Source organism: Nuphar pumila, chromosome 16 (genome assembly GCF_984573655.1).
Source record: "Nuphar pumila chromosome 16, dmNupPumi1.hap1.1, whole genome shotgun sequence".
Taxonomy (NCBI): Eukaryota; Viridiplantae; Streptophyta; class Magnoliopsida; order Nymphaeales; family Nymphaeaceae; genus Nuphar; species Nuphar pumila.
In genome coordinates, this window is record NC_143264.1 from 12,425,278 (window position 1) to 12,497,366 (window position 72,089).

Below are 72,089 nucleotides of genomic sequence, written 5' to 3' on the forward strand. Positions count from 1 at the left end.
AATATTCACATTTTTACATCAAATCAATTTGAAACAAAGCTTATTTCTCAGTAAATAAGCAATGATAAACACATCTAACGATTTCGATCTAGCATAAAACACCTAAAACTATGATTTTTAGAGGGTTCTAATGGTGACCTAATGAAAAAAAGGGAGCAGCACAATCCCCAATCATATATATATATATAGGAAAACCCGTATCTTCGAACAGGTTTTCCTTCAAACACCTTCGAACACGCGGCACTACGCCGTGCATTCTTTTTTTTCAAAAAAATGACTTTTAGCGGTGGTTTTGTACCCCCACTAAAAGTCATTTTTTCTTCCTAGACATTTAGCGGCAGTCAAGACTGCCGCTAAATGTCTGGAGCATGCTCCGTTTGATCGCGCACGATCAATGGCAATGGTTTGTCCAACCCATCTTCAAACAGACGTGATTGACGGCGATGGTTCGTCCAACCCATCTCAACATTTCTCAAGATGAACACTACACTCATCTTGATAAATGTCAAGATGGATTGCGGTCAGGCAGGTCCCTGGGTGACCACCATGCAGCGACGCTGCATATAATGCGAAGTCTATTACAAAAATGCTCTGCAAGATGAAGTTATAGACTGACAATCATGAACTGAAAATCTAAAACATGTCAAATATACTCCTTCGACAAAAAATTAATGATCAATACATATGTAGCGAACATTGGATACTTCTGATACTGTACATTGACCACACATTGGGCGGATCATAAGATGGATAAAATCATGACAGTTCCAAAACCCAATTGACCCTTATACCGGGCTGTACCGCGTCAAGATGGGTAGGGGACGCGGTGGTAGTACCCATGTTATATAGTTCACCAGGTGCATCTCTACAGCTGTAGCTAAGCACACAGGTCCAAGCACTCAATCCAAAGTTACGTTTACTAGCAGCAACTCATTCAATTCGCAGCAGGAAAACATCTAATTTCTATATCAGAAAAAAAGAACAAAGCAACACAACAAAAGCTTCTGAATCAGAAACAAAGACAATCACTCAATTCCGCAACCAGGAAGCCACAAAACAACATATAACAACCTTGAAAACCAATCCACAAGAAAGAAAACCCCAGATTTTCCGAGTCATGCACCAAAATTCAGAGAAGGAGCATCGATTTAGATCTATCAAACTCATTCAAACAAGAGAATCATAGCAGAACCGTAAAATAGACACATTGTTCTCTACAGATTGAACATCCTTTGCATGCTCCTCTACGTTTCTTACAGTCAAAAGTGAAGAAAAGAAGAAATTCACATGAAAAAACACTGGCGAGGCGACAACCCACGCACTTAAATTCCAAAAAAAAAGCGGGAAAAGAAAAAAGAAAACCAGAAAGAAAGCGATAAAGGAATCAAATCTCAATATTGGATCTAACATTAGAAAAGGAAAAAGAGAAAAAAAAAACATAGATTACGAGGAGGAGGAGTTTGAAAATGAGGAAGTTTTTTACCTCTGCCTGCCTTATGGGAAGAGCCAAGAGCGAAGGGAGAGAGAGAAGGAGAAGCTCCGACAGTTGGAGGTATGTATAGGAAGCGGCTAACCGAGAAAAGGCCCTCGGTCATTTCTAAAATCTCGACACTGTGATCCCACTTTTCCGGTCTTGGCCAATTTTTTATTTTTATATGTATAGGGATGTCAACGAGTTGGGTGCAACACGATACCCTGCCCAAATTCGAGTGTGTTAGGAAGGGTTTGGTACCCAATTATGGATCCGATTAATAATTGGATCCGTGTTTGGTATTAAGTTTTGCATTCAAACCCAAATCCGAATTCAACTAAAACCTGAGTTTGACTAAAAATTTGACCTAATTATGTGTAAATTTCGGGTTTTAAGTTAGTTGGATCCAGGTTTAGTACTTTTTATCTGCATTCAAATCTGATTAGGTCAAACCTGATTAAGTTAGGCTTGATAATGCCTAGATCCGACCCGTTTATATCCCTAATTCTTACAAAACAAACCATGTAGATGACATCCATAAGGTCAGATTTCAAAAAAGATAACAAAAAATGAAAATTTGAGACTGCCCACACCCTCCTACAGTGAGGAGGAACCAATCACTCCACTATTCCTAATGAGAATTGAGAAACTGCAATGGAGTGTCCGACACCTTTATGGGCGTGTCCATGTGGTATAAACTCGAAAGTGGGTGGTTGAAAGTAATAATGCAAATGTTGGACCATTTTCCGTAAAGGACTGATGGGTTAGGCAGCTTTTTGTTTGCAACTTTGAAAATTTCGTTAATTATGCTACGTTGTTCACATGGCTTACTAATTACCAAACCATTCTATTTCAGATTATTCTTTTCAAAACCAGTTAGAAAATTCAGAGGACCAAAACATGTTAGTTCAACAACATTATTCGTATTGGGTTGTTCAAATAGTTGATTTATCAATTAATTGCGGGTCAGCTGAGAGTTGAAGACCCAAAATTGAATTCTACTGAGGCATGAGGGTTGATGTTGCTTTACTACAGTTGGAGCACGTTAGGCTGGGGTGTGTTGTAGGACATGCTACCTGTTCACGTGAATAAATCCAAATATGAATTTGCCAATCACATAAAACACCAAATGATGTAGAGAAACAACGTGAATTTGTGCAAGTAATTATGAAAATCCCATGTAGACACTTGTGAGCTCATTGATGTATGTTGAGCAGAGGTTGTGGATTCTTTGAGTTTGGTTCAAATGAGAACCAAACTTACTACATGCAATGAGTTATCTATGTAACTATGCCACGTTTACCAATGGCTTTAATAAAGACAGCCCTATGTTGTGGATTCTTTGAATATAAGGGTATATTTTACTGGAAATTAATCTCAGTTGGCTCACCTGGTCTTCGGTCCATTGGTGGTAGGAGGCTCGAACTACCGAATATTGTCTTAGGTGGTAAGTCAATGTCTTCTGCAAAAGTGTTGGTATCGATCCTGCTTGCTGTCATTGGTCGGTTTTCTATCGACATAGGACCGCTTTCAGTAGATCCGCTCCAGTAAGTCACTTGTAGAAATTGAAAATATATGATAAACACCCGAGTAGTCTTCTCTGTTGTGATGGTTTGGCCTGTGTGTACCAGTAAAAGTGATAAAAAAAGAAATAAATATCTTATACATCAACACAATTATTTTGTACAAACTTGTATGAAAACATTCCCTAATAATTCAGATGTATATTAATGTATTTATTCTTGTTTTCTAATATGTTGCATGACACATTGACTGTGCATGTTCAATTTAAAATCTTGTTATGATTATGTGAAAGATATGAGTTCTTATTGTTGTTGATGTTATGTATTTTTAGTTTGCATATGCATGCATGGTTACTATCTTTTCTACTAAGACTTGTTGAAGTCTGACCCCCTTGCTTTTTGATCATGCATAATATTTGTATTTTAGTAATCATTATTTATGCATGATTCATGTTAAAATTACTATAAAAACCCATTTTTATCGTTAGTTTTGAGAAACCGCATTTAATTGAATTTTATTAGAAAATCGGGTTTTTCAAAGCTTTCCCTGCAGTTTTAGTGTTTTTATTAGATTTAGATTTTCTTAATTGTAGTTCAATTAGTTTAGGCTTGTATTAGCTAAATTTTAATTAGTTTAATAAGTTTTGAGTTTTAGAAAAACATGTTTTTCATAAGAGACCTTGTTTTGAAAATTAGCAAAAATCTTCGGACTCTTTTTGAAAAACCTGTTTTAACCTAATTAGATCATTATAAACTCATCTTTTCCAGCCATGGAGGCTATTTTTTTCAGCAGCCCTCACACCCCCTCTCTCTTGCCTCTCTCTCTCCCTCTATTGTCGATTTCTCCTCGTCTCTTCTTCTTCCCTTATTCTTTTTCTCCCTCCATTTCATCAAGCCTCGAACCCCTTCTTCATCGGCAACTTTCTTCTTCGTCAGGGCAGTGTGTATGCAGCTGGGATCAACCACTTTCTCCTCTCAACCAGTCCGTCGAAAGTGATCCGCAAGGTGAGCGTCTTTTCTCCCATCTCCGTAGTTTAGGAATACAACATTGCATGCATACTCATATTTTTATTGTTATTCATCATATTAAAGTAGTTTAGGTTCATCCCAGTGTCGTGTTCCTCATATTCTTTTGTTTTAAAATTCTGCTGGATAGTGTTAGGCATTGGAAAGAAAAGAAAAAAAAATGTTAATTTTTATTGTTGTTCCATAGAAAATGATCCAACTGTGAGTCGGTTCCAAGGCAGCACGTTGGTTCGATCGAGCCGAATCAAGCTTGGATCATTCTGCAGTATCCCACAGGGTTGTGAATATGTTTTTTTTTAACGTCAATCACAAGTTTTCATCATTGACCCTAACGCCAGTTCACCCCTTGCGTGATTCAACATCCTGTTGCTAAGACGCTGATTCCCCTTTTTGTTTGATACTTAAGTAGATGTTTTCCCATTTAATTGACTTAGATGGCTATTAGGTAGTTATAGTTTTAATATTTGTAATATTTTATTCAGCAATATATAGTTTTAACTCTTTTATTTCAGTAGGTATATTCTATGCTTTGCGTAGTTCATTAAGGTTTGTAGTTATAGCTTGGGTAGTTTAAATATTAGCATTAGTTAATAGTGTTTTTGATTCATCCCTTTTCGTTTTTTGTGAATTAGGTTGCTGTGTTTTAAGTATTTAATAGTATTCACTTGTTGTGAATTAGGGTGCTTTACCTTGTGCAGTCCGGTTATCAGATCGTGACATGGTCATTTAGTGAGTTTTTCCCATTGCTGTAGGTTATCAAATAACTCCAGAATTCATGCTTTTGTAGTCGGTTAAGCTATTTCAAATAGGTTAGATATGTGCATTTTTTCCTTCTCATTAGCATTAGATGTTTAGTTATTCCAATAGTTGCTGATCGTCTGATTTATTTATTTCATTAGACTATATGGTTTAGTATTTCACTGCATTAGCTGTGTTTGAGTTTATTAGCTATAGTGTTAAATGTTTTAGTTTTAGTTTTAGTTTTATTAACATATTCAGCAAGTCAGTATTAACGTTTGTTTTCTTTTTAGTTTTGTTAGTATTAATGTTCTCAGCAGGTTAGTGTTAGTCGGTTGCAGTAGACGTCCATTACATTAGTTTAATCGCTTAAGTTCTTTGTTGCATGAGTTATAAATTGCATTAGTTGTTTATTTTCTAAGTCATTGATTTGTTTTGTTTCTTGTTAGTAGTTTGTTATTCAGTCATAATTAACTTTCTGCCATAAATTGTTAGTTAGTTATGTCAATTCAACTTTTAGTGGTTTGTTTTTTAGTTAGCTTAAATCTTAGTTTCACTGAATTTTAAGTTTAGATTTTGTTTAGTTCGATTCGTTTCTGCTGTGTTTTTTTTTTTGCAGGAAAGTATTTGGACGTGCGGTAGAGCCCTCTTCGTGTTTCCTCATGCCCTCAAAAGTGCCCTCAGAGGGGCCACAAAGTGATATGCAAATAAGACAAGCAAAAGAAGGGGACTACTAAAGACTCAAGCACTGAAGATTTTTTTCTTGATTCTTAGATTAGGTTTTCAATTTTTTTTAATTTAATTCAATTATTTGGGTTGTAATAAGGCCATTAATTATTGTTTAGAGTTCTCCGCAGAGGGCTGCACTATTTCCTTATTAACTCGATTAATTGAAGTTTTCTTTTTGGCAATAAAAAGTAGTTTAGCTTGTGTGTTTGAATACAAGTATTTTCCGTTCTCTGAGTTCGACCCGGACTCCACCACTCGTGCGAGCCGGTTTTTATATTTTTGGTGTATGGCTTTCATTGGATTTTCAGTAAAAATATTGTTTTAAAAAACATTTTTATAAAACTCACACCACTTTTATATAAATATAAGTAATGAGTGAACAATTACAGAGGGATTGCGGGTTGCTGCAGGGGTGTTGTATGAACCAATCATTTGGATCCCAAGGATATTTTTTTGATTATTTGAATTATTAATTTTAAAATTGGATGCATGCATTTTTATTTATGTGATGAATATTTAAATTTAATTTATGAATGTTAAGTACTTGTAATCCGCATAAAATGTTTAACTGATTTCAAATTAATGTTTTTTGTTGTGATTTCAAAAATTTATTTGAATAAAAAGTTTTATCAATTTGATATCATTTCTCGAACCCAATTCTAAAGAGCTATTAAATGCTGGTGCTTACACATGATGAGACATTGCATTTAATTACGTATTTAAAAAAATCTTTATTTTTCGGGTTAAAATTTTGTGGCGTTACAGTTGGGGCAACGTATTACCACCGTCTGTTAGCAAAGATGGGTGGCAAAGCTCATGGGTCATGACTCCAAAGCCTAATGCAAGAAAGGGATAGAAAATAAAGTGCTCAATGCACTTTCCTGACGATTTGAAGATGCATCAATTTTGCACCACTATTAAATGTAATGGATGAAGAAAGGCATGTAATGCCCAAACGAATTATAGTGGAATCCAAGAAGTGGTGTGTGAGTTGGGTAAGAACCTGAAAAGTGACCCTAACCGCAAAGTTAGAGATGAGGTCCTGGTCTACAAAGGATGAATGTACTTACTACCAGAGAGTGATGTGATCCAAGATCTTTTGTACGAGGTGCATGACACCTCCAATGGCAGACACGATAGTGTGTCCAAAACATATCAGAGGCTGAAACACTCTTTTATTGGCTAGGTATGAAGGGTTGTGTGTCTGAAAATATATGTGTCAATGCATGGTTTGTCAAGCCAACAAGTATGAGGTGATGAAACTGCCTTGGTTGCCACAACCTTTGTCGATAATTGAGTGAGTGTGGTAAGATATATCCATAGACTTCTTAAAAGCCATGACCTCATGTGAGTGAAAAAGAGGTCATTATGACTGTGGTGGATTGGTTTTTCAAGTATGCTCACTTGTCAGATTACATAAAGAATATTTCGCTGAGTTGATAGTGAAGCAATTTGTGAGTCATGTGGTGAAACTCCATGAGATGCCTAGGATTATAGTGAGTCATCATGACTCAATCTTCTTGAGCTAGTTTTGAATCACTTTAAGTTAAGTGGAATGAAGTTGAACTATAGCACCACCCACCACCCTCAAACAGATGAATAGAAAGAGATCATAAAGAAGGTAGTAGAGACTTACCTTTGTTGCTTCATAAGAGACAACCCAAACAAGTAACACCATTTTTTTTCATGAGTATGCATATAACACAAGTCATTACTCTTCCATAGAGATGACCGCGTTTATGGCATTATATGGGTTTCCTGTCTTATTAGTGGTCGTCTATGAAGATAAGAATGTTGCATCTTTCAAAGTAGACTACGATTGAAAAAATGAAATGAGATTCGCGCCACATTAAGGCAAAACATCACAATGACTTAGCAACAAATGAAGCAGATCTATGACAATGGTCATTAGATATAGGAGATTGGGTATGATTGAAACAGAGGCCTAGAGGTCAAAAGACTCTCTTGGGCCAAGACTATCACAAGCTCTTGCCGAAGTATTACAGATGGTACCCGATTGAAGAGTGGGTAGAAAAACTAGCCCATAGTTTGGCACACTCCAAAGAGATGAAAATCCAACTTGTTTATCATATATCATACCTCAAACTATTTCATGGTGAGCCTCCAACCGTTGTGGATGTACCCCATGACAAAGACTGTGTGTGCCAGCTACCATATTGAAGACTAAGAGGTTGCGAAAATACCATTGGATGATGTGAAAGTATCTAATTGTGGGAATGAGAATTCAAGCTGAAAATGAGGTTCTCAAATTTTGGACCTTGGGGGCAGAGTATACTGAAACACGGTGAAGTTATTACGGTCTTAGATTAAGAAAAGGTGTCAGAACCATTGTTCTAGGATCTAAATGTTACCTCTTCAACTCCAAATGAAACTCAAAGAGGTGATGCAGTTGCTGACATGACTCTTCTTTCAAAAGAAAAGTCAAAGGACACATGTTCACATGAAAATCAAAGAGAGCTAGCCAGTGGAGCCCACATGAGGTGCCAACTTGAAAGTAGTGACATCTCCCTTTCTCTAAAAACGTCTCCTACTCCCCCACAATTGTGTAGAGTCCAACCAAAGCATGTTTTTTTAATTGTTTTTAATTTTATATAATTAGGCTTAGTGAAGATGAATGGGCTACAAGGGACATTTGCTGTAAAAGTCACAATAGTAATTTTGCTATACTAAATGCATATATTTATGAACTAAGAATAAATCTAGTCTAATCTAGATGATGAGATTGAGAAGAAGAAAGATCGTATTCCAATGGCATTGATCGATCCCCACCGTCCAGGTGAATGAATACTGGCCATTCACATCCATCAGCATTCCTCACATATCGTAGCTAGGTCCTATTACGAATTTAGATCTCGAGAAACCATGACCCAGTATGTTGAGAAACGTGTAAGACATGCCTTATGTTGTTGGGTGCCAAATCTATTGTTACAAATTTTTTGGGGTGTCAACCGGTCGGGTTTGGTTCGGATCCAGGTGATTTATTAGTGATTTATGAAAAATTAGGCGTTAGTCTTGTCCCTTCAAGAAGTTACCCATAATGGGTGATATGGATTTCACCAAATTCTCTGATTTGGCATAACCTTTTAATTATTTGATGCATCATACGATCATTATCCGAATTGCTTATTTGGATAATATACTTCACATGAGAAATCCATAATTGGTGCTTGACAGGAATCACTAGACCTTATCTCACCTGGCTCTTTCTATTAAAAAGTCAATTAAGTTTTAATGGTGGGGGCCTACCCCCCCCCCCCCCCCCCCCCAACTGGGGGGTGGCAAAACCTGACACGACCCCTCAACCCGCCTCTTAGGCGGGTTCGGGTTGGGCTTAAGCCAACCCGTTTAATAAACGGGTCGACCCGCCTAACCTGTTTATTAAACGGGTCAGGTTCGGGTTGGGGGTATGCCAACCCGGCTGACCCGTTTAATAAACGGGTTAGGCGGGCGGGTCAACCCACCAACCCGACCCGCTACCCGCCAACCCGTTTTCCCGACCCAACCCATTTATTAAACGGGTTGGCGGGTCATGTCGGGTTACCCGTTTATTAAATGGGTCGGGTTAGTGTTTGCCACAGCCAACCCGTTTAATAAACGGGTTGGGTTCGGGTTGAGGTATGCTGATACGCCAACCCGCCAACCTGACCCGATTGCCACCCCTACCCCCAACTCTTTCTATACAAAAAAAGTTGAATAAATTTTACATGAGATCTGATAGCAACGTTTTGGGAGTGTAAGCTTGAAATATGGAACTGTTTGGGTCGGGTCTGAATGGGTTCAGGTCTCCACTCATCGTACTTAAGTGATGTGGTTTCCCCAGTTATAAAAAAAAAAGATAAAGAAAAGAAAAGAATTATGAATACTATGTTCTATATGTATTATTGATTGGAAGAGTAAAAAACAAATAGATTAATGTTGCATGTGAAGTTCTGTAAAACCAATGTCTCCTTGTGGCAAAGAAACTGAGATCGGTTGCGAGTTTATCAACAGAATTGAGAGGCTTGCTTATCTTAAGGCACTGATTCAGCATCTCTCATGAAGTGCTGTTCATCTTAGATGATATCAGCAAATTATTTGATTTAATGGATTACCAAAATTCATTGGAAGGAAAAAGAAGCACAAAGTAGTAGTTTTTTTGTTTTTTAAATTTCCTGTCATGTATGATGGCTATTAATTATCATGACCAGTTACATGATGTGAGATTATGATTTTCTTTTTTCTTTTTAATGTGCTGACATCTAGAAAGAAATTTACCAGCTACATTCATTATGCGTTTAGATCAACAGACATTCAACTCCACTAGTTGTACCAAAGCTTTAAATATTAATGATGGCCTTTACAGCAGAAATGAATCATGTCACTTATTCTAACTTTAAATTTTCATTCTTTATGAAAAGTTACTAGTGATCATTTACAGGTCCTTTATCATAATGACCTCTAGATGCCCTCTATGATGGGCATGGTACTTCCAGCAGAATGAATTAATGGTACCAACAATTTGATCATAGGTCAAAACCACACCCACATATTACTTGGGTTGGATATGGGCCGAATCCAATTCAATTCAGATCGGGATGTATGTGATCGGATCTGGTCGTTAACCCGGTACACATATTGGATCCTTAGGGCAGCTGTACTTTTAGGGCAGTATCTGGCTAGGAGCAGTTTAAATAATTCCAGCAAACAAGCATATATTATGCTTTAATATGTTAAGAGGATGGTACTTAAATCATGTGCATGGTAAGGAAAACACCATAAAAAAGACAATGATCCAAGATCAACATCTTATCTTCCCTATTTAGTATTCTTGAGGGGGTTCATGCCTAAAATGATAGCTAAACTTCTCTTTTTTGCATCAAAACCAGCTTGTCGGAAATTGAATGAAAACTTGTTGAAACTTCTGCTTAACTTAGTGGGTCAAGCAACTAAGTTTGAATCAAGTACGCTAAGGGGCACATGTATACATGCACTATCTTTCTAGTGATAGTTGTTCCGCTTAAGATCAAGTCCTTGGTGCAATAAGTACTTGTGCAACTATGCTTCCAGGATATAACAGAGCTTTCGCCTACTCATAAAAAATCAGTTTACGCCCTATAGTGGGTGAGACCAATAACCTCGACAGGAAACACCTTGAATAACCTCTTAACGAGGATAAAAAGATCTAGGTTTGAATTGGGTATGGATCCTAGGTTTGGATATAAGTACAAATCCAAACTGTAAGTGGATATGGATCTGAGCAACAACTAGATTGTGATCTTAGTAATGGATATGATTACCAATTGAATCTGGATAGCAGATGGATCTGGTTCTGAATAGTAACCGAATCTACATCCAAATAGCAATTAGATTGAATCGAGATTTGAACAATTGGATATGAGTCTGATTAGTAACCAGATCTAGATAGGGATTCAAACAATAATTAAATCTGGATCCTAGATAAGAATTCAAACAAGAATCAGATCTAGATCCAGTATAGTGATCATAACAACAACTAGATCTGAATTCTGAGTATGGATACGAGTATGGAATTGGATTTCAACTTGAATATAGATCATATCTAGATATGAATCTTAACTAGATCTGGGCTAATCAGATTGGAACAAAACAAATTTGGGCTAACTAAATCTGTGTTAACCGGATTGCGACCAAATGAATTTGGGCTAACTGGATCAAAATATCAACTGGACCTAAATCTAAATAGTAATTAGATCCGGACTCCGAACTTTGAGAACCAAAAGACAAGGAAGGAAATAGAGCTCATGGAGAGAGCAAAGTGAAATTGTGAGAGACAAAGATAGGAGATGAGAGTAGAGAGGGATGAGAAGAACAAAAGGGGGTTTGGGTTTATATATGCCTGAGTCCTCAGGCCACTGGCCAAATTGGCCAGCCATAAGGCTCAAATGTTAGGTAAAAGGTGGGCACCAAATAGGGATAGAAAAGACCATGACAAGGTCAAATCAGACCTTCACTGAGTCAAAAGTCAGTGGTCAACCAAGCTAAGGATAAGGGGTAACTTATGGACCACTTCGAACCTTTAATGCCCTTGCAAGATAAGTCAAAGACCAAACCCAAACCTCAAGCCTAAAGCCCAAGGTCTAAGATCTAAGATCCAAGATTTAAATTCAAATCCAAATTCAAGTCTAAAGTCCAAAGTCCAAAGTCCAAAGTCTAAAATCCAAAGATTAAAATGAATGGTCAATAATCAAGATCAGGATCAAGATCAAGATTCAAGATCCAAAAATAAAAAGGTTTCGCAAAATCCTTCAATGTGGGAAGAAACTTTTGTAGAGAACCCAATACCCACAAACTTAGAAAAAAATAAAAAATTAGAGATAAAACATATAGACAATTTTGAGACAAATTCTAAGAGTCTCCCATATGGATCAAAACTATAAAAGAGGACTCAAAATGTTGTTTGCGAAGATTCAGTGCATAAGTGAATAATGTACCTTTTGTGTTTAAATACCCCACGTTAATGTTACTTAGTTTTAGTCAGTTTTGGATCTCCATAACATTAGTTTTGAATTAAGAATCCTAATTGACCTTTCAGACATCTTGATACATACTTTCACTTTAGGTGATCATAATGTATATATCAATATATAGAAGCCGTACATTAAGGATCATATATTGTATCCCAGTTTCATGAGTGCTCTAGAGACAAAGTTCAAATCCTATAGAAGGCGACCCCCATCTTTACACTCACATAGGTAAGACCATCAGGGGTGGAAACCTGTTTGAAATACCCTAACCATATGGCCTATGGATCTTATTAAGAGTTCAATTCGAACTCAACCTCCTTACATAGGTTTCTAACACTTGACATCAAGAATGAAAAAAATATTAAGTGCACAATCTAATCATTTAAAAACTTGTTCTTTCCATTGAACGACTCGATATGGTTTGACCCTTATCATGTGGTTGAGTTTTTATCAATGGTAATTGCTTTTATGGACTTTAACCTCATTCTCCTCGATGTCTTAAATACGATATATCAAGAAAGTTCATTTGTCAATGGATCCATCAAGTTTTGATAAGATTTCACATATTCAATTGAGATTACTCCTTACTTGAGTAAACTATTCACATAATTGTGCTTTAGACTGACATGTCTAGATTTTTCACTATAAATATTATTTTATGCTTTGTATATATCTGCTTGACTATCCATCGTATAGCTATTAGGGTACTAACTTGTCTCCTAATGATATCTCCATTAAGACATTCTTTAGTTACTCTGCTTCCATACCAGCAGATGCTACTGCTATCAACTCTGCTTTTATTGTAGATTGAGTTATCACAGTTAACTTTTTAGATCCACAAGTAATTGCTCTAGATCCAAGGGTAAATATTCAACCACTCGTGGATAATGACTCATTGGAATTAGAATTTTAGTTTGCATCACTATACTCTTCAAGTACAGTTGGTTCTCTTGCTTATAGAATTTTTTATATTTTAGAGTTTCTCTTAAGTACGTTAGGACTCAAACATATAGCATTACGATGCTTTTCTCCTACATTACTAGTATATCGGCTCAACTTACTCATGTTGAAAGCTATGTCTAGTCTAGTTTCATTCATAGCATACATGAGAGTGACAACAATACTCGCATACTCTAATTGGGATATATTTTTTTCAATGTTAATTGATAGCTTAACACTAAGAACTATTGGAGTAGCAACTTGCTTACAATCATAATAGATTTTTTTTTTCAAGATTTTTTCAATATAGTGGGATTGAGTTAATAGATAATCATTCTTGTGTCTAGTCAACTTAATACTAAGTATAACATCAACTAAACTCATATCTTTCATGTTAAATTTAAATAAAAAAATTTGTTTGGTATTATTTATGCATTCTACATTATTATTCATGACTAACATATCATCCACATACAGACAAATAATTGTAACATAACTATTTTCTACTTTGCTACATATATTTATCAAATTTATTAAAGTCATGAATTCTAAAACTATATGAAATGATTATTTCATCAAATTTCTCATGCCATTACTTAGGTGATTGTTTTAAAACATACAATGACCTTAACCGTTTGCAAACTTTCTTTTTTTGACCAATATTTTGTCTATGTATTGGATGAATTTCACAAAATTCAATGAACTCATTTGAAAGATATTTACCTTATCTTTATTTTATAATTATGAAAGTTTTTAACCTCTTCTTCGAAAATTTTATTTTTTTCTCAAATGATTCATCTTTTATTTTCATAAAATAGACATAAATATATTTTGTGAAATCATCAATAAAGGTTATAAAATAATTATTACCCCTACAAGTTAAAGTATTTTGAAAATCACATACATCACTGTGTATTAAATCTAATAATTTAGACTTCACACTTTCTAATATGTTCAGATTTGTATTTAGGAATAAGTCCTAAGTTACCTATGTTTCTCAAAGACTTATAATTTACATGTTCTAGTCTAGCATGTCATAAAACATATGAGTCAAATATATAAATAGAAGAAGAACCAACTTTATTACACAAATTGAGTTTGAAAAACTCATTGGTAGTATAGCATGCTTACGAATTTGTGGTTCTTCAAGAGTATAATATTATCGGATTCTATTACAACTTTGAAACCATGACTTGTAAGCAAATAGGCAGATACAAGATTTTTTATGACGGCTGGTACGTGATACACATTTTAGAGGGTTAAGCATTTCTTGGAGGTGAAATGAAGTTCCACGCTCATTTTTCTATAAGCCCTAGCTTCATGTTTATCACTCATATAAATCATATAGTTTTTTTCAACGGTTTTGTATGTTTTGAACATACTTTTATGATTGCATGAGTGAATCGTTGATCTAGAATCCATGTACCACCATTTATCTGAATTAATTATAGATGTCTCACTAACTACAACTACCAGGTCATCATCAGATTAACTAACTTTATTGCCTTAAAATTTTTTCATGTATTGACATTCTCTAGCATAGTGACCCAATTTTTTACAAGTATAGTAAGGAACATTATTTTTCTTCTTAGCAATGAACTTGGATTCTTTGTTCTTATTCCTAAGTGAGAGTTTGAACTTTGGTTTTTGTTCAACCATATTTATCTTAGCACAAATTTTTTTCACTTAATCTTTTTTACTTCAAGATCGAGCTTCCTCCTCGATTCTAAGATGTTGAAGAAGTTGTTCTAAGAAAAACTCTTAATTCTTATGTTTCAATTCATTTCGATAATATTTCTAAGATGAGGGCAATCTTCTAATGATTGTAGACACTTGGAATAATTCATCAATGTTCATACCTTCAGACTTGATTTGATTAGCCAAGATTTATATATCATGAACTTGAGGTAACAACGGATTATCATCAAAGAATTTGAAATTCATATACTTGTTAACTAAAAACTTATGATTTTCTGCATCCTCCATCTTGTATATGCTTTCAAGAGCTTCACACAGTTTTTTTGCAATGCTGACTTCTGAGTAGAGGTCGAACAGGGTGTCGAAGAGTGCATTTAGTATGTGTCCGCGACATACAAAGTTATCTTGTTTCCACTATAGTCTCAAGTGATTTTCAGCAATGGTTTCATCATTCTGTTCTTTTGGACAGTCCTCCATGAGTACTTACACCATTTTTACAATTATAAAGAAGATAAACACCTTGTGTTGCCATCGTTTGAAATTGATGTTATCAAACTGGGATAACTTGGGCAGCTCCTAGTTTTCAACCTTCAAAGTCGTCATTTTGTAAGACGATTATCACTTAAAAATTGTTGAAACTTTTGTTTAACTTAGCGGGTTAGACATCTGATCTTGAATCAGGTATGCTCCAAGGCACGTGTACACATGTGCTATCTTTCAAGCGATAGTTGCCCCACTTAAGATCAAGTCCTCGGTGCAATGGGTACTCATGCAACTATGCTCACAGGATATAATTGAGCTTTCGCCTACGCACAAAAAATTAGTCAGCGCCCTGCACTAGGTAACCTCGACATGAACCACCTTGAACAACCTTTTGACTAAGATAGAAAGATATAGGTTTAAATTGAGTATGGATTCTGGGTTTGAATATGGATATGAATCCATTCTCTAAGTGGGTATGAATTCAAATAATAACTGGATTGAGATCTTAATAATGGATCTAAACACCAACTAGGTCTGGATAGCAGATGAATCTTTGAATCTGAATAGCAACTAGATTTGGATCCATATAACAAATAAATCTAGATCTGAATAGCAACTAGATCGAGATCTACACAATTGAATATGGGTCTAATCTGGATACTGAATAGAGATCCAAACAATAACTAGATATGGATCTGAATAGCAACTAAATCTGGATCCAAATAGCAACTAGTTCTGGATTTACATAGCAACTATATTGGAATTCGGGCAACAGGGTATGGGTCTGATCTGAATATTGGTCCGAACGACAACTAGTTCTGGATCCTGGATAGGGATCTGAATAAGAACCGTATCTCGATCCATAATAGGGATCCTAACAACAATGAGATCTAGATCCTAAATAGAAATTCAAACAAGAACCGAATCTGAATCTTGAATATGGATACGAGTATGGATCTGGATCCCAATCACGATATAGATCTTAACTGGATTTGGATCCTATCGCTTGAAATTGTTAGAACTTTTGCATATCTTAGTGGGTCAGACAACTAAGCTTAAACCAGGTACATTTGGTGGCACGCGTATACATGCACTATCTTTCAAGCAATAGTTGCCCCACTTAGGTTCAAGTCCTCGGTGCAATGAGTACTCGTGCAATTATGCTCCCATGATATAATTGTGTTTTTGCCTGCTCGCAAAAAATCAGTTCACGACCTGCACTGGGTGAGACTGATAACCTCAACATAAACCACCTTGAACAACCCTTTGACTAGGATAGGAAGATCTAGGTTTGAATTGGTTATGGATCTTGGATTTGGATATATAAATCCAAACTATAAGTGGGTATGAATTCGAACAACAAAAAGATTGGGATCTTAGTAATGAATCTGAACACCAACTGAGTCTGGATAGCAGATGTATCTATATCTGAATAGCAACTAGATCTAGATCTAAATAGTAATTGGTTATGAATTAGAATAACAACTAAATCGGGATATGAATAACTAGATATGGGTATGATCAGTAACCAAATCTGGATACTGGATAGGGATATGAACAATAACCAAATTTGGATCCTGGATTGAGATCCAAACAGAAACCAAATCTGAATCTGAGATAGGGATTTTAAAAACTAGATTTGGATCCTTGATAGCGATTTAAATAAAAACCAAATCTGGATATGGATTTGGATAATAATTGAATCTAGATCCTAATTGGATTTGAGCTAACCGGATCAAGGCCAAACAAGTTTGGGTTGATTGAATCTGGGTTAACCAGATCAGAACCAAACGAGTTTGGGCTAACTAGATTTGGGTTAGCCGGATCGGAACCAAATGAGTTTGGGCTAACTGGATTTGGGTTAACCAGATCATGATAGGAACTAGACCTAGATCTGAATAGTAACTTGATCCGAACTCTCAACTTTGAAAATCAAAATTGGAGGAAGAAAGCAGAGCTCGTGGAGAGATCAAAGAGCACTTGTGAGAGACATAGATAGGAGAGGGGAGCAGTGAAGGATGTGAATAGAGGAAGATGGCTGGGATTTATATAGGCCATAGACCTCAGGCCATCATTATGGCCATAAAGAGGCCGAAACGTCTAGCAATAAAAGGACATGGTTAACCAAAATAGCCAGCCATAAAGGCTTAGATGTTATGCAAAAGGTGGGTGCCAAATAGGGATAGAAATGACCCTAGCAAGGTCAAGTCTGATCTTGACTTAGTCAAAAGTCAATGGTCAATGAAGTTAAGGATATGGGGCAGCTTATGGACTGTTTTGAACTTTTAATGCCCTTGCAAAATAGTTGGGCAGCATAAGATCTAGAAAGATTCAAAGAGGATTAATGTTAGGTCAAAGTCCATTAATGGGTTAGTCAACCAAGTAAAAAGATAAGTTAAAAACCAAACTCAAGGTCCAAGGTTCAAGGTCCAAATCCAAAGTTAAGGTTAAAGATCAAGATTCAAGAATTAAAAATAAAGTGATGCACAAGCCCAAGATCTAATGCTCTTGAGGGTTTTGCCCTTAAAGCACCACCTCTTTATATAAGAATAATAGATTTTCTAAAATACTTGAACGTGAAACCAAACTTTTGTAGAGAACTCAATACCCACAAACTTAGAAAAAAATGCAAAATTAAAAAGAAAACATAAAGACAAGTTTGAGCTAAATTCCAACAAAACCCACTTGTTAAGCTAGCAAGCATATTAAGGTAAGAGCTTTTGGAGTGCTTTTCTTCTCTTAGAGGGTAGATCTTCATCCCATAGGTTATGCGAGCCAATCCTCCTGCTATGCAAGCTGTAACTGTGAGCTAGGCATGCACCAAGCGAGACTAAAAAAATGCTACAACGCCTACTGCATGCTATGCAAACCGTAACTGCGAGAAGCTTGGGAATTTTTTTATATACTTAATAATGAAAAACCCTGGTTCAAGTGGCGGGACTTCGGAGAAAGTGATGCTCTGCGGCCATCAATCAAGCAGTAAAAGTTAAAATCCCTCGGTTGTCACCCCACACCACCAAGAAGCCTGTTGTTTCATCCTTGTAGGTAGGGATGGCAGTGGGGCGGGGCGGGGGACAAGGTCTCCACCCCCGCCCCGCCTCAAGATTTTATCCTCCATCCCCGGCGGGGAATGGATTTTATCCTCCATCCCCGTTTCATGTCCTCCATCTCCGGTTCAAACGGGGATGAGGCGGGGCAGGGATATTGCGGGGAAAAGTGGTGGGGGCGGGGACGAGGCGGGGACGGGAAAAGTGCACGTCCATCCCTGCCTCCATCCCCAGACGGGGATGGATTTTAACCTTCGTCCCCGCCTCCATCCCCGTTTCATACCCTTCATCCCCGGTCCAAACCGGGCGAGGCGGGGCGGGGCCCCGCTTTCCCCGGGTCCACTGCCATCCCTACTTGTAGGAAGTGATGCACATCATGTGTATCGAACTCTCGAGGTACCTCAACTTCAATGCCTTAAGCTGATTCGCTAGCCAGATGCGGGGAGCCTTGTGGGCATGCTTGAGAAATTTGACATACAATAAAGTGGTATTTATGAAAGAAAATTAAATAACAAAACTTTGTCATAACTTTTAAGGATAGCACCAGGCTTTTGTAGGAGCAAGTTTACCAAGCACATCAGAATGGCAGGACAATCCGTTTGCAGATGAATAAGATTTCGTGTATATTATGCAGAAGTGTTAAATTTCATGAGAAAAGGAGGTGCAACTGGGTGGGGTTTGGGGGGTCAGATCCTGTTAGACCGAATTTTCAATTGGGTCTAAAAATTAGAACCGGGTCTGACACAATTTGGTTTGGGTATGAATGGGTTAGATCATTGATAAACATCTTTTTGAGTCGGGTCTAAAAGATAACCACAGGTCCAGGTTTGGGTATGAAAAATTTAGAGCTATATGGGTTAATTCAAGAAAATAAGGGAAGTCTAAAACTAGATAGTCATACTTCAGTGAACTTTAACACATTAAAATAGTAAATAGAATATGTTAAACATGATTCAAAAGGTTAGATTTTTCATTTAGAGCTTAGAACTATATAAATCAAGTATGCAGGTACGATATTACCTATGTACTGTTTAGGGGTATGCAGCTTAGAACTAGAATAGTGCATAGGTGCATGATTACTTTCGAACATGACCAAAATAAACTTTTGCTCATCGAAAGTGATTTGCTGTTAAAAGTCTAAGCGGTGACCTTTAGCATCGACAAAAGTTGGTGCTAAAGGTATGGGACCTTTAGGCGACTTTTGTCGTTGCTAAAGGTATGAGACCTTTAGCCGCGACTTCCATAGCACACCACACGAGTTCGTTCTGGTCATGTTCCAAAGTGATCATGCACCTACACATTTTTGTCTATATCTATATTTATGTGTGTAGTATATTCTATTTATTATTTTCATGTGTTAAAGTTTTACTCAAATATAATATCTTATACCTTTTCTAAAACCACTCTTATTTTCATGAATTGTGAGCCTTTTATTTTTCAATCTCAAAAATAAAATCTAATAGTGTATTAAACCATTTAAAATACCTTCTAGTATACTGAATTAATCTTGCTAAGCATATTTGCACCGTTAGATTTACCATTTGGTGGAGATTTATGCAAACAAGAGTGTGCACCACCATATGTTATCATGGTACATATATTTTCTCATATATTTATTTATTAGTTTATTTATATTGAAATAAGAGATCCAACTTTCATATCCAGGCAAATCTTGTAAAACATGGATATGCACAATACAGAGGGTAAATTGCAAGTAAACATAGCCAATGACAGCTGGACTTGAAGCTTTTAGAAAACCAATGTTCTTCTCTCCAGACAAAATAAGCTACAGCTTTAATTAAAAATCTCTAAGAAGATTGCATTTTTAATCTTGGATGGGTCCAAAGTTTGAGTTAAGAATCACATAATTAAAATGCAAAGAGTCTGAGATCTCGAATCCCCGTAACCCATCTTCACTGTTGCAGTTTAATAGGTTTAGCATTCCCATAATTGAGCATCGACATGACAACGTGGCTTTAGCTGGGCCAAACCCAACCTTTCGTTGCCCCTTGACTCCCCCAGCTATAAGAGAGAGAGAGAGAGAGAACCGTGTCGGACGCCCATATCGTCGAACATCAATCGGACGTGCCTGGCCCGTCCGTCCGTTGTGTTTTTCTTTTGCATTTTTTTGACATTTAACGGTGGTCACGACCGCTGCTAAAGGATCTTTTTTACAAAAGAAAAAAGAAGAGAGTTCTGCCGCTGATCTTGCGTGATCAGCGGCAAAAAAGCATGTAATTTTCATCGGATGTTTTGTGTGTTTGACGATACACTCCTCTCTCTCTCTCTCACTATATATATATATATATATATATATATATATATACACTAAGTCAGCCTCTTGGGCTTTTAAGGGGGGTTTTTCCTCACGTTTTTCTTAAATCTGACTGTACAATGTACATACAGATGTGCTCTAAATGTTTGATTTTACAGGAATCGACTTTTAATTCTTCATCCGATTCTGACTCGTAGGTAGGTTTTCATAAGGTTTTAAAAATCAAAGGTCCAATTTTTTTATAAGTGTTCAAGGCTTAAAAAATCAGGTTTTTTTTATTAAAAAACATGATCAAAATGTCTTTTCCTAGCAAATCATTCATGCCAAAAACATCTCAGGGTTAGATATAAGCAGCTCTCTCTCTCTCTCTCTCTCTCTCTCTCTCTCTCTCTCTCTCTCTCTATATATATATATATATATATATATATATATATATATATATATATATATATATATATATATATATATATATATATATATATAGTGGTACTATACCACCATAACTTACTGGGGTGCACACTTGATTTACATGTATCTAAGCTCCAAACGCTAAACCTAGCTGTTGGATGATGTTTAACCTATCCTACATTTTAAATAAACCATACTACGTACATATGTACCACTAGATTTACCATTTGGTGGCTAGATCCATAGAAACAAGACTGTATCACTATAAGGTATCATGGTATAAAATCATGATATATATACTAGATAATAAGGCTTTTCATGGTGTTTTTAACTAAATCTGACCCAGCAGATGTGTGTTTAGCATGATTGATTTGCTAGAAATGACAATCGGATTGTGTTTTTTGATAAAAAAAATGTGAATTTTTTAACTTGAATATTTATAAAATTTGTAAACCGTCAATTTTCAAAACTTATAAAAACTTATCCACGTGTTACCACATACTATATATATATATATATATATATATATATATATATATACACATATATATACACATATATATATGGTTAATATTAGGTGTTATTGAAGCATGCACATGATTATTGAGAATGGTGCAAAGGAAAAGATGCTTTTTTTTGCAATGAAAGGAAAGACAAAATTTTCTTATCTGTCATTGTGAAATGAATATGTTCAAACGACGTGCTATCGTTAGATTTCCATTCGAAGTAATGGTGGGTACTGGGTGTGGAGATGATACCTTTGAAGATGGTGCCAACATCAGAAACAGCTAGTGAAAATTGATGTCTATCGTACCGAATCAACTCACCTGCACTCATCTAATTGAATCAGTAGGTACAGGCTGCATTTTCTCAATCACACTTCATATATTTATTCTGCATGTATAGTTTGCTTTTAGAAAACATACCTTAGATCAATTTTTTGTGGAGGTGAAAGAAAATATGGTTTTTCAAGTTATAAAATTTTGGTATATCATGGGGGTTATGCACAAACACCTCTGAATCTCTTATGCACAAGTAATGTTGATCCAATCTGACTTTATGGATAGATTCATCATGTTCAAAATATGGGAAGCAGCTTTTGGATCATGTTCTTTTGACGAAAAAACGCAATTTTATGACCCAAGAAAGTATTGCACATTATAGGCTATCGATTTTTGAAGCCTTATCAAATCCTTTCTATACGTGTAGTAATCAAATGATTCAAGAGCCGATTCCTACTAAGTGAAACATGTATAGTTCACATTTGTATGGTTAGTTTTTATAAAAAATAATTAAAAAATAAATAAATAAAGGAAACGTTGTACCTCATATCGCCATTACCAAATATTATCCTTATTATGGGCCATTAAAATTTAAAGATCTTAAGAACCTACGTGCCATAAATCATATCAGCAATGTTTGATTTACAAAAAAACTAAAAAATTGTGAAGAAAATATGGTTTTTATTTCGTGACAAAGGTGCAGCTAGAGTACCTTATCACTACAAATATGCGTTAGCGTCAATCTGATTGTGATTTTCAAGTACATAATGTGAATCCCAAACTTCCAAAACCCCAGTCAATTGACCAAGTGGCTCTGTGAATTACATAGATCCATGAGCCAAAGATGTCTTCACCAGGCAAAAGCTGAGTCCAGACCAAGTGTCAAAGAGCCATTGGATGAAAACTAGGAAGATTAAAAAAAGAGAGAGAGAGAGGAATCAACCGTTGCTTTTCTTTACCGGGAGTAGGTTGTGCTTATTGTCTTCTCCTCTACTTTGTTTATTATAATAAGGAACTACAATATTTAAATACACGCAAAAGTTGATGAAAGAGTTGAAATGACCTCTACTTTGTTTTGTTTATTGCTTTGCTCGGGGCGATTATATGCTTTTTCCAAGCTATGTAAGTGGAAGGTGCATATTTATGAAAACCTCCCAAATAGAAAACCCTTCCAAACCTTTCTAATGAACATTTTATTAGATTTTTGTTTTTGTTTTTGTTTTTGTTTTAATTTCAACCGTATCTATACACTTGTTTTTATAGGAATCAGTTATTGGAGCATTTAATTTTGATGCATAGATAAGTTTTTATAAGTTTTAAAATCAATGGTATACAATTTTCATAAATTTTTGAGGCTCTAAATACTATTTTTTCTATCCAAAATTCATGATCCAAGTAAATCAATCATTCTGAATACATCTGTATGGTCAGAATTTTCAAAAAAATACCAAAAATTTTTTATTGAAAAGGTTTGGGAGGGTTTTCATTGGAGAGGTTTTGATTCCCCTATATATATATATATATATATATAACGAGAGAGAGAGGTGTAGCTGCCAATGCACCAAATCGATTGAACACCAACAGACAGTGTGCCGTTTGATTGCACATGATCCAATAGTTGTGCACTGAAGACCTTTTGGTGTTTAGTAGCAGTCAATGACTGCACTAATTCATTTTTTGCCGACGTGCAGTATTTCAATGTCCCCCCAATTTCTGTAAGAATTTTGTACATTGTAGACAGTTGATTTTTAAATTCTCATAAAATCGAAAATATACATCAGAAAGACAGTTTCTACTAAGCTTAAGCTTAATATGTAGATTACATTTGGAGGATCAAATGTGCAAAAAAACTAAAAATAAATAAAAATATCATTTTTTTAGAGGGTTAGTTACCAAGGAGGGTATTAAATATTACCCTATATATAAGGGTAACATTTAGCAATGTCGACCCAGCCGCCTGAATGAACTGGAAATGATATGCGTGGGTCATGTTGTTTCAATCTAACCTTATATATAGATGGATTCAGTATGGTGCAAATTCTGGGAAGACTTTTGGATAATGTGTTTTTGAGGAAAAAACACGATCTTATGAGCTAAGAAAATATATCACATTGTGGGTCATTGATTTTTCAAAGCTCATAAAATGATGCCAATGTATTATAATCAGATGATTCTAAAGTCTATTCCCACTAACCAAAACATGTAGACAAAATATGTAAGGTTAGTTTCATGAAACACAACACAACTCATTCTGTCATTATGGTAACTTAAAGGATTTTAATCTCTCTCTCTCTCTCTCTCTATATATATATATATAGAGAGAGAGAGAGAGAGTTAATGGGTCCGTGCTTTTTTCATTTTATTTTAAAATACAGATGTGATCTATGTACTTGATTTTAGAGGGATCAGCTCTTAAAGAGTTTGATTCCAACACATGGGTGAGATTTTAAAAAGTTAGGAAAATCAATGGTTCAAAATCTTTATAAATTTTTGAGGCTCCAAACATCATTTTTTTTTATCGAAAACACATGATGCATGTGTGGATTCTTAGTAAATCGACCATGCCCAACACATTTATAGGGCCGAACCACATAAAAATCATCAGAGAAGCCCGAAAAACCCATTTAGCATGCGGTTTAGCACCAAATGGGTTTAGCACGGACCCATTTTCCTATATATATATATATATATATATATATATATATATATATATTGGTTCGGTACCACCATAATATGGTAGTACCAAACCCATAACCATTGGATTTTCTATTATCTAACGGCTAGTGTTGATTTCAGAAAAGCAACAGTTTAGCATGGACTTGCAAAATCCATCATGCATGCCAAGGAGTCCAACCTGGACGTCCCTTTTTGACTTTGAGATTTTTTTTTTTTAAACAGTCATTCACATGCGAACCCATTTAAAGGTGTTAGGAGAGAGTCACTAGAATATGTTTACCAGAGTATGAACAGAGATTTTCTTTTTTTTTTTTTATTTTTTTGCTTAAATCTCACTTTAAGGATGCAATCGACATGCTCGGTTTTATGGGGACTGACTCTTGGATCGGCTGATTACATCGCATAAGTAGGATACTTCAAGGCTTGAAAATCGATGGCTCTTAATTCTCATAAATATTCAAGTATCCAAAAATCTTATTTTTTGTCAAAAATACATGATCTGACATTTCATTTCTAGCAAACAGACGTGTCAAATGCATTTACAGGGTTGGATTCACGAAAAAAGTGTCAGAAATGCATAGTTCATACTCTGATAAGCATATTCTAGTGACTATATATATATATATATATATTAGAGAGAGAGAATGATGTTAGTTACCTCGTCAGTAAGGAATCCCTTTGTGGGAACTATAATATTTTTATTTTGTTTTTTGTTTTTTAGACATTTGACCCTCCCAATATGATATATGTTTGATTTAATAGAAAACTACCTTTGGGCCATACTTTTGCAACATATATGTAGGATTTTTGGGTGTTTGAAAAAATAAACAGCCTGAATTTTCAACCCTAAAAAAAATCATGTTTTTTATATAAAAAAGTATGATCCAAGTGTTTGTTCCTACTCTTTTGATCGCATCCATAACTTAAAATTTGAAACAAAACATTCTCCTCCTGTGAGTTCCAACTAATTGTTTTTTTATAACAGATGTGTTCAACATGATCTATTTGCTAAAAATTGTTTGTTTTTTTATATTTACATGAAGAAACCACCCCTAATAACATGGGCATATAAACGTGCTAGCTTTTCCTGCCGTACTTATGGTCACTGTTCGGACAGTGTAAAACTCCATGGGCTTACCCCTTTCCCCAGGGATTTTGTTGCTAGGAATTGACTGTTGGATCATGTTTTTGTGACAAAAAAACATGATTTTGGATGCTTGAATTTTTACAAAAAATTTGAGTTGTCAAATTTCAAGCTTTAAAAAATCTTGTTTATACATGTCAATTGGAAAATTCAGGAGCTGGCTGTTTTAAAACCAAGCATGTATATCACATCCATATGGTCAGATTTAACGGGAAAAAATGAAAAACTATAAAAACCTTGATTTACACTTTAATTATCACACACACACACACACATATATATATATATATATATATATATATATATATATATATATATATATATATAATTTATTCACGTAAATGAAATTGTCTTACTATTTTATTACCATGAATGCCCACAATGCTTTTTACACCTAGCTAGGGAGAGGGTGTTGTGTGTTCTCCCTGGAACATGCATTGTAGCTACAATGCGTATTCCGGGGTCCCGACTGAGCACCGCGTGACGCTCAGTCGGGTGTACGGGCATGTCGTACACCCGTCTGCAGGATGTAGGGGGTGTATGGCATGACCATAAACCCGGCTGAGCACCACGTAGCGCTCAGTCGGGACCCCGTAACATGTTTGGGAGGGGGGGAGGCTTATAACCTGCCCCCCTAGCTAGGTGTATCAGCTTAAAGTTTTCAAGTTTGTGCGTCTGTGTTACGAAGTCTAAGACTAATGACAAACTATCACTGGTGGGCAAAGGAAGCGAAGCAGGTTATATGTCCCGACCCCCCCCCCCCCCAAACAGGGCAGTTAGCTATATCTCATGTTCGGGGGGTCCCAAAGAGCACCACGTATGTAAGCATGTGTGTCTTGTATCCCCATGTTTGTCAGCATTAATTAGCGTTGGAGTTTGATGCGATTGCAAAGACTTAACTACCCTCTCCTCCATTGGTGCAAAAAAAAATGATGATTCTAGAAAAGGAGTGGTTGTAAAGACTTAAGTGCCCCGAAGATAATTATTTAAGACCTAGTCTCTGCACTGCAGGATTATTCGAGAAAGAAATCTCCCTTGAAGGAGGCCATGAACATCAACCCTCTCACTCTCTCTCTCTCTTCTCTTTCTGCTTCTGTGCACATCCAGCAGAAGATTCTACATTGCTCCATCAAGCACCGACTGACCTGCACATTGACTGTTGTGGAGCCTGATTTAGAGTTTTTACCCTTACAGGAGGAGGGTTTGGGGGCTCCTCCCAGCGTGGGTAGCATCATTCAACTAAATGAGTTGTGGATCCTGATTCAGAGCTTTTACTCTTATAGGAGAGGGGTCTGGGGGCTCCTCCCAGCGTGGGTAGCATCATTCAGCTTGAAGAGTTGTGGAGCTTGATTTAGAGTTTTTACCCTTACAGAAGGGGGTCTGAGGGCTCCTCCCAGCGTGGGTAGCATCATTCAACTTGAAGAGTTGTGGAGCTTGAATTAGAGTTTTTTGCCCTTACAGGAGGAGGGTTTGGGGACTCCTCCCAACGTGAAGTTTTTAGTCAACTTGATGAGTTGTGTAGCCTGATTTCATAGTTTTTGTCCTTACCGGAGGGGGGTTTGGGGGCTGCTCTCAGCGTGGGTAGCATCATTAAACTTGATGAGTTGTGGAGCCTGATTTGGAGTTTTTGCCCTTACAGGAGGGGGTTCGGGAACTCTCCCATAGTGCGGGTCCCGCTGCGCTGACCGCAGGCGGAGGTCCAGAGAGGGCCGCCTCTAGTGGGGGGCTCGGGGGGCAGCGCCCCCCGGACCAAATTTTTTTGGGGCCTTGTATAATTTTTTTATTTTCTTTCCCTCTTTTAACTATCAAAAAAGAGGGAAAGAAAACAACGATTTGTAGTATTGTCGAGCTTTCCTACAGTGATTTGTAGTATTTTCGGGTCTCCAATAAGCCCCACAGTGATTTATAGTGTTATTCGGTCTTCTAACAACGATTTGTAGTGTTTTTGGGTCTCTAATGAGCCCAACAACGATTTGTAGTGTCACTACAACAAAGCAGTAGATTAGCGACGACCACATTCCGTCGCAAATCCGTCGCTAACCATGTTAGCGACGGATTAGCGACAACGCGGCGACAGTATGCTTACGTCGCGAATATTTCGACGCTAACTGGCGACGGAATAATTCCGTCGCCAAGTCCGTCGCTAATTGCGACGGAATAACGAGCGCTATATTTCGTCGCCAATCCGCCGGTACTAAACAACGACCAGGCGTGGCGACGGATTTAATTCCGTCGCTAAGCCGTCGCTAGATTAATATGAATAGCGACGGAATCATCCGTCGCTAATCCGTCGCAAAAATGAAAAAAAATCAAAAAAAAATTTATTTAAAAATTAATTACCGAGAACTGTACAATTTATATTTCCTGTACAATTTATATTTCCTGTAAATAAAAAACAAACCACACAAAAAAATTCATATAACAAGTATCTATAATAATTAATCGTTCCACCTTAAAACTAAGAAGTTTAATTATTTACAATTCAACAATTACAATTAGGAAAAATAAAAAAAAATAGAACTTCTTCAACACAGTCCTCTAATCATCGCCAAGATTTTGTGCGTCTTCTTGTTCATTGTCTTTATCTGTCCCTTCAGCTCCACTACCCTGATTATCGCTAGCAGCCTACACAAGAAAAGAACAGTCAGTATTGATAAACAAAATATAATGAAATAAATTACACACTATATGTGATTCTATCATGTGCTCATGTGTGATCTAAGGCAATAAAAAAACTCTATATGTGATTCTATCATGCTCATATGTGTGCTAAGGCAGTCAAAAAATTGAATATGTGATTATAGCATGTTCATATGTGTTCTAAGGCATATAAAAAAACTCTATATGTGATTCTACCATGCTCAGATGTGCTTTAAGGCAGGCAAAAAACTATATATGTGATTCGATCATGCTCGTATGTGTGCTAAGGCAGTAAAAAAATTGAATATGTGAATATAGCATGCTCATATATGCTCTAAGGCAGGCAAAGCCAAAAATTTTATATGTGATTCTATCATAAATGATATATAACATGTTCATATGTGTTCTAAGGCAGTTAAAAAACTCTATATGTTATTATAGCATGCTCATATGTGGGCTAAGGCTGTCAAAAAACAGAATATGTGATTATAATATGCTCATATGTGTTCTTAGGCAGTAAAAAAACTGAATATGTGATTATAGCATGCTTATGTGTTCTAATGCAATCAAAAAAACTTTATATGTGATTCTATCATGCTCATATGTGCTTTAAGACAGACACAAAGTTAAATATATATATATATATATATATGTGATTCTATCATGCTCATATGTGTGCTAAGGCAGTCAAAAAATTGAATATGTGATTATAGCATGTTCATATGTGTTCTAAGGCATATAAAAAAACTCTATATGTGATTCTACCATGCTCAGATGTGCTTTAAGGCAGGCAAAAAACTATATATGTGATTCGATCATGCTCGTATGTGTGCTAAGGCAGTAAAAAAATTGAATATGTGAATATAGCATGCTCATATGTGCTCTAAGGCAGGCAAAACAACTTTATATGTGATTCTATCATGCTCATATGTGTGCTAAGGCAGTAAAAAAATTGAATATGTGATTATAGCATGTTCATATGTGTTCTAAGGCATCTAGAAAAACTCTATATGTGATTCTACCATGCTCAGATGTGCTTTAAGACAGTCAAAAAAACTATATATGTGATTATACCTGAGAGGGACCTGGAATCGAAGATCCCCTATCCTGAACAGCGGCCTTGATCTCATTTCGGAGAAAGGGGGCGACGGTGTATTGGAAGTAGTTATTCAGTGATTCATTAATGATCTCGCGTACATCATCACCGGAAAGAATAGTCGGCTGCTTGGAGCTTATGTCGGCGCAAGAAGTCGGTGAGCCGTAACTGGAAGAACCAATAACTGGTGAAGTGTTCATATTACTCCCAAACCCGAACACGCGACCTTTTTTGGGTTCACCTGCTGCAGTCACCCATGCTGTAGGATCAAATGATGGATGCTGAGTAGCGTCTTCGCCATATCGCTCTACCATCTGTTGCTCATATGCCTCCTACAAAATAATGTTTAAAGTATTCATTAATAATTAATGATAACATTATGATGACTTGCATATATATTGCAATGATTATTAATAGAATTAATACATACCGTTGTCGTTCTCGCCTTCTCTGATACGAAGACTCCCGTGGTCTTCCGTTTATGTGTTTCTACAAACACATCCTTATATGGTACACTGCCTCCTTTTTCTGCTTCCTGCGAAGTTAAATGACAAAAGATTTAGTACACAAATTTGTAATAATACTTATAAAATTAATATTATATATTGATGAGTTACCATTTTCTTTAGGTGGCTCCCAAATGTCTTAGATCCACCTGTGTGTAGATGGGCTTCGGGCATCTTCGATCGATTTTGTGAAGCCTTCGCAGAGCGATTTTTAAATGCATCTCCCGCCCACATATCGCGCATTTCATCCCAGTAATCTCTCCTGATAGTAATAGGACCATGGCCCTTCCACAGTAATGGATCATCTACTACGCCAGATGCTTTTTTTGCTGCAGTCTTCATAGTGTGCAGCATGTCTGCAAATCGATTGACAGCCACCTTCTGCCACACCTTCCTTGCATCATTTTCTTCCACCGTAGTTGCAAAGCGATTCGAAGCCTACAAATATTTTCAGAAAGTTAGTAGACATTGCTTAAATAAATTAAATATGAAACACATTAACTATGAGGAACAACTGTATACCATGAATGAGGACCACAATCTGTCTAACACCTCATTTGGGTACTCTTTCCATTGAGCAACTGGTCCTGGTAGATGTTGAAGAAGTGAATTCCTAATCTCCCGTACTACTTCTTGTGGCTCAAACCTCGTGCTGCACATGAATTGTTACACAGTAAATACTAATATAAAATATTTAAAAGATATGCAATAATTGAAAACAAAATACTTACGGTCGATTATCGATATACACTATTCGAATGAGTCTTCTTGTGCCAGCCTGAGAAGACCCTGTTTCCTGTGTTGGCTGTTGACTTGTGCGATCAACTGGTGTAGGTGGGTCGTGTACAGGCGCAACATCATCTGTAAAAAAATACACACCAAGTTCTCAGAATGTGCATTTGAACTAATCAAGCATCTAATTAGTTATATGATATACCTATCACAGAAGCCCGTGAAGATGAAGGTTGAGCCTGGCTACTGCTGGATGAGCGACCACTATAACCTCCACGAACCATATTCTAACAAATAACATATGTCATACAATACATTCAAATAATTCACATCAAGTATTACAATGCATTCAAGTCATTCACATCAAGCATTGCAATGCATTCAAATAATTCAAATCATTGACATCAAGTATTGCACTAATTCAAATCATTCGTTAATTGCATAAATTATAATACATTCAGATAATTGAAATCATTCACATCAAGTATTACAATGCATTCGAATCATTCGTATCAAGTATTACAATATATTGAAATAAAATTTTTAATCATTCACACCAAGTATTGCAATACAACTCACATCAAGTATTACAATGCATTTAAATAGAGGTTTGTAGTATAAGATTTTGCTCACTAGCTTGAGAATTCTTCCTCGTCACTAGTTTGACTTTCTTCTTCTTCTTCTTCTTCTTCTTCTTCTTCTTCTTCTTCTTCTTCTTCTTCTTCTTCATTGTTTGCCCATCCACTTGGTACATCATTTGGATCACATTCCTCTATGAATGTTTCATCAGCCAATGCAGATATGACATGCATATCATGCGCAACATCGTGACCATAAGCGAAGTCACAGACATCATCTGATTGATAGTAATCACTGTCTTCAGCTAACTCATCTTCCTGTAACTGATCATACTCGGGGTATAGTTTGGATTTCACCTTACAAACTGCCCACCATTCATTTATATCTGACTTTTTTATACTCGGATATGAAGTATAATAAACTTGTTGAGCTTGCGAGGCTAATATGAATGGTTCATATGTTCCAAACCTGGATTTATGATTCACCTCCATAATGCCTGAAGCTTTGTCGAGTCTTGTTGCAGTTGGATCAAACCAATGACACTTGAATACCGTAACCCTGTTATTCATGCCTAAGTAAGTCAACTCCATTATTTCCTCTATAACACCGTAGTAATCATGTTCATTTTCACCGTAGCTGCTACCCTTGACACACACGCCACTATTTATCGTTGATTTGTTTATACCATAGTCTTTTGTATGGAATCGATAACCATTTACGATATACCCGTTGTAGCATTGCACAACTTTGGTCGGACCATTTTCTAAATCACATATTCCTTGATCTTTAACATCACCATGGCGAACCTACGCACAGACATAAACAATTATTGTGATCACGATCAATTAAGTAACTTAGTGTTGTTTATAAGTACAAAATTTATGTTAGCTTCTTTACCAACTGTTTCAACCACTCCACAAACTTAGTTTCACGTTCTTTTTGTACTTCTGCATTAGTGAGATGTGAAACTTTGTTTTGCAACTCCAGATCAAATCGTCTGCAAACCACAAATACTTATATTACCGAGCCATGTATCCACATATAGAACATAAAAGGATTTATAATTGAGTTGCATATACATATACTTACGCGATGTATGGGTCGATCGCTGAACAATTAAAAAGAATATAGATGTGTGCTGCATCTTGCTCTCGATCTGTCAATAGCCTTGATCGGCAACTACCAAATGCATGCCCAAGTCGTTGAAATATCGACAGCTTGTCAGCTACAGTTACTTGTTCTCCATCATCGTTACGGGGCGGGCATGTGTAACGTGTTGAAATATGAGGTTCGAAGTACATAGATGAGAAATTTGAAATCTCTTCTAAAGTGTACGCCTCACAAATAGAGCCTTCTACTCTTGCTTTATTATGAACCTTTTTTTTTAGGTCGAACATGCATCTGACAAGAATATACATTTCAAATTTTAAATATCTGTCATTAAAGAGACAAATATAAAAAAACATATACCTTTCAAATGGGTACATCCATCGATATTGCACAGGGCCACCAACCCTTAGTTCATATGGCAAATGTATGATCAAATGTTCCATAACATCGAAAAATGCTGGCGTAAATATCTTTTCTAACAGACAAACAGTGGTGATGACAGAGTCCTCGAGATTCTTTACATCTGATACAATGACCTCCGATGCGCACAATGTTCTGAAAAATCCGCTCAACTCAGACAATACCCCCCATATTGGTTTGTCTAACATATCATGGAATGCTAGGGGTATCAATCGTTGCATAAAGATATGACAATCATGGCTCTTCAACCCATATAACTGTCCATCGTCAATCTTCACAGCCCGAGCAATGTTAGAGACATATCCATCTGGAAATCTCAGTTGTCTCAACCATTGACATACATGTTTTATTTGATCAGGTCCGAGCACGTACTTCGCCTTTGGTTTCAGTACTTTGCCATTATACTCTTTGAGTTCCAATTCTGGTCTTTTACATATTAATTTTAAATCCATACGGGCCTTCGGATTATCCTTCGTTTTTCCTTTAATATTCATTACTGTATTGAACACATTATCAAACACATTTTTCTCTACATGCATCACATCCAAATTATGTCGTATCAATAGGGTCGGCCAATACGGTAGTTCCCAAAAAATAGATTTTTTCGTCCAATTGTGTTCCTTCCCAAATCCACGGAAGGGTGTAGGACTGCGGGCATCTGTTAATACATCTGGAAAGTATCGCAATCTTCTTAAAATCTCTATGCCAGACAATCTTGAGGATGGACCTTCCATTTCATTTATGCCTGCTGTAAATGCATTCTTTTGACGTCAGAACGGATGATCGCTGGGTAGAAATCGACGATGGCAATCAAACCAGCAAGGCTTCCTTCCATGCCTCAATCTAAAAGCTTTGGAATCCTCCATGCAGTACGGACAAGCCAACCTTCCATGTGTGCTCCAACCAGATAACATACCATATGCAGGGAAGTCACTGATTGTCCATAGAACAGCGGCCTTCATGTTGAAATTTTGTTTTTTGTGGGCATCATACGTGGTAACACCATCATCCCACAATACTTTTAATTCATCAATCAATGGCCTTAGATATACATCAAGATTTTGGCCAGGTGAGGTCGGACCAGGGATCAACAGAGACAAGAAAAGATTTGGACGTTTCATACACAAGCTTGGTGGAAGGTTGTATGGAGTTACAAATACTGGCCAGCATGAGTATGGAGTTGATCTACCCCCAAATGGATTAAATCCATCTGTACATAGACCGAGTCTAACATTTCGCACTTCCATTGCGAAGTTCTGATGAGTACGATCAAAGTGCTTCCAAGCTTCAGCGTCAACAGGATGCGTGATCTTGTTTTCATCGTGTTGAACTTTATTTGCATGCCATCTCATGTGTTTAGCTGTCTTTGAAGACATATACAATCGCTGCAATCTAGGAGTGATAGGAAAGTAGCGGAGCGACTTGTATGAAACTTCCTTTGATCTCGTGCTACCATTGCCTCTTGTCTTTGGCTTGAACCGAGGATGCCCACATGACGGGCATGATATGTCATTTTCCTGCTCCTTGAAATACAACATGCAGTGATTTGGACAAGCATCAATCTTTTTGTAACCCATACCTAGAGCGTTGACCATAACTTTCGCACGATAGAAATTTTTGTGGCAATTTCTCATCTTTAGGCAACATACTCTTCACAATCATGCACAAACGGTCAAAACATGATTGACTCAAATTATACTCGGACTTCAAATTCATTAGTTGAAGAACTGCAGACAAGATAGTGTGACTCTCACAACCGTTCCAAAGTGGCTCATCAGCATCTTTAAGTAAATCATAAAATCTACTAGCTGCATCGTTTGGTGATTCTTCATCTACGGCAGTTCTTACATCACTAGAACTCATAGCAGAACCCAGTTCTGTTCCTGCAGCATCAAATATCAAATTCGTATATGGATTATCGTGCACCACATTCACCCGTGCATCAAAATCGTTTCTAAATTCTTCTTCATGAAACGTCTAGTTCTGATAATCACTCACAAAACCCTTCCTGTATAGGTGATGTCTAACGCCATGAGGTTCTACAAATCGATTATTCTTACAAATCTTGCAGGGACACCTAATCCGACCTATGGGATCTACCGTACTGACACTCGCCGTTGCAAATTCAATAAAACTATCGACACCATCCATATATTCATGCGATAACTCATTGTCCACTATCCTACGGTACATCCATTCACGGTTTGCAGTCATTCTGTCGTATGATGTTATGAATAGTATCCTAACGAATTAAGAAAAAAACAATCAGAATGCTACGATGAAGAAAATATCAAATTTATCATGCAATATACTATGTCAAACAATAACAAGAATTTTGATGCATGCATTGATAACTTAATATTTTCATGTGCAAACTATTAATGACATGATACAATCATTTGAAGCATGCTTTTATTATAAAATTTCACATGGAAGTCAAAATCAAATTGAAAGTAACTACATGCAAGCATGGATACAATTACATCAAACATTGCAATATATCATAATCATTCATATCAAATAAATGGCAAACATGTACCTGCAGCAAACACACTTCAATATCTCACTAACTACTACCATGCTTAGCATGGACTCCGTACTCCAAAAATAAGAACACTTCCATATTTCTACATTAAAATCATGCTCAGCATGATCTCCGAACTCCAACAAAGCAGTCCTAGATATCAACAACTAAGTGAGTGTGTGAATAATAAAGTGCTGCATTCAATAAATTAAATAACATGTGATACGTTTGCATCACTTACTCACCACGGGTATTTTACCCGATTTGCATTGTTTTTGTCATTTACTTACCACAGGTGGCCGAGCACGAGTTGGTTTCGTTGAAAAATCGGCACAAAAACAAAACAAATTAAGTAACAAACTAACTAATCATGAAACAAGATGAAACACTAACTAAAAAAATTAAAACAAATTAAAACAACTCTAACTAATTGAAAGAAGAGAAAAGAAAAATAGTATATATGTTAAGCCAAATCTAACTAGAAGATGCTAATTTAATAAACCAGCTATAACATGTTGAACCAGTCGACTAACATAAAGTCATAGACAATTTCTAATCTGAACTACTTAGCAAAGGAATAGTAAATCAATCAATTAGTTTACTAGAAAAGATGTGAACTCCGTTTAACCACCACTATCATAAAGAATTCAAATAGCCCTAATCTAACTAACTGATTGTGAGAACATTAAATACCAATCTATCTAAGAAAAATATAATTATAAAAGACTAATAGATTGAAATACTCTAACTAACCAGATTTCAAGAAAACAAATTGAAGTAAAACTAACTACCAGTAGACATTAACAAACTAACAAATTGACAAAAATTTATGAACTACTCTAACTAGAACAAACTAACAAATTGATAAAAATTTATGAAATACTCTAACTAACCACAGTTGATTAAATCTCAACCTAGCCAGTTGATTTCGATTTGAATTTTTTTTTTATAATTAAATTTTTTTTTGAATTTTAAATCTCAACCTAGCCAGTTAAACCACCTGCCTTTCCGGCAGGGAAGGGGGTTAAACCCCCTGCCGGAAAGGCAGTTCCGGCATGGGGGGTTGACCCCCTGCCGTGCCTTTACGGCAGGGGGGGTCGACACCCTGCGTTTTCGGCAGGGGGTCGACCCCCCATGCCTTTCCGGCAGGGGGTCGACCCCCCCTGCCGGAAACGCAGGGGGTCGACCCCCCTGCCGGAAAGCACGGGGAGCGGCGGTTGGCGAGGTCGCCGGTTGCCGGCGCAGTCGACAGCAGAGAGGGGGAGACCTGGAGCGAAGCTCGGGGGCCACTCGGTCGCCGGAACTCAGAGCGGAGGTGAAGAGGTGGCTGCAGGGAGGATCATCGGTCGTCGGCGGCTGAGGACGCCGGTTGCGAGTCGCCGGCGAAGGGGAGACAACACCTCCCGGCAGCAGCCACAGGGAGGAACAGCAGGGAGGAGGAAGAGGTCGGCGGCGGGTCGCCGGTGCTCGGGGTCCCTGGCGCAGCCGCTAGCCAAGCAGGGAGGTCGGCAGCGAGGATCGTCGGCGAGGATCGTCGGCGAGGCGGCGGCGGCCGGACGGTGGCGAGAGCCGACGGGCGGCGGGAGGGAGAGGGCGGCGGGCGGGAGCAATACAGCGAAACAGGAAAAAGAGAAAGAGGGATGGGATTAGGGATTTACGCGATATTTAGCGACGGCTTAGCGACGGAAACATTCTGTCGCTACGCCATCGCTAAATCAAAATACAAAAACCGCGACGGAATATATTCTGTCGCTACTCCATCGCTAATTAGCGACGGATTAGCGACGACAGAGTTCCCTCTCTAAATCCATCGCTAAAATGGTGTTCTTGTAATAAAAAGTAAAAAAAAAAAATTTAGTCGCTAATCCGTCGCTAAGTAGCGACAGATTAGCGATAAAATTTGTTTCCTCGCTAATCTGTCGCGAATTAGCGACAGATTCTATCTCTAGCTAATCTGTCGCTAATTAGCGACGGAAAAAATCCGTCGCTAATTTCCGTCGCTAATTAACATATTTCTTGTAGTGTGTTGTCCAAACTTTTAACAGCGATTTGTAGTATTATCGGGCCTTTCTACAACGATTTGTAGTGTTTTCAGGTCTTCAACGAGCCTCACATCGATTTATAGTGTTATTCGGTCTTCCAACAACGATTTGTAGTGTCTTCCACAAATCACTATAGCGATTTATAGTATTTTTGGGTCTCCATCGAGCCTCACAGCGATTTATAGTGTTGTTGGATCTCACTATAGTGATTTATAATGTCTTCCGCAAATCACTATGGCGATTTGTAGTGTTATTTAGTAAGCAAATCGCTGTAAATCGCTACCCGAAAACACTACACTGTAGGAAAACCCAACAATACTACAAATCGTTGTTGGAAGACCGGACAACACTATAAATCGTTGTGGAGCTCATTGAAGACCCGAAAACACTACAAATCGTTGTAGAAAGGCTCGACAATACTACAAATCGTTGTTGGAAGACCGGACAACACTATAAATCACTGTGGGGCTCGTTGGAGACCCGACAACACTAAAAATCGTTGTAGGGGAGTCATTGAAAAAATCATGGGTAAGAAACAGAAAAAAAATAGAAAAATCGTGGAAAGGGGTGTTACGAAAACCTCGAACAAGAAACAACTGAAAGAAACATGAGCCACACGATTAAACAAAACACTTTATTACTCTTTTTCGATAGTTAAAAGAAGAAAATAAAATAAAAAAATTATACAAGGCCCCAAAAAAAATTGGTCCGGGGGGCGCTGCCCCTCAGGACCCGCGCTGGGGGAGAGCCCCTGAACCCCCCCTCCTGTAAGGGCAAAAACTCTAAATCAAGCTCTACAACTCATCAAGTTGAATTATGCTACCCACGCTAGAATAAGCGCCCAAACCCCCCTCCCGTAAGGGCAAAAACTATGATTCAAGCTCCACAACTCATCAAGTTGAACGATGCTACAGTCAGTGTGCAGGTCAATCAGTGTTTGATGGAGCAATGTAGGATCGTCTGCTGGATGTGCACAGAAGTATAAAGAGAAGAGAGAGAGAGTGAGAGGGTTGATGTTCATGGCCTTCTCCAGGGAGAACTCTTTGTCTCCCTTGATTTCTTTTCTAGAGAGAGAGAGAGGGTTTTACAGTGTTTTACGGGGAAGGAAGAAGAAGAAGAAGACGATGAAAAGTTCAAACAGACATTTTTGATGGCTCAGGTTCATTTCGCCAGATGACCATCGGATCGCCGGCTCACCATCGTTTCGTTGGATCACCATCGGCGAAACGATTAAGGTTTGTTTCGTTGTGTAGACTTTGAAGAGTCAACATCATCCTTGACTTTCTGGATGGAGGACATGTTTGTCCTTTTTTTGAACCGTTTGTTTTTTCTTTTTTGAATGAAGGGCATTTTTGTTATTTTATCAAACCATCGTTTTATGAAAAAAATAGCAAGAAAGGGTACTTAAGTCTTTGCAACCACACCAGACTTCAATGCTAAGTGATGTCAACATACACAAGAATACGAGCCTCATGTGCTTGTATACGTGGTGCTCATTCAGACCCCCGAACACAGACTTGGGATTCGGTGAATCATCGGGGGAGAACATACACCACCCTCCCTAGGGGAAGTACCTGTGGAGTTTTACAGTGCAGAAATCAATTTAGGTCCACTGTCAATGTCACACCTCTTGGCTCGGAATGAGGCGTCTAAATAGTAATGGTTGTTTCTTTATGCTATATCCGAAAAAAGAAAAGAAAAAAGAAATAAAAGTTTATCATGAGCACACCCATTGCATGAGCCTTACTCAAAGATAATATAGTGAATAGGGTTTATAATATGATAACAAAGTTACTTAAGCTTGTGATTCATGTTGATAATGGATAAATTTGTCCACCCCACACATACGTATATAGTGTGTGCATGCAAAAAAGTCTTTTGTAATGGCCCACAAGGGCTTCGCTCATCTGGTAGGGGCGACTTGTGAATCTCACCAAGTTGACAAGGTGTCAAGTTTGAAACCAACTAATGACCGTGTCCCTTGCTGCAAGGTCGAAGATGGGTGTACTCCTCCGTCAGCAAAGGAAACTTTAATGGTTTTACCAACCAGAGGTCAGCTAATGTACAGCAGGTGATTGGGTTTTTTCCTTGGATTGTCTAAACAAATAGGTTTTTTTTAATGATATTACAATCAACTAATAAAAAAAAAGGTAAAATAATTAGAGAAGCAAAGTGGGTTAATCAATAGGTGGCCATATTTTTCCATGTCCTTTTTTTCTTTTTTTTTAAAGGCAAGCTGGGCTCAGGCAGACCCCCACCAGTTACACATATCATTGGGTTTTGAACTTCAACGTCCCAACGCATGGTAATGTGCACTAACAGCTCCTACCAAACAAGGGGAGCTTCCTTTTCTTTTTTGTGAAAGGCAAGCTGTGATTAAGCAGATCCCTACCAGAACGATACCATGGGATTTGAACTGGCAATGTCCTAACACAAGGAGATGTGCACTAGCTGCTCCTGCAGGAGCCCCCGTTGGTAAGCGGAGCCTCCATTTCCTTTTTGTTAAGGCATATTTTGAAAATATTGTTGTTTTTTAAATGTATTAGGTTTTTTATATAAAGATAATTCATTATCATATCAAAATAGTTCAGTAAAACAGTGCTGTGCTGGAGCAAGCCATGAGATATCACTTGCTGCAACAGGAAGAAAAACAAGCATACGAACAACATACAAACAGATCGGATACAGTCAATCCCTTTACATTCAATTCCTGTAGTTAACTTTGCTGCAGAAACATTGAGCTACCACCATCAGAATAAACGTCAAACCAGCTGCCCACCAAAACGCAGATCAAGTTCCAGGTCAGAGGCCTATTGCAGCGTCTAAGGCTTGCATATCCACGTGTGATCGTAGGTCAGCGTTATGAAGCCTCAAGGCCCCCTTGCCAATAGGCGTGGCAAAACCTGACACGACCCACCAACCCTCTTCTTAGGCAGGTTCGGGTTTGGCTTAAACGGGTTCGTGTTATAAACGGGTCGACCCACCTAACCCATTTATTAAATGGGTCAGGTTCGTGTTAGGGGTATGCCAATCCGGCTGACCCGTTTAATAAATGGGTTAGGCGGGCGGATCAACCTGTTTACCCGAACCCGACCCGTGAACCCGCCCGCCAACCCGTTTACCTGACCCGACCTGCCAACCCGACCCGCCAACCCGTTTATTAAACGGGTTAACCGGGTCGTGTCGGGTTACCCGTTTAATAAATGGGTCGGGTTCGTGTTGAGGTATGCTGACCTGCCAACCCACTGACATGACCCACCAACCCCACCCGATTGCCACCCCTACTTGCCAGTACGTTGTTCCCCATCCTAGTGCAGATTCGAACCAGGCCACTTGAGCTGCAAACCTTCCAGCAGCTACCAATGAACAGCCTACAACAGTGATAACATGGATGTGTGCTTGTCCCTAAAACGATTTTGGGGGATAGAGAGAGAGCGACCCAACTTGATTAGTATTAGGGAGAGGAGAGGGCATGTATATTGACCCCCTCACATGCCCCTCTCATCTCTCTTTTTATTCTCGGCCTTGCTATAATTAGACGCGAAAAGAAGTGGACTATTTGGAGAGTTTGGTTATTTAGAGTGTGGTGGTTCATATGGATGGCCAGAAATGATGCTACTTTTCGAGATGTCCCGTTCAACCTTAACCGTTTGACTCATAGGGTCTTGGCTGATGTGTATGTTATCTTACGCATATATCTCAAAGACCTGCCTCTGCCACCAACCGATCCTCATCTAGATGTTTGTGGTCCTTGATGAGTTTTATGTTTTGTGTTCGAGTTTTTTGTGTTTTTTTTTTGTGTAAATGGTGTTTTCATGTTTTGCTGTTGTGTTTGTACTTGTGGGACTCAATGCTTTGTTGAGTTTCACTTTTAGGTAATGTTGATCGTCTTTCGACTCTCTCTTTATTCTCTCTCTCTTTCAAACCCTTTTCACACTTAATTTTTTTTTTTAGGTTTTTGTGCCTTTATTATTCCTCTTCACTCACACCCTACAAAGAACATGGTTTGAGGTGGAAGTTATTGTCATTAGAGTTGCAGTATGAAAGTTGTAGAGTTGAAGCCATATTACACCTATCAATTTCGGTGTTTCATCTATTCTACAAAAATTTGAGGTAGGATTTCATTAGACTTGTGTGTGCGTAACACCAATGTTACATATGCATGCCATATTCAATTTCATATATGTATTTTTAGTAATGTCAGACCTAGATACATGTTTGGGCCGATATCTCATGGTTTTAAATTGCTACAATCCTTCGAATAGGTTTTTACCAAAATTGTTTTTGGAAAAAAACTTTAAATCACATTTGTTCTTCGTAAAAGGCTTGTTCAATATTTTTAAATCATGATGGTTGTGTATTTGATGTGATCAGCATGTGTAAATCCTATTTAAATTTATATTTATAATAAAATCAAAATAAAACTTGAAAAAAAATAAATGAACCTGAATAACGAAAATCATTTTTGGGGATTTAGGGTTTCTTTTTAAAAAAATCAGGTTTCAAGGCTTTATTGCTATTATGTTTCATATTATGATTCATGTACTGTATGATCTGAACCATATTCATGTTAGATGCATGATTTACGTAGGGATAAAATTAAATATCATAAATAAATTCATGTAGGTCGTACCGATTAGGCTTTATGGAAGCATTTTTTGAAAAAATATGATTTATATGATTTTATTTATAATTTATATTTAATTAATTCATAATCAGCCTATAATTTGTTTATTTTGTTAGATCTGATATACATATTCATGATTTGTATTTGATTCAAAATTTAATTCTATTTTTTTAATTTGTATTTCGGTGTACGAGTACTTGTTTAAAAAAAAACTATTTCTGGTGTGTTTCATAATCGTTTTCATGTATTAGATTAATTCATATATAGCATAAAATTATGTTGATGAATGTCAAAACTGATATTGATCATATTATGATAAATCAAACCATGAAAATCATGTTTATGTAGTTTATTTTATAGAAAATATTAATTATACATGGTTTTTGGTGTAAATACCATGTCATATTTTCATAAGCTCAAACACTTTTCAAGAACTTTATCATACACTCAAACAATTTAGCCAAAAAAATTTATATTTTAGAAGAATATTTTAGACTCACTGAGAAATTCTTAAAAGAAAATTTGACAACGTTCAATTTTGGATGAGAATATACGACCTCCGGAAGCCATAACAGAATTTTTATTCTGACAAAATTTTTTGTATGTGATTGCACTATCTTGTTAATTTTTTTCTCTTAGTATGTTTTATGGTTATATCTAAAAATTTTGTATATGTTAGATTTCATATTGATAAACTTTCAATAAAAAATTAACGTATAGATTTGTTACAGTATGTGAGTAAAAATTCATAAAAGTTAGTTCTTAAACCTAACAGTTTCTGAAGCACATCCTTCCAAGAACCCGAACAAGCTGCACTACATGAATTTTAATTCATAGTTGGGATGTAGTTCGAAATGATCTCTATGAAAGCTTGTTTCAGACATGTCCATCTAGCTACAGTAATTTTTACAAAAAAAAAATCCTTCTATAAAATTGTTGGATTAATACTTCTTTAGAATGACTGAATCAGACAGATTTGTTCAATGAATAGAAAACTAGTCTCGGTAAATTATTTATTTCTCTCTCATTTTGACTCCGATTGAAACCAAGTTTACGACTATGTTTATTTAACACATTTGTATATTTACTGTAAAATTTTAAGTTTTTTACTCAATGTAATATGATCATTACAAAATTTATACCAACTGATAAAATTCAGTTCTTGAAGTTTCAAGTTGAAACTCTTGTGATACAAGTGTCTGGGTTCTAAAAGAAGACCACTTGGACTAGTTCTTGATCCTTTTAGTTTGGTTCATGTCTCATATGAAGACCCTTTTGTGACCTAGTTACACCAACCATTGAAGGATTGGTTCTTCATTATACACTCATTTGGATATTCTTTAGATCATACCTCATAAGTGCTAGTCGATGTACGTCTTATAAAAGTTTCAATAGTTTGTTGTTTCTTACGAGTGAAGCATAATTAAAAAAAAATTGCAAGCGAGATCTAAACTTGAGAGCAAGAATTTTCCAACCTAAGAAGAATGATGCAGGAGTGGAGCAAAGCACACCAGGTCAAAAAAAAGTCCAATCAGATTCATTTTTATAGTTTGGATATTGTAATTTGTTTTGGGTCTAGTAATGAGTATCAGATCTATGTAATGAATGCAAACCTCAAATTGGTAATTTATTAGAATTAGGTTGCTTTTTTAATTTGTGTCTATCAAAATAGGAAACATAAGCTTATAAGGATTAGATTCTCTTTATCTATAAATAGGTGAAAGATCTATAGGATTAGGCATAGACTTCTCATAATTGAGAAATTTGTCTTTTAGTTTTTTTTTTTTTTTTTTCAAATTAATTTTGAGTCATTTTCAATTATTTTTTGTATTTTTCTTTAATTTTTTGCTTTTTCTTAGATAAATTGCTATAATTTTTTTTTGTAAATTCAATTTTGGATTTCCATCACCTATATAGATAAACATGAAACTAACCGCTATTTGGTACAAAGCTAGTAGTACTAGCCTCCTAGCCTAATTTAGGGGTGTCAACGGTCGGGTATGGCCTCATCCCTCTAATAGGATCCAGGTTGGTAATAAAGAGGGTAAGATTACGAATTCCCATAGGGTCCAATTAGTAAACAATGCCATGTATGGTTTATGAAACTTTATACCAAACCCTGGTCTAACCAGAGTTTTAATTAAGATTCACAAATTTTCAATGTATAAAATATAAAAAGATATTATTTAATCAAATATAAATTGGGACTCTTTTATATAATCTTTATAGGACTTGAGTACGATTTTTTTTATACTAGGTCTGAATGAGAGGCCAGCCTTTTTTTTTTCGCCACGAAGCTGCAGAAATTAAGGCTTCCTCTTTTTACAAGTCATTTAATCATCTAAATACCAGTGAGCATTGAGCTTGCAATGTCCCATCTGATGGTGACAAGTACTAATTTCAATGTTGTACCTACCCGGGCCCATTGGTCCTGACCAAGTTAAAGTATAGGGGTTTGGTTCACATCAGATAAAACCAGACTTGGATCAGATTTTTGGGTATGGTATCGGTTCTAGACTTGGGTTTAATTTGGGTCTACTATAAGAAACCCTATAAGAACTACATGAACCAGACCCGAACTATACCCAGTAAAATAATATTTTTTATCTTTTTTATGTAGGTCTTAATCGAAACTCGAGTCGGGCCCAGGCCTTGTGTAAAGTTTCACAAACAATACTCAGGTCCATTTTATTAATCAGACCTTCGGCTCTGGACTCGGGTCTTAATTGGGTCTTCTTATTTGTTACCATACCTGAATCTTATAGGGTTTGATCCAGGTTGGTACAGGTAGACCCGACCCATTGATTCCCCTAAGTTAAAGGGATGTCATATGTTTATGGGTAGGGGTGGCAATAGTGTCGGGTTGGCGGGTCAGCATACCTCAACCCGAACCTGACCTGTTTATTAAACAGGTCGGCTGTGGCAAACACAAACCTGACCCGTTTAATAAACGGGTAACCCGGCACGACCCGCCAACCCATTTAATAAATGGGTTGGGTCGGGTAAACGGCTTCTCAAGTTCGCGGGTCAGGTTGGTGGGTCGGGTTGGCGGGTTGATGGGTCGGGTTGGCGGGTCGGGTTGGCAGTCGGGTTGGAGGGTTGACCCACCCGCCTAACCCGTTTATTAAACGGGTCAGGCGGGTTGGCATACCCCTAACACAAACCCGATCCGTTTAATAAACGGGTTAGGCGGGTTGACCCGTTTATTAAACGGGTTCATTTTTTCCAAACCCGAACCCGCCAAAGAGGCCGGTTGGCGGGTCGTGTCAGGTTTTGCCACCCCTATTTATGGGCAACTCTTACCACAAAGTCTAAGTTGAGTGTCCTTTTTAGTGGGGGTATGGAACTCAAGGGCACAAAAAAATATTAAAAAAAAAGAAACTGGTTTATTTCACCTTTTTTTTTTATATAATCAAGTTGGGATTAGGCGGGCCCTACGGGAACAACAGCCGCCCCATGTGGGGGAGGGATTCGGTTATGGGCCCTCCGCTTGACACAGGACCCGGCTTACCACATGGTATACCACCTCGTTGGTTTCTTCCACCCTTTTATTTAGCCCACGCAATGCATTTGGAATACAGCACGATGATGATGATGATGACTGATGAATGAGGTCCCATGAGTGTTGTCAGTATCCGATACGTATCATATCACCAAAAATTCAACATGATGTTGACCTGAATCAATTATCTTTTAATAAACATAAAAAAAATAGCTTAAAATAAATTTTTAGTATTATTTTAATAGCTTTAACATGTGTCAGACACAATGATATTTGTAATTATTTTTTTGGCTGATTCAAAACGATTCACGTATGGGCTGATTTGGGTTGATTCACCCAAATTGTTGGCCAAACGATACAGGTCCGAATCCGATACTGACAACATTGGGTCCCATCGAGCTTAAATTCGAAACGGTGCCTGAATCCAGACTCACCTGGATCCATTAAACAGATCCGTTGACACCTTACCCTAATTGGTGCACCTCTACTGTACATAGTCTATGTGGGTTTTCCTGACCAACTGAAAAGATGGATATTGGATAACAACTGTATGACTGCAATGCCACCTTCCTTCCTCCTAACTGTGAACATCCCATTCATTACATCCACAGTTGACTCATTCCAAATGCATGTCATCGACAGTACTGTACTAACTTCCCTCTCTCATTTATGAGTAAACACCTTGACAGATGGACAGCTATATCCGAAACTTTTTTTTTCTTTCTTTTGACTGGTCTTTGTGGATTAATTAAACCTTCTAGAGATCATTGCTGGCATGATCGAAAAGACTATTATTTTTAAAATTAATTGTATTTTTTAAAACCGTTGGGATATTTTTGAGGTTGAAAATAGTATGAGATTTTCTTCTAATCAAGGGTCCTGTGCCAAGCTGAAGGCCAGAGAAAAAAAAGGCTAGCTTTACTCTTACCATGTATTTTGAAAATGTTATTACTTTTAAGGGTGTGTTTTAGTATTTTAATTAGAAGATTATATATATATATATATATATATATATATATATATATATATATATATATATATGAGAGTAATGTTTTATTAATGGCACTGTTACATGCAAACTAGTTTGGATATCCTATGCACAAGTTGTTTTGATCCAAACTGGCCACATAGATGGATTCAATATATTCCAAAATAGTAGAAAACTAGCTTTTGGATCATGTTTCTTTTATTATAAAATATAATTTTATTACTCGAGAAAGTATTACACATGGTACGCCATTGATTTTTTAAGCTAAACATGTATATCACATCCCAAAGGTTGGTTTCATGAAAATTAAAAAAAACAAAAACAAAAAGTGTTTGTAGGCAATGGTGACAATAACAAATAAAACACACACACACACACACATATATATATATATATATATATATATATATATATATATATATATATATATAAGAAAAAGAGAGAAAAGGAGAATGTCCAACGAAAAGAAGGTCCATAATCTACAACCAATGATGAAATGATGGATCTGTTTCTCTAAAGTGTTTTCATTAATTAAACATTATGTATTTGTTAGTTATAACATTTTTTTGTATATTTACACCAAGAAACCACCATCAGGATCAGAGACCTAGCCACCCTAGCTTTGCCTGTTGTATTTACTATCGTAGTGATAAATCTCGTGAAAATATTGCGAGAAATTACCTGAAAGTTAAAAATGGTAATTTCTTGTGAGTTTTTTGTTAAAAACATAAATATTTTATTTTAAGCATCACATTTATGTTTTTATCAACTATCTATTGTTAAAATCTAATTTTTTAATATTTTAAATTTTATTGATTTATAAAAATGTATTTTTATTGTCGACATTTTGCCAAAAAATGCTAGATTTATAATTTTTTTATTTTTTGTGAGTTTTTGCCTGATGAGATTTTGCTGTTTTTTTAGCTCTTGTCACTATGCTTACAATCAATGTCCCCTTGCCCTAGGGAGTCGCCAAGCTTCGGCTTACACAAGGAAGATTTGAACCTAAGACCACATGCCTAGTGGCCTAAGCCCCATCCCGCTGTGCCAAACCCCTTTGGGGCATATTTGTTATTTATAACAAGAAATACGTTTTATGAAATATGAAAATTTGATGGCTGACAACCATCCGGGGCTCCGCTGGTTTGGTAGGGGCTGTTAGTTTTCATGACCATGTGTTGGGACGTTGCAAGTTCAAAACCCAATAGTAACTGGTGGAGGTCTGCCTAACCCCAGCTTGCCTGTAAAAAAAATTGATGGCTAGCAATTTGGAATACTTTACAAAGTATTGTGGGCCGTCGATTTTTTGTGCTTTAAGAAACACTTAACCCCAAGCTTAGAGAGAGAGAGAGAGAGAGAGGTTCTCATTGTCTTTTCCATCAAGTAACTGGCATGGATAATCGCAACTATTGAAAATATGAGAGTGCGTGTGTAATTTAAACATGAAGAATATTTGAGTTGAAATCGACAGCATGAATCATGGAAATTAATTATATTGGTTGAAAAAGAGTAACTCGTTTATTAAAATAGTAATCACATAGAGTTAACTGAATAAAATAGTATTTTTTAATGATTTAAATGTAATACTTGTTAATATCAACTTAACGTCATCGAGAGTCGAGCTAATAATACACAAATACAAACAATCTTTTGGTGGGCTTATTTTAAGGGTATTGATTTGGTGACAACGAATGATGTAAAAAAATTCAAAGCAAACCACTTGGGTGCTGCCATCTGGTCAAGATTATTTACAAATTCATGCTCAATGGTACAAATTCATGCTCAAGATATTGGTTTGTGGCCAATCCAGCCGAATGTTGTCAAAAAAACCCTAAATGTATCACGGTCATTGATACACACAAGTATAGCTCTCTCTCTCTCTCGTGAGTAGGTTTTAGAAAGTTTGAAAATGGATGATATATAATTTTTATAAATATTTAAGCTAATGTTTTCATAAAAAAACATAATTCAAATGTCTTTTTCTAGCAAATTAACAACCCCAAAACCTTCGTTCACTCATGGTAAGCTCCTAATATTGGTTGGTATATATATATGAAAATGGGTCTGTGCTAAACCCATTTGATTTTAAACTGCGTGCTAAATGAGTTTTTTGGGCTGATCAGGTGCTTTTTTTTGCCGTTCTTGCTCCATAAATGTGTTGGGCATGATCAATTTACTAAGAATCCACATTTGGATCATGTGTTTTCAATGAAAAAATGATGTTTGGAGTCTAAAAAATTTACAAAAATTTTGGACTATTGATTTTTTGAAGTTTATAAAAGCTGCTCAATGTGTTGGAATCAAACGCTTCAAGAGCTCATCCTTATAAAATCAAGTACATAGATCACATATGTAATGTTAGAATTTAAAAATAAAATAAAAAAGCCAGACAAACCCATTTAGCACTAAATGTCTTTAGCATGGACCCATTACTCTCTCTCTCTCTATATATATATATATATAATACAATACTAATGAAGGTAAGAAACAAATGATTAGAAATAACTTTTTTCTTCATTTTTTTTTTATTTTTTGTAGTTCACATGTACCAGATGTGATGGATATAGTTTGTTTAATAGAAAACTTGTCTTGAATCATGTGATTATGGTAAATAATTATGTTTTTAAAGGGGTAAAAAATCAATGGCCTATAATGTGCAAAAATTTCATAACTCAAAAGATCATCTTTTTACATCAAGAAAATGCGATCCAAGGCTTGATCCTTAGCAAACAAACCATGCTGAACACGTTCAAGTGGTTAGATTGAGTTGATACTAACTTGCACCTATAATTTCTAGCTGATTAGTTCCATACCTTCATTAGTATCCAATATTTGCCCTATATATATATATATATATATATATATATATATATATATATATATATATATATATATATATATATATATATTAAATGTCTGTGCATTGGACATTCCATGGATCTAAGTAGGTCCAGACCTGACTCTGAGCTGCAAGTACCAAGTCCTTATCTGGGCCTGACAGAACCTACCATACGAAAAACTATAACTGGTTCGTATAAAGCTTACATAAAGACGACCGAAACCATTATGATAAACTAATATTCTTTTATGTGTTGTATGTTGAAAAACTGTGCATCATAATAAAAACTCTGGTTGGACTGGTCATAAGTAATCCCTCCCCTCATCTCCATATACGAATCAGACCTCATAGGACTAACCCAAATTCTTAAGCAGACCTCTTTATTTATTACCAAATCCCAATCTTATCGGATCCAGTACGGACTGAGATCAGGTCATACCCGACCCATTGATGACAGCATAACTAATAATGCTTATGGAGACAGCAAGACTCCATTTTCTTGTACAAAAGAAAACAGTGGGAGAAGGGCAGACAGGACTTTGCAGATCCCTATTGCCAGCTGTCGACCAAACCCACTATGGTCATTGGTCAGGGGAATCACAGCATTTATTCGGACCCTTGACTTTATTTGATGCTTTCGGACCTTGGGTACTCAAAAACACGTCACCCGTTTGGGTCTGCACCCACCAATATTAAACACAAAAAATTAAAAAAGAGATTTTCCTGTGAATTCAATTTCCCACATTCCAATGTGCATGCCTTGCTTTGTGCAAAGCACGAAAAGATGCCTACGAATCCGATGAGTTCTAAAAATATACCGCGTATCAATCACAACATCAAACACTAGCAAAAGTTAACTTCTTGACATGAAAAGTCACAGAATGCTCAATACTTTCCAAAACCAAACTTGATCCTCCACGCCAACCTAAACTTGGAATTTGGAATCACTTTCTCATAAAATGAGTCAGTCATAAAGAGGGTCGGGTTAGAAAAAGAGTCCGATTAAAATATAGAACTGGGTACTGCTAGAGTAAAAATCACGCCACACAAGCGCACAAGTGTTAACGTGGTTCGACCAAGATGGTCTACGCCCCATGATCCGAAGTATTTCTCTATCTCTCGATAAGTTTTAATAAAAAATGAGACGATTTTTCTAAACACATTATCTTTCAGGATTATCTTTATCAAAGATTACAATAGTTCATATCGCCGACCCCAATTGTTTTGGGATGGCCCAAAATGATTTTCTTTTTCGGTTCATATCGCCGACCCCAATTGTTTTGGGTTCATATCTGAACCTATGACACATGATTGCGATTCCAGGCAAGATTCCTTCAGGATCATAAGTTCATTTAGTCTTAGCTCTATTGTAAAATTCTGGATTCTTAATCACAATGTTTCCATTTAGATTTTTCAACAAAAAGAAAAGAACATTATTTTGCCGCATATGAACTAACCACATCTGGTTCATGTAATCTTTATAAGACCCAGATAGAGTTTTTCTTATGACAGACTCGATTGGATCCAAGTCCAAACTTGGTACCAGCACCTCAAAGTCAGATATGAGTTCGAACTCACTCAGGTCTAAACCAGATCCGACCCATTTAGACGCAGTGAAAAGAATGCACTGTCAGAAACGAGACAGAGCTCACCACACTTGAAACAGGCAGCTTTATATGAAAGTAGCATCGCATGCTGAACCTGGGGAATCATTTTCCCGCATGGTGTAGGGCTTTCGTGTGAATTCAGTTTCGTAAGGGTTGGCTTTCATGTGGCTGAAACAAATGCTTGCAAGTGGTCTTAGTGTTTGGTTATGAGAAGAGGTGAACATTGGGTTGGACCGACCTGACCTGACCCTTAGGGCCTGGCTAGCCTGGCCGCAACCTTGACCATCTAGAAACCCAACCCAATCCTTATCAAGTTTGGATTTGATCCGAACCGTCATGACTCAGAGTGTGATCTGGTCTGGTTATTCCTTTTATATCCAATTACTACTAGACCAGGTGGATCCGTCTCTACTGAAATGTTTTTCTCAGTCGTATCCAACCCGCCTATTTATTATTAGGGCTGAGCTAGGCTTTAGTCTTTTTGGTGGCAACAGCAACTCGACCTAGTTCACTCCTGTGAGTCTTAATTATGGGCAGACCACATGAGTGAATGATCTAAAAAAAAAAAGCCAGAATCTGAGTCTGGATCTCAACCAAATCGGACATAGTAGAGTTGCATCATGATCTAAAACATACATGAATTTGAAAGGGGTGGGAAATCAAGAAAGGGATGAAAAACAATGGTTTTATATGTAAAAGATGCAAATGAAATTGCACTAGATCTGGATCCAAACATAAGTTTGACAAAAAACATTGATCTGAATCAGGAAACCATGACCATATAATGAACCTCATTTGAGTACACATTAGTAAGTCAGATTTGGATAAAAGGTCTGACCTGATGCACTCCATTTGCACTCCTACTAGGACTTGGTTGGCCCTCACTTATACTCTACAACCATGGTGCATTTTACCAATGGGGGTTCCGCTTGTTTGGTAGGAGCAGCTAGTTCACATCACCTTGTGTTGGGTCGTTGCAGGTTCAAGACCCAATGGTATGGTTGTATAACTGGTAGGGTATGCCTAACCCCAGCTTATCTTTCAAACACATTTTAAAAGTAGGCCCTTTAGTGAGTGAGGCAAGTTGTTGAGGGTTTTTCTTTTAAAGTCCAGCTGGGGTTAGGCAGACCCTCATCAGTTATACAACGATACCATTGGGATTTGAACTTGCAACGGCCCATCACAAGGCGACGCGCACTGACCGCTCCTATCATATGGGGGCTTTTTTTTTTTTGATAATCTAAGGGAAAACTTCTCATCACCTACTGCATGTTGGCTGACTTTAGGTTGGTAAAACCTTTGAAGGCTCCCCATGGAGAGTACACCCAACTTCGACCTTGCATCCACACTTTCAAAGTAGAACAAAAAAAGAAAAAAAAACTTGACAATAATATACCAACCAAACCTAGAGAAAGGGTTAAATAAGTCTACATATAGACATGGCCAAGCACGTATTACCAAACAAATCCACTTTACATGATTCGACCAGGGGATGATTGGGATTGTTTGATTAAGTCTCGTCGTTGACCTCTTGTCAATTGATTTTGAGTAGCTTTATCTAGGTCGGAAGCGAATTGAGCAAATGATTTTAACTCTGCAAATTGAGCCAATTCTAATTTTGATTTGCCGACTACCTCTGCAATCTTACTCTGGAGATGAAAAATACCCACATTAATAGTTGAACGGATTCCAACAATGAATAAATCTGCATACAATACGATTTGCTGCGTGGGTTGGCATAGGCAAGACTAGCATGAAACTCTTTCACAACAAAACATGGCTTAATTGAAGAAAAATCTTGAAAGAGTAGATCAAAATGACCTGCTCAAATGTGCAGGCTCTGTGGAAAGCAAGCCTGCATCAACTCCTTTTTGAGTTTTGACACAGACTTGGATGAATATTGAATGCTTAGTTTCAGGTTGACTAAGCTAGGCCTAGGTCTTTGACCCCCATATGTCAATATCAAGATCATGCTTCAACGGAATACCTAGTCAGACTATACAAATCCTATACCTCGATCTCTTAGATTGGGGACAACTTTTACTGTCATGAGAGAGAGAGAGAGAGAGAGCTGGATTGAAAGGGGCATTGGAATCCGGGCACAACTTTTACTGAGTTATTTAGAGAGAGAGAGGCATTGGAATCCACCCATTCATGAAATCCACGGCTCTGCTTCAAAAGACCAGTAGCCCGTACAGTCTCTCACAAAGCAGGGGAATCCCTCACTCAGATCTTGACCAAGCTTCTCCCTATACTTTTTCAACTTTTAGGAATTTGGGGTGTGCCCATTTTCCCTCTTCCTCTCTCTTCAGTTTTCCTTAAATTATAAAAGAGAAAACGACCAGCAAAAAATATGACCTGTAATTTTCTCTGAAAGGCTGGCAATGTCAGTAAAATCAAATACATTAAGCAAGGAGAAGAAATAAATAAATGAAACTTTGTGTTTTTCCCTTAATTTTTTACAGTGGCAGTGGCGGTGGTTAATCATTCAATGGCTCGCTTTCTAATGCAGGCGTGATTATTAATGCAAAACTCTCCCCTTTCTCTCTCGCTTTTCCAAACAAAAAAATCAGAAGAAAAATAAAAAATTTGTAGAAATCTACGGTCCCGTTTGGATGACATTTTTGAAGAACTCATTTCACACAACACTAACGCAACACCAAGTCCCCCCCCCCTCTCTTTCTCTCTAAAATCACAATAAAAAAAAAAATTTGTAGTAATTTATGGTTCCGTTTGGATGGTATTTTCGAAGAACTCATTTTACACACAAGGCACTCTCACAAAGTTTTTAATTCTCTCTCTCTCTCTCTCCTTTGAACTAGTTAAAACTGAATGAACTGAGACCAAGAAGAGTTGCTGATTTTCATTGTTTCAGTAGAGTGAAAAAATGTCTAGGGTGTGCACTCTCTGAGAACTTACCCAGTACACACACACAGGGTCCCCTCGACCAAACCCAAATTGACCTTCTTCTAAAAAAGCTTGAGTGGAAGTGAGTACCAGAAAAAAGCAGAAAGGAAAAGGCCTCCACGTCCACCCTCCCCTGCTGCTTTCCTACCACCTTGTCTCATGGGCATCTTTTCCCATGTTTAGCCCATCTCTCTCTCTGGCTCTGATTTGGTTTCAAAGCCGTGTTTTTTCTTTCCCGTTTTGCAATTCAAAAGTCAATATCCTTATTTAGGGCCTTCTTTTCCGAACTTTTTTTATTATTTTCTTTCCTTTTCTTTAAATGTTTGTGGTTTACACCAACTTGAGATATCTGGTTTTAAATATTTGCTCTGGTGGGTTTCTTGTGGTGCCCTTTTCCACTTAAATCTTTATATTTTTGTGGGTTGTGGGTGTCTGGAGTTACATTGATCTTCCCTCTGAGTTTTAGCTATTTGGTATTTGTGCTTTATGTTTTTTTGGAACATTGGATGCATTTTTGGTCTTGTAAACTTTTAAGTTGATGCATGAATTGTAGGCATTTTGAAATAGTAATCTTTGCTCAAACTGGTGGTCTTTGGTGGAAAGGCTAGAAGTATTCAGAAATATGTGGTTGTGTTTCCACCATAGTGATTTTCTCTAGTTATGTTGTGTTCCTTGTCTTTATTCTTATGAATTGTGGATGCTGTTGGATTAGATTCGACACTGTTGAAGGTGGATGAAATTAGGCTTAAAATTGATATAAATACCTGAAAATTGTTCCAGTATCTTCTGGGGGATTTGTAGTTGGAGTGATGGATTTGAGTGAGAAGGATAAATTTGGGTTGGATAAGAGGAATGGTGATCATTCAAGCTATCACACCCCCATCATACATTCAGAATGGAGATTTTCTGGTGATCTTCCCAATCCACCATTCGACTTGATGCCTGCAGACAGTTCCATGGCTGCTTGCAAAGGTGCCCCTGTGGAGTCATCTTCCTGCCCTTCTGTTTCCATGGTAGATTCCTTCTGTCCAGGCGTTTGGGATTCTCATAACCCCATTAGCCAAAATCTGGCATTCAAGCAGATCAATGCCAGTAACAATAACAACTCTGATGTCTCTGCTATGGGCGAGATGATCTCTGCTTCGCCGTCGTCGAGACCCGAATTGGAAATGGCATGGAATTCTTCCGGTTCTTTGATGAAAGCCGGCGGCGCTTTTGCGCAGTGCGGCACTGGGATTCTTCCTCGGGGCTTAGTTCAATTTCCTGCTGATTCTGGCTTCATCGAGAGGGCAGCAAGGTTTTCTTGTTTCAGTGGCATGATGAACCCTTTCGCCATCTCTGATTCTATGCCTCTTTACTCGAAGGGAGCAGGAGGAATGGTTCAACCACCAGACCTCCTGTCGCCTACGCCGCCACCGCAGAACAACGACATGGGTGTCTCTGATTTTGGTAAAGATGGTTTAGTTCCAGGCAATGAAGGGGATTCCACCAAGAAGGTCGAGCAGAAAATGGCCAACTTGTTGAAGCCCTCTGTGTCAGGAAGCATTGAGGAAGGAAAACAGAGGGTTGGGTCTTCAAGCATTGATTCTGATGGTGCAGAAATTAGTGGTTGTGGGCAGGAGGAATCGTTACATTTGGAGAATGCTGTGAACGGGCCTTCATCAAAAGGACTTTGCACGAAGAAAAGGAAGAGGGCTGCTCAGGTAGTGCTTCTATTCTTCTTTCTTGTTCAATTACTTCTTCTGTATCGTCTAGTATGATAATCTTTTATTGGATGATTGTTGGTAAAAATGGCTGAACCAAAACAAATTGGTAGGTAGCTGAACTGAACCAAGTTAGTAGTTCTTCACAATTGGCAATGGATACTGGGAATGGGAATCCTGAAAATAAACCGAAAGGTGAGCCCAACCGAATCATAAATACAGGCAAGCATAATGGGAAACAACCTATAGACAATTTCCAGAGTTCAGATGCACCAAAGGAAGACTACATTCATGTCCGGGCGAGGCGAGGCCAGGCCACCAACAGTCACAGTCTTGCAGAGAGGGTGAGCTTTCTATATGAACAATTTCTTATGTGTCAGACCATTTTCAAACTCATTGGAATGATGTCTGTAATTCTGGCTCTGTCTGGATTTCAGGTGAGGAGGGAAAAGATAAGTGAGAGAATGAAGTTTCTTCAAGACCTTGTTCCTGGTTGCAGTAAGGTAACCATATAGAATTCAGCCTGCTACATATTATCAATGACCTATTCATTGGTCGAATTTAATGTTCATATCATGGATTATGGCTATATTAGATCTGCTTATATCATGGTTTCAGGTTACAGGCAAGGCAGTTATGCTTGATGAGATCATCAATTATGTGCAGTCATTGCAAAGACAAGTTGAGGTGTGCTCATAATGAATTTAGTCCATAGGATCTTACATCTCTTTTGTGAAAGGAAGTGTGATATTATTTATTTTATTTTTTCCTTGCTGTAGTTTCTCTCCATGAAACTTGCAACTGTCAACCCACGGCTAGATTTCAGCATGGAGGGGCTCCTATCCAAAGATGTAAGATTTTTGTATGATTTATACAACCACTTTGACAAAGCTTAAAATTTAATCCTTACTATAATTTGTCTTAAGATTCATGATCTACTGGCTTTTTTATCGCAGATTTTTCAGCCACGAGGTGGCACTTCATCAGCTGTTGGGTATGTGCCTGATATAAACATGGTTCATCCTCATCTGCATCCAGCCCAGCAGGGATTGGTTCAGAGTGGGATGCCAGGTATCACAACCCCTTCAGATTCATTGAGGAGAGCTATTAATTCTCATTTAACTTCCATTACTGGATACAAAGAACCCCCATCTCAGGTGATTGATAACCTCACATCTTTTTGTTTCAATTGAAAAAAAAATGTTCAATTGAATGGTTGGTTGTCGTATATTTTTTCATTGTGTATCATACTATAGATCCCAAATGTCTGGGAAGACGAGCTCCATAATGTTGTTCAGATGAACTTCGGCGCTAGTGTACCCCTCAACAATCAGGAAATGAATGGTGGTAAGTCAAGTTGGCCTAAAGTTCCTGCCAAGTTAGCCTCTTCATTGTCATACAGGGAACAAAAGAAAAAGCCATCTAACCTTTCTATTTATACTTGGTATCCTGTGTTTGTAGGTTCATTGCCTCCAGGACATATGAAAGCTGAGCTTTGAGGCATGTTTGCTTTATTTACATTCTATCTAATGTTAGAGAATCCAATCACCCTGTGCGAAATATGGATAAGAGTTGCTTGCAATTTTTCTTCCTTGAAGATCCATCCAGTTCTCTAGCTTATAGTTGTGGAGTAGTTCCTGAGTTTTGTATAGCTGACCTTAGAGCATCAGAGGTGGTAATTTCTTAATCAACCTCTGCATTTGCACTAAAGTCAAGTTCCTTTTGTTGCTATGCTGAGTAAGAAGAAAATTTGCATATGGAGAGCATTGTCTTCTGGAAGTATTCAAGTGGCTGCAGCTATCATATGATGATGCTTCATAAGCTTGGAAGTGTTGCAGGGAAAGAATCATAGAAGACCATGGAGTGATTTTCCTTTTTCACCTTAAAAATGTGGGTTTAGTTTCAAGGAGATAACAATGGAAAAAAATTGTAAGTTCCATTATATAGTAATATTTAAATTAGCTCATTTGTCATTGATTGCTTCAACAATGCAATAGCATTAGCCAATGTACATTTATATGATTTAAACGTTGTGGGCCCTTGGTTGTATGTATGTTAGGGTTTGAAGTTTTCTTTTTCCTTTTGGTTCTGCAATTGCTGGAAATGATTCTTGAGATTAATAGATAAAAGATCTGCAGACTAACACCATACCATAATGGAGACCATAATTGAGGTTAATTACACTATGCATGCATCTACTAACTGGATCAAGGTAGGTTTCCTAAGATTGACACAAGGTTGAAGCATCCATAGTATTCTTACAAAAATGATTTCATGACTGAACTGCAAGATTGAAAATAAACCCGGAGAATCGTATGCTGCCATGTCTAAGGGTAAGCATTTTCTCCTGAATTATCCTTATTCTTTCTTTAAATTTCTATTGTACCACTTTCTTGTTAAATTATTGGAAGGGCTCTGCGGACTTGATCTTTGATCCTTGAGCATTTCTCTTTTATTATTGGCCACTTTATCACTGCTTACATTCTTTTTCCTTCATAGGAATGAAAAAGCTTTCTTCTCATGCATCAAAATTTGTTCATCAATTGTCTTTGGGCCATGACACTGAAGAATGTGATTCCTTTGAGATACATTGCAAAATCACAGTATTTAAACAATTATCATAAAATGGATTGCAACATGATTTTGCAAAGTGGGTTTCAGAAATTGTATAGTTTCATCTGCTAGTTAAATAGAAACAGTGTTCATCTTCTCGCAGAAGATCTTGAACGATGTGCTAATCATCAGAGGCAACTGACCAAGTTTTTGTGTTCCTATCATGGATGTCAAAAACAGTTGCAGAAAATAGATGCCCAAGTATGTGTGCTTTTCGGCAACTTTTAGCATCTTGTCTACAAGTAACATGTGATTCATCATGGGGGTTATGTAATTCTATGTTGGTACCACACTGTATGCTGTCATGTATGAGATTCCCTTAACTGTTGTAACAAAAATGTAGGTGAAAAGTAAATAAAGTTGAATCAGACCTATGTCAGAGTCCTCTTAGATGAATGTACATCCAAGCAAAGCATCAGGCCTATTGAGGAATGTTAATCGAAAAATAACAAGAAATGTGTGAGGTTGATGAGCATATTGACACCAATAACAAGAAATTCTTTTGAGGTACAAAGATTTTTTTCCCACTATTTTGTTCGGCATATGCCTGTCATGAATTATTTGAGGATCAATTGGCAGAAGCTTTTGGATTAAATCAGAAAGCTTCTGGCTTCCAAAAACTGCATTAGTATCAACTTTTTATCTTTAGAAACCGTACTTCATCATGACTTCTTAGTACTGATAAGAGACCAAGGCCAAGGTTGTTGAGATGAATGAGGTAGCATTTCATTTCTTTGGTCTAGATTTGGATCAGTGCTAAATAATGGAAAGTAAATATGGACGCTAGTAAGCACTTTTCTCTCTCTTTTTTTTTTCCTTCTTGTCGAGGGCATGATTTGGCCAAGTTAAATATTCATCAATAGATAAATTTAAGCCTTTCACAGTGGAGGGTAAAAGAAAAAGGCGTAACTGTACACAGTCCTGTTTCTGTATATTTATCTTTTTTCTTCATGGAGGTCATGATTTGGAAGCTTATTTTTTTTTTCTTTTTAAAGTAATTCAAATGAGTTATCTTAAGTCCATAAGTTTTTGTCAGGTAAACATTGATAGTCATAAGCAAACATCGAGATATGATCCTTGGTCATACTGGCAGTAAGGTAGAAGACAAGAAAAATTATGACCATTGAAGCAGGAAAAAGGAAGGAGGAAAAATGAAGGAAACAAGGTGCAAATGTCTAGATTTTAAGGTTTTGGAAAATAAGTTCTTAGATGTGTTAAAGGTGTATCTTGTTATAGACACTGAACAACTAGTTGATGGATACCCTTCCTTTTCCCCCCTTTCAAGATGCATAATTGTTGCTAAAATTTGTCAAGCAGTCTCTCTCCGGTGGTAGATCATTTTTGGGGCTAAACTTTATAATTGGGTTCCTTTCTTAGAAAATTATGGCTCCCTAGGGCATGTCCTGGGAGAGGGCTCACTTTCACTTTCACATTTAGGCTGTGTTTGGGAACCTTGCATTGGGATGGGAGAAGTGATTTCAATGCATTGGTAAAACATGGTTTTGGAAAATTTATGGTACTTTCAATTCCATGAGTTGTTTGGAAACTCTCTTTGGTTTTCAAGTGGTTTTGCCGGTACAAGGATTTTTTATTGGCTACCAAAGACCCTTCTCACCTTCACCTTTTTTATTTCTGTTGTATTTATCAGGAAACAACCTAGAAAAAAACTTACAAAAAAATATGGCCAGCCATATTCCGACTAGCCACTGGCCGGGAAATGGCCGGAGAAGTGTTGCCCATGCCAGGGGACACCAGCTCAGCCATTTCCTGGCCGGTGGCTGGCCACTAAAAAAATGGAAAAAGCAAAAACAAAAAGAGACCATCAGCCGGCCGGGATGGGGTCGTCCAAAAACCTGATTTTTTTTTCTGGCCATTTCGATCGGTGGCCTGCTGGAAATGGCCAGACAACAGTGAGGTGGGGAGGGGGTAAGGTTGCAGTGAGAGGGTAGATGGCAGCTTAAGGCATTGAGCGAGGAGTCAATCCACGGAATCCACAAAACCCACCTCTCCAGGTGGGTGTCAAATCACTCCTACGTTTTGCCAAAATGCTGTTCGCAAACATCATACTGTATTGGCAATTGTGCAAAACAGCACCCATTCCCTCCAAAACTGTGCTCCCAAACACAGCCTTAAAGTGAATTACAATAAAAATGGGTGATAGTATCCAAAATTCCATGAATCTCTCTCTCTCATATTATATGGAATGAAACATTTCCAATTCTTACCATGTTTAATATAATGAGAAGTTTAAAATAATGAAAAGCGGGTTCGACATAAACTGAGTTCTTTTTCAAGTTGGATAATATTTGAGATCAAAACTCAAATATGCTGGATCCCCATATCATTGTTTGGTGATAGTCTAGGATCAAATCGGAATCCATGCAAATCTCATTCGAACTTTATTGGATTTGGCTGGATGATATTGGACACCAAATCCAAAGCTTAATTGATAGATTTAGAGAGAGCACCTGCTCATATCTCCAAAAGATTCCAAGAAAGTGCCTAAAGTACAGACACTACAAGGGGCAGAGAGAGAGAGAGAGAAAGAGAGAGAGAGAGAGAGAGAGAGAGAGTCTGTGCATCGATGAAGGTGTGACTTCTATTCTCATAAAATTTCCTTTACCATGAATTCTTTTTTAGGTTGAGACATCGGATTCTCTTTTTGGTTTATATTATTTACATGGAAAGTATCTACTTTCAAATGAAAAATAAATCAATTTCTCACTTTGCAGGTGTACTCTCAAGACATTTGCATGCTTGTGAACCAATTTCTCACTTGAGAAAGTATCCAGTGAATCATTTTGGTAGGTAAGCGGCTGAAAGAGAAAAAAAAAAAAACTACAAAAGAGCAAGTCGAGTTCATCTTTCTGTGAGGAAAATATTGGCATGTTAGCAAGCCCAATTAAGACAGTTGCTTATCTGGAAAAAAGTAGTTTACTTTCCCATGTGAGAAAGTGCTTCATAAACATGTCTTTTCCTGCATCATGAACTCTTTTCATGTCGGGTAAATTGGCCTTTCTATTACTTTGGAGAATGGCAATGTTGAGTCAAGGTTCATGTGGTCCCAAATCCTCTTAAGAGACTCTTTGATTTGATTGAGTCTAGTTTGATTGATATTCTTAGAAAGCTGATCATGATAAGCACATTGACTCCAAATTACTTAAAAATCCTTCTCTTTGATGTGATGCAATCCTCTCACCTTATCTAGTTAACCAACAAGGGAAAATGAAAAGGGACACTGCCACACATTGAGATAGTCAATTGCTTGCTAAAGTAATTATACATCACATCTACAAAATAGGTGGCTATCACTATCATCAATTGTTCCATGTAATGGATTCAAACTGCAGTTGCCTGTCCACCCTTGTACTGTCTTTTTCTCTTCTTTTAGCACTTTTAAACCTTACATTACTCCTACAAGTGGGGAGTAGCTGGACATGATGTGAGATGCGGACTGCCATGGTTTAAAGTTCCCTTTACCCCAATCTTTAAGAACTTGAATGGCCAACAATGGAAGTAGTCCTACCAAAGTGAGTTTGGTATCCCAAGATTGCCATAACTCACAACCTCTTGCTTTGGGGGATTTCCAGGAAAGGATGAACCAAAATGATAGATCATGAACCATGTACCATACACTCATCACTTACATGGGACCCCAAGAAAAATGAAAATGTCAATGAGGCTAATATCAAACGAGATAGCTGGATGATTTGGTCACACTATCATAATAAAGGGGTATCGGTATCAATCCCATGAGGGTTATCCCCATGGCCTGTTTATCAAATGGAAAAGAAAAAAAAAATTCAAACACCCATTGTATATGTCAAAAGATCCTCTCAACTCTCATTAATTTGTCCCTTTTTTAGGGCTAGCAACATCACGTGTTCGTATTATAACCATTCACAAAGAAATTGTGTTTTTCTCTTGTGATTTTACAATGAGGAATTGCGAAATGAGAAATTCTCAACAAACTTAAGATTAGGTCCAACTTCTTGCTCATTCCCACCTTAAAGCTAATCTTGATTTTTATTCTTTTATTTGTCTTTAGATGAATTTTCTTCATTTTGAATAATTCTTATTTTTATTTTTAAATTTACCATGATCTTTTGACATTTAAAGTGCAATTAAAGGGAATTTTTCATTTAGTGGCACCCAGTTGCACCTATTTCCAAAGATGCGCCACACTTTTCTAAATTTCTTGATACAGACCTTTGTTTTCTTGGAAACTGCCAAATAAAGGCATGCCTTTATTATATTATCTATTAACTGAGGTTAACTTATAAGTCTACAATAATAACATTTATAATCACTAGAATGATCCGCCCGCACATATGGCTAGGCCCTATAAAATAACTCAAATGGTAAAAAAGTTCACATTGTAAACATTTTATCAAGATTGAAAGAAAAAATAATAGGAATCACAAACATACTGATAATTTTAAAAACTTATAAAATAGTTTCATTTTATGTCTATTAAAAAGGGGGAGAAAGATGTTTTGGAGAGAGAGAGAAGTTATAATATTTGAAAAAAATATGATGTACCAGGTGTTAATCTTTTTCTTTCCATTATTTTCCTTCCATTGTATTCATTGGTTTTACCCGTTTTTTCTTTATTTCTTCGTCATCTCCTTCTATGAAGGAACGATATATATATATATATATCAACCTGTATTTTTTGTAAAGTAATTTTGATGGAGGATTTCATTCATACGACTGTTCTGCTCCTTCAAATGGTATCAAAGCAAAGAGCATCGGTTACTCTCTCTTCTCTTCTATGAGCAACGAACAGAACAACGAGAATGTGCATAATGGATCTGAAACAATATTCCGAAATTGAGAAGGAAAAAGGAAATGTTATTTTCACTTTCTCATTATAATATTCGATACATTCTTATACAAGCATGAAACAACAACATTATCATGCAGTTGGGATAATCTTTGCACAAAATGTGGTAACCGTACGTGATAACATAATTTAGTGCCATATATAGTGCATTTGATATTATCCACCACAAAATGTGGTAATGTATGCTACGGTTACCACAACTGATAACGTTATCCAGCGATATATGTGGTAATCGTGGCATGCGGTTACCACATTTGATAACGGTCTGGATATGATAAGATAAGAGCAATTTTAACCCTCTCTCTAAGGTGGGGGCGTGTGGGTTCAACAACCCCAACTTGCTCTTGAGTCGATGAAAAGGATCACACACCAATAGTTTGGTTAAGATATCCACGCACTGTGAAATAAACGAAACAAACTGGGTACATAATTCACTAGATTGGATTTTATCATGAATGATGTGGCAGTCAATCTCAATGTGTTTTGTTTGCTCATGAAACACGGGATTGACAACAATATGTAAGGCATCGTGATTATAACAATATAGTATCATGAAACACAGGATTGGCAACAATGTATTTTGTTCGCTCATCAAACACGGGATCAGTGAGAAGCGAATTTAACCATGTTAATTTACAACATGCCAAAGCCATGGCTCTGTACTTTGCTTCAGCTGAGGATCGAGCAACTATGGTCTGCTTCTTCGTTTTCCATAAGATGGGACTGTCGTCAAGAAGAATGAAATATCCTGAGGTGGAGCGTTGGGTCATCGGGCAACATGCCCAATCTGAATCACAGTAACCAGTCAATTATATCTTTGAAGCGAAAGAAAGAAGAATACCATGTCCAGGTGTCCCTTTAAGGTATTTTAGTACTCGAAGAGCAGCTTGCATATGAGGAACTCTAGGCTTATGCATGAACTGGCTGAGAATATGTACAGAATAAACAATGTTGGGCTTGGTGATGGTGAGATAAATGAGTCGCCCAACAAGCTGCCGATATATGGTGGCTATTCATACAGAATGTCATTATGCTCATTGTCAAGTTTAGTATAGGAGTCCATTTATGTGGCTAGTGGTTTTGCTCCAAGGTAACCACTATCAGAGATGATATCCAAAATATATTTTCGTTGAGAAAGAAAAATATCTTGTTTGGATTATGTCACCTCGAGTCCTAGAAAGTATTTTACTCTCCCAAGATCCTTAATGCAGAATAACTTGTTCAAGGTTGCTTTGAGGTTATCAATATATACAACATCATCCCCTGTAATAATAATGTCGTCGACATAAACAAGAATGAACATGCGGCCAACTGAAATGTTTTTGAAAAACAATGATTAGTCTGCCTTAGATTGTGTGAAACCAAGATTTTTAAGGGATGATGAAAACTTTACAAAGCAATTATATGAAGATTGCTTGAGTCAGTAAATGGACTTGTTCAAGCGACGAACTTGCGGCTCCCCCTAACTTGAAAATCTCAGAGGAAGACTCATGTATATTTCTTCCTCTAAATCACCATACAGGAAAGCATTGTTAACGTAAAATTCATAAATAGCTCATTAAAAGATGGCAGCTGGGGTAAAAAAAACATTGTATAGTGACAAGTTTAGCAACTGACGCATATGTCTGATTGTAATCGAGTCCTTCAACCTGAGTGTAACTTTTTACGACTAAGTGGGCTTTATATCGCTCGATGGATCTATCTGAACGGTACTTGACTTTATAAACCCATTTGCAACTGATGGGCGATTTATCAACAAGCAATGAAACAAGTGTCCAAGTGTGATTAGCTTCTAATGCTTGAATTTCAACTGACATTGCCTCTTTCCATTTAGTATCTTGGACTACTTGAAGGAAAGATCGAGGTTTAGTGATTTGGGTGATAGCTGCTAAGAAGGCTTTGTGAGAATTTGAAAAACTATCATAAGACAATAAATGAGTGAGAGGATACAGAGTCCCTTTGGATGTGTCTGTCCCGGCTGAAGGATCTTGTACGACGGTGTAGCATCTATAATCTTTGAGGTATGCAGGTTGAGACCTTTGCCTGGTTGACAACTTTGGGTTCGGATCTGAATAAGTATGTGGCTCTTGGATTGGATCAAAGGCTTGGTCGGATAGCACGACATTGTTGGGATCTGAAGTTGGATTGTGGTGAGATGTGGTTATGTCAGTTGAATAGTTTTGATCACTATTTGGTACTTGAGATATCAACAATTTGTATGGGTAGAACCACACTTTCATCATTTTCTGACGCATCAACTATTTTTTGAAAGAGAAAGATATTTTCATGAAAAATCACATCCCTACTGGTGAAAATGGTCTGATCATCAAGATCATATACTCAATAAGTATTTTGGCCATGAGGATATCCAATGAACATGCATCGTTTCGCATGAGTATCAAACTTATGCAAATGATGAATGTTATGTATAACATAAACATCCGAAAACACATAGGTGTTTGTAACTAGGATTGTTTCCAAAAAGAACCTCATAGAGAGTTTTATGAAGTAGGACTTTAGTAGGAACTCAGTTAAGTAAATAGGCAGTCGTGAGAATGCATTCTCCCCAAAATTTTATGGGAAGATTACCTTGGAATCGAAGATCACATGCCATATTCAAGACATCACGATGTTTGTATTCTATCACTCCATTTTATTAGGGTGTGTAGATGCAACTATGTTGATGTATTATCCCTTGATTACGAAGGAAAGATTGCATATTATTTAAAAAAAAATTGTTTCATCGTCACTTTGAAGATGTTGTATTTGAGTACAAAATTGAGTTTTGATCATAGAAAAAAGTTATTGCATAAGCTGCAAGGTTTCAGACTTATATCTCATTAGGTAGAGCCAAATACTTCTAGAAAAAGCATCAACAATGGTTAAAAAATAATGAACGCTTGAAGTAGATGGAGTTTGGTATCCTCCCCATAAATCACAATGTATCAATTGAAAATGAGCACTAGTTGAAATGGAGCTTATGAAAAATGGTAAGCGAGATTGTTTGACAAAGTGATAAATGTCATAATAATCATCAAATGAACAAACATCTATTTTATTGAAATTAACAAGAGTTTGCAATTGTTTATTAGAAATGTGGCCCATCATGGAAAGCCAAATGTGGGCAGGCATTAGGGCAGCCAAAGCCTTCTCACTGGTATGCTAAAAAAAGTAAAGACCATTCCACCTCCTACCTGCTCCAATCGTCAGTTTCGAGACACGATCCTGCAACAAATAATGGTCATTGTCAAAAATCACTATACAATCCAAATCTTGGGTTAATCTACTTAAAGAAATTAGGTTGAACTTAAATTCAGGAATATGCATGACATTTAAAAGACTTATTTTAGAAGATATGGTGACATTTCCAATATGAGAGACTTGGGTTAGGATCCCATTTGGAAGGTTAACAAGTGGGCAAGATGCTGGTATTGGTGAGGTAAGATTATGGAAAAATTCAGTCATATGATCGGTGACTCCAGTGTCAAGGATCCATTATTGTGAAAGAGGAATGACAACAGTAAAATTTGAAACATTACCTGCAAATGCACGTGTGGACTTGCTCGATTACCTTGATTGATAAAAGTAAAAAAATGTTCAACCTGATCCTTGGTGAATGGCGTATTTGGTGTGGATTCATTGACTATACTTGCATCTTCATCCCTCTGCAATTGATCACTAGAAGCTATGAATGACAAACCTCAAATTCGTGACATAACTGTCATGCACAATGCACTGTTGCACACGGTGCAATGAAGGAACAAACGTTTTCGTAAAATTGGTTACACTCCACGTTCGTCTAATTTGGTGATGACATTTGATGCTCCTGAAAGAGGCCGATATGGCTATCGCTCTAATACCATCAAAGAATACTCTAAAATGGAGAGGGAAAAAGGAAATGTGATTTTCACTTTCTCATTATAATATTCGATACATTCTTATACAAGCATGAAACAACAACATTATCATGCAGTTGGGATAATCTTTGCACAAAATGTGGTACCATATGTGATAACATAATTTAGCACCATATGCGGCGCATTTGATATTATCCACCACAAAATGTGGTAATTGTATGCCATGGTTACCACAACTGATAACGTTATCCAGCGATATATGTGGTAACCGTGGCATACAGTTATTTGCCACATTTGATAGCTAGTATCCTAGCGCCACCCTTAGCTTATCATAACCGTCTGATAAGATAAAGAGCAATTCTAACGGGATCCGAGAACCAGTCACTGTCAAAATCTATTAGCAATCCTTATTATCTTCACCACTCAGACAACCCAGGGCAGGTGTCACTACAGAAAATAACGATTTTACTGGCATAGTGTTTGCGTCAGTAAAAGCCTCATCGGTAAAGCTTTTACTGGTGCAATTAACACTCTTCAATGAAAAGCAGTTTCACTGATGCAGTTTTTGTACCAGTGAAAAGATTGTTTTCAGTAAAAGTGGAAAATAGAAAAAATATTTAAAAATGTGCTATCAAACCCCATAACCACCCCCCTGAAAAACTTAAACCCTTCTAATATCTAAAGAATCCATCTATGATATCCAAATAAAGTAAAAATTAAATCCGTTAAGGCTATTAACTGATACAACACTTGCAAACTTTCATTACAGATCAGAAAACTCACTGCATTCAGAATTAATTGAAATCTCTATAGAAAGGTGGCACATATTATACCAACACCTGAACGAACAAGTTCAACAGGACCATCTTTAAAGAAAAAAAATCAGAGTTTATAAAAAATATAAATCTCCTACCCAGCTTAAAAGTAGGGGTGGCAAAATCTGACCTGACCCGCCAACCCGCTTCTTAGCCGGGTTAGCCTTAAACGGGTTCGTGTTGTAAACGGGTCGACCCGCCTAACCCGTTTATTAAATGGGTCGTGTTCGTGTTAAGGGTATGCCAACCCGCCAACCCGTTTAATAAATGGGTTAGGCGGGCGGGTCAACCCGTTTACACGAACCCGTCAACCCGCAACCCGTTTTTATATATATATATATATATATATATATATATATATATATATATATATATATATATATATATATATATATATATATATAAACTTATCTAACCCTAACTCCTTACTTTACACTTTAGTCACCCACCTAACTCCTTCCTACCCAGCCGCAGCAGAGAGCCCAAGACCTCTCCTCTAATTGCAGATTTGCAGAAAAAAAGTATAATATGTATTTTTTTTTTGTGTTTTTAATTGTGTTATTCGGGTTAGACAGGTTATTCGGGTCTCTTATCGTGTCTATATTATCGGGTTGACCTGTTTAATAAATGGGTTGTCGTGTCGTGTAGTCGTGTCGACCGGGCCCATTTATTAAATGGGTTAACCATGTCGTGTCGAGTTACCCGTTTAATAAATAGGTTGTGTTCGTGTTTGCCACATCCGACCCGTTTAATAAACGGGTCGTGTTCGTGTTGAGGTATTATGACCCACCAACCCACCAACACTACCCGATTGCCACCCCTACTTAAAAGTAAAAGTAATCATTCACTATTAACTAAAAAAACTAATAGAAAGAAGAAAACATAGTGCATATTACCTGAAGTTCTGCTAACTTTTCTCGTATTTGCATATAGCCAAGATGAAGCTTCTCCCAAAATGATCAGCCTAACGACATCACTAAACTAAAAAATAAATTAAAAAGAAATCATGAACACTAAAATTCACATCTCACAGAGCTCCATATGCATGTCTTCAGAGACCCTATAAGTTTTAACAATTATAATCTGTAAGCATAAAATGGAAAACACGCACATTCTGAAGCTGCAAAAGTTTTCCCTGTAAAACTGGGTCCAAAAGCCTGGGTGGTAACGACTAACGAGATATAATGTGCCTGGTCAAAAGCTGAAGTACTTGAAGCATGCAAAGGCTACTAGTTTTCTGATGCCCTCAGAACTTCAAAACACAAGCACAGTTCATGAAAGCACAATAATAGAACTTCACCTGTCATAAACACCCTAGAATGCTCCACATATGTCACAGACACGAAGCTTCTGATCAGTCTGTAGACGGAAACAAAAAATGACTAGGCAATGATCTGTAACCACTAAAAACACTAGCGCAAAGATTAAAATCATCAATCATAACCAAAAGAAAAACTAGTTTTACAACACCAATTGCTTATGGCGCAAACATATTGCGACTGGTGTCAGCAAAATTTGAGAAATCATCACCAACCATTGAAAGCAAAAAACATGATAATCAGAAGGACAGAGTTAGAGGCGTGCAAGTAACTCTCTCACCTTCTATGAGCGCCTCGCAGACTTCCTCCTTTGTGACATTGAGGGCTCTCAAAAGGATGGCAATATTTTGGGACTTCTTTGGGTCAAGCACCCTGTTTTCTTGAACAGGTGAAGGAAGAACAGCTCAATGAACCACAAATTTTCCAAATCCAGCGGGCCATTGTGACATTACGATAGGAAAACCTCTTTGTGGATGTTTAGTGTACTAAAATGAAAACCTTATCGAATGAGCTCAGTTCATATCACCCTCCCCCACATGCATATATATATATATATATATATATATATATATATATATATATATATATATATATATATATATATATATATATATATATATATATATATATATATCAAGAGAGACTTATTCAAGTTTTGATGGGATTGAATGAATCATATGTTTACGTGAGTAGCTAAATTCTAATAATGGACTTATTACTGGGGAGATGTGCCAGAGAAACACTATTTTTTCTGGTGTATGTATATAATTGAGCCAAAAAAGATGTTTTCACTGTCGCTGAGTTTCCATATGCTTGTGTTAGCCTTTTCTTTTACGCAACTCCTTTCTATGCCAGTAAAACACGTTTTACACTAGCGCTATCGCATGTTGGTGTCAGTGTGCTTACAGGAGACAACTACCTGCCAAGGAATCATGCCATGACTGTTGCATTTTTGAACAAGAAAGAGTCAGATTCGTCAATGGATCTGTGATGAAACCAGACAAGGCATCATTGAATTTTGCTGCCTGGGCATGTCCTAATAACATAGAACTCTCTTGGCTATACTTAATTCCTTGTCCTAAGAATTATCTGAAAGTGTTATATATAGGGAGAGGTTTTCCCAAACCAATGAACCATGATTTTTTTAAACCCAGCAGGCCATTGTGACATTACGATAAGAAAACCTCTCATTGGATGCTTATTGTACTAAAATGAAAACCTTATATATCACCCTCCCCCACATGGGCATGTGGGGGCAACGAAGGTTCTTGCTGATATATATATCAAGTGAGACTTATTCAATTCTTGATGGGATTAAATCAATCATATGTTTGTATTATGAGCCAAATCCTAATAATGGACCCATGACTGGGAATACCAGAACAATGACCAAGAGAACTTTGGGTGCAACCAAATCTTGAAAACAATATAGCGGTTGTTGAGGGTACTGGTCGTGGTCCGAAACCATAGATGGGCACATGTGCGAAAGGGAAAGGGTTCTGTGCAAAGCAGGTTATATGTCCCCCCCCCCCCCCCCCCCCCCCCGCGAACAGGGCAGTTAGCTACATCTCATGTTCGGGGGTCCCAAAGAGCACCACGTATGTAAGCATGTGCGTCTCGTATCCCCATGTTTGTTAGCATTAATTAGCGTTGGAGTTTGATGCGATTGCAAAGACTTAAGTACCCTCTCCTCCATTGGTGCAAAAAAAATGATGGTTCTTGAAAAGGAGTGGTTGTAAAGACTTAAGTGCCCCGAAGATGATTATTTAAGACCCAGTCTCTGCACTGCAGGATTATCCGAGAAAAAAATCTCCCCTGGAGGATGCCATGAACATCAACCCTCTCACTCTCTCTCTCTCCCTTCTATTTCTGCTTCTCTGCACATCCATTTGAAGATCATACATTGCTCCATCCAGCACGAAGATGATTATTTAAGACCCAGTCTCTGCACTGCAGGATTATCCGAGAAAAAAATCTCCCCTAGAGGAGGCCATGAACATCAACCCTCTCACTCTCTCTCTCCCTTCTATTTCTGCTTCTGTGCACATCCATTTGAAGATCATACATTGCTCCATCAAGCACCGACTGACCTGCACATTGACTGCTGTGGAGCCTGATTCAAAGTTTTTACCCTTACAGGAGAAGGGTTTGGGGGTTCATCCCAGCGTGGGTAGCATCATTCAACTCTCACTCTCTCCCTTCTATTTCTGCTTCTGTGCACATCCATTAGAAGATCATACATTGCTCCATCAAGCACCGACTGACCTGCACATTGACTGTTGTGGAGCCTGATTCAGAGTTTTTACCCTTACAGGAGGAGGGTTTGGAGGCTCATCCCAGCGTGTTCATGGCCTTTTACCAAACCCTCCTCCTGTAAGGGTAAAAACTTTGAATCAGGCTCCACAACAGTCAATGTGCAGGTCAGTCGGTGCTTGATGGAGCAATGTATGATCTTCAAATGGATGTGCACAGAAGCAGAAATAGAAGGGGGAGAGAGAGAGTGAGAGGGTTGATGTTCATGGCCTCCTCTAGGGGAGATTTTTTTCTCGGATAATCCTGCATGGGCAAAAGGCCTCGATTCAGAGCTTTTACCCTTACAGAAGGGGGGTCTGAGGGCTCCTCCCAACGTGTTCATGGCCTTTTGCCCTTACAGGAGGGGGGTCCAGGGGCTCATCAACCCTCTCACTCTCTCTCTCCCTTCTATTTCTGCTTCTGTGCACATCCATCAGAAGATCCTACATTGCTCTATCAAGCACCGACTGACCTGCACATTGACTGTTGTGGGTCCTTACTGATGAGCTGCCTCTAAATTTATTCGACTCTGGGTCCTTACTGCACTTGAAGTTGAGTCGTTGTATTTTTTGTTGTTTGGTGGGTGGTGAGGTCCTCCTCTACTCTCTCAAGACTCTTAGCTTGGGCAATCTTTCTTTTGATGATTGTGGTTGTAATGTATCGTTGAAGTTAAAATGGGGAATAAAATGACAATAGAAATCACTGAAAATTTACAAAAATAAACTAGACTCAATAACGAAGACACCATTTTTTACGGATTTGGAATATGACCTCTGGTTAGGGAGATATGGCCCTGACAAGTTGGTCCTAATTTGGGTAGCGATTTACAGCGATTTGCTTACTGAATAACACTACAAATCGCTATAGCGATTTGCGGAAGACACTACAAATCGCTATAGCGATTTGCGGAAGAATCTACAAATCGCTATAGCGATTTACGGAAGACACTACAAATCGCTATAGCGATTTGCGATTTGTAGTGTCTTCCGCAAATCGCTATAGCGATTTGTAGTGTATTCTGCAAATCACTATAGCGTTTTGTTGGAGACCCGAAAATACTATAAATTATTGTAGGAAAGCCCG

At 37.4% G+C, this 72,089-nt stretch overlaps 2 protein-coding genes and 1 long non-coding RNA gene across 3 annotated transcripts in view; 1 reads left to right on the forward strand and 2 right to left on the reverse strand.

The window, feature by feature from the left end:
* The window catches only part of LOC149812939 (delta-aminolevulinic acid dehydratase, chloroplastic-like), a 21,800-nt gene extending 20,093 nt beyond the window's left edge, over positions 1-1,707 (reverse strand). Inside the window, exon 1 of the mRNA XM_089991996.1 lies at positions 1,484-1,707. The gene's annotated coding sequence lies outside the window, so the exon portion shown is untranslated. The remainder of the gene's footprint in view (positions 1-1,483) is intronic.
* Positions 1,708-27,855: 26,148 nt separating this feature from the next.
* LOC149812940 (uncharacterized) lies at positions 27,856-30,546 on the reverse strand. The gene is made up of 2 exons (XR_016428339.1): positions 30,416-30,546; positions 27,856-28,067 (listed from the first exon to the last, which is right to left on the reverse strand). It is a non-coding gene; the product is annotated as an uncharacterized LOC149812940 (long non-coding RNA).
* Positions 30,547-53,945: 23,399 nt separating this feature from the next.
* Positions 53,946-57,234, forward strand: LOC149812941 (basic helix-loop-helix (bHLH) DNA-binding superfamily protein). The gene is made up of 8 exons (XM_089991357.1): positions 53,946-55,264; positions 55,378-55,608; positions 55,702-55,767; positions 55,883-55,951; positions 56,044-56,115; positions 56,221-56,421; positions 56,521-56,611; positions 56,726-57,234. Exons 1-8 carry the CDS (start codon positions 54,371-54,373, stop codon positions 56,761-56,763), a joined length of 1,662 nt encoding a protein of 553 aa, XP_089847483.1. The 5' UTR covers positions 53,946-54,370; the 3' UTR covers positions 56,764-57,234.
* The last annotated feature ends 14,855 nt before the right edge of the window (positions 57,235-72,089 follow it).

Excerpts from the sequence above, each read along its gene's own strand:
- LOC149812941 (XM_089991357.1), top strand. The coding sequence starts at position 54,371 with ATGGATTTGAGTGAGAAGGATAAATTTGGGTTGGATAAGAGGAATGGT. Across the intron at positions 55,265-55,377 it reads AAAGGAAGAGGGCTGCTCAG|GTAGCTGAACTGAACCAAGT; the intron begins GTAGTGCTTCTA and ends ACAAATTGGTAG. Across the intron at positions 56,422-56,520 it reads ACAAAGAACCCCCATCTCAG|ATCCCAAATGTCTGGGAAGA; the intron begins GTGATTGATAAC and ends ATCATACTATAG.